The sequence below is a fragment of the Adiantum capillus-veneris genome, chromosome 11 (genome assembly GCF_014529385.1).
Source record: "Adiantum capillus-veneris isolate H3 chromosome 11, ASM1452938v2, whole genome shotgun sequence".
NCBI lineage: Eukaryota > Viridiplantae > Streptophyta > Polypodiopsida > Polypodiales > Pteridaceae > Adiantum > Adiantum capillus-veneris.
Genome location: NC_140941.1, coordinates 131,628,391 through 131,700,479, shown reverse-complemented (window position 1 = coordinate 131,700,479; position 72,089 = coordinate 131,628,391). Strand labels below are relative to the sequence as shown.

General features: G+C 40.2%; 2 protein-coding genes across 2 annotated transcripts; both read left to right on the top strand.

Moving 5' to 3' along the window:
• Positions 1 to 42,770: 42,770 nt before the first annotated feature.
• Positions 42,771 to 46,679, top strand: LOC147448021 (pentatricopeptide repeat-containing protein At2g34400-like). The gene is made up of 7 exons (XM_086523724.1): positions 42,771 to 42,975; positions 43,413 to 43,495; positions 43,644 to 43,700; positions 43,748 to 43,838; positions 43,949 to 44,025; positions 46,531 to 46,581; positions 46,671 to 46,679. Exons 1-7 carry the CDS (start codon positions 42,771 to 42,773, stop codon positions 46,677 to 46,679), a joined length of 573 nt encoding a protein of 190 aa, XP_086379850.1.
• LOC147448020 (uncharacterized) lies at positions 46,327 to 48,681 on the top strand. Its single transcript, XM_086523921.1, has 2 exons — positions 46,327 to 46,581; positions 46,671 to 48,681. The coding sequence occupies exon 2, from the start codon at positions 46,810 to 46,812 to the stop codon at positions 48,109 to 48,111; it is 1,302 nt and encodes a 433-aa protein (XP_086380047.1). The 5' UTR covers positions 46,327 to 46,581; positions 46,671 to 46,809; the 3' UTR covers positions 48,112 to 48,681.
• The last annotated feature ends 23,408 nt before the right edge of the window (positions 48,682 to 72,089 follow it).

The window sequence follows — 72,089 nt, the reverse complement described above, 5'->3', positions numbered from 1 at the left end:
CATCACAGCCACCAGAAAACTTCTCTGTCAGTTGTCCTCAGCTACAACGTGGACAGCTTGGCTATCCAAGCCCTCTCCACAAACCCTGTGAAACCTGTCATAACCAATCCACGGCGGCGCGGACTAGTTCCGACAGATTCAACAACCGCTGCGTACTACAAGTGTTTTTTTAATTTATTAACATATTTTCAATTTCACTAGGCCTTCCGACTCTTAGGGCTACAAAAATACATTTCCCTAAGTGGTGAGAATAAGGACAAAGTTGAAATTATCCTAATTTTTGGGTCAAAATTTATAGCTTTTATCGATAATTGCACTAAAACTTGTCTAAATTTCTTGGTTTTCTTAAAGGCAAGCTCAAAATCTAGTCAAGATTTTACAAATTTTTAGCCGGTTAAAATACACTGTATCTTGATATTTTTCTAGCATGTCGCCTTCATATGACCTTGTGATTGTAATCAAAACCAATCCATGCCAGCCCAAGCGGATTTCAACACTGGGCGGTGCCTCTTACAATGACAGGGAATTTGAGCGCTAATGTAGTGGGGTTGGATGCTGATGCTGTAGAATTTCTAAAAATTTTATATAAATTTAGCAACTTGTTACAAGTGGGTACCACATACTTACTAGATTTGAGTATAGATTTAATCATAGGAGTCCCCTAAGATCCCAATTCTCATCTCTTACGATCTCATATGTAGTTGATTGCTACTCAAACTTTTGGGGGAGGGTCGGACCCCAAAGTCTTGGGGTTCGACTTTATCAGGTGTGCTAGACCACTCAGGCACACTCTAGAGTGTGATCATCATGAGAAAAATAATGTCTCCACATGCCCCCCTCATCCCTATTTGAAGCCCTTTCATTTTCATTGACCATCTTGACATGGTGTTGCACAACCTTTCTACTACCAATGGCAAGCTCCAACTGTGCTCGTGCACTTTTGCTTGATCCTACCTCTTATAGGAAATCTTTAAAATATTCTTACTATTATGTATTTTCAAAATGTGTATCACATACTTGATCACATTTATATTTAAAAAAGGCTCTTGGGCCTGTTGGAGAAGCCAGACAGCTGTGCCTAAATGGGTCCTTGGCATTGTGGACCCATTTTGGCAGTTGTCCAGTGTATGTACGAGAGCCCCCTTTTTTAATATAAATGTGATCAAGTTTAATATGTTGATAAAAAACCTTGTAGATTCAAGTGAAAAAAGTCTATGTGTTAAAAAAATTTATGAGAGTATCCTGATTTCACGTTTTTGGCCAAATGAAAGTGTATGTCTCATACTTGTAAAAATTGATTGCTGAAACAATGAGGGCATTTACTTATGTAGTCCTGCAATTGATCGTAGTTCTCGAAGACCAGGAAGGGCTTCCTTGCAAACCACAGTTAGAGACACTGCAAGAGCGACAAGCATCACCGCCCTTGTAAGTTGCATTCCAAATATATTGCTCGGTGACTCGCTTGTTTCTTTTGTCGCTAAAAAAAATTGCTCGCCATTTTGTAAGACTGAGTAAATGGAGCTTGAGGACAATGAAGACTCAGACAGTGTAAGTGGTGACAACTTGCAACAACACCAACAAGATGAGAAACCTCTACCTATACCCCAAATATCTACAAGAGTTAGTAAACCTCCAAATAGATTCATTCCATCCTTCAACCATCTTTTGGTCACAAAATTCTGGAGAGCCATATAGTCATATGAAGAAGCCATGCAACATGAATCCAAAGAGGAGTGGACGAAGACTATGCAAGCAAAGATGGACTCATTGCAACAAAATCAATCTTGGAAATTGGTCGATTTACCAAAAAATAAGCATTATAGAATAATGAGTGTGCAAGTTGAAAGAGGAAGAAGGTGGAAAAAAGAGATACAACTCCACACTTGTCGTAAAGGGGTTTCTCAAAAGAAAGATGTTGATTTCAATGAAATATTTTCTCATGTTGTAAAAATGAATTCCATTAAACTTGTTTTAAGCCTTATGGTTGCCCAAGACTTGAATCGTGAATAAATGGATGTGAACATGGCATTCCCTCATGGTGATTTGGAGGAGGATATTTACATGCTTCAACGAAAGAGGTATGAAGAAATGGGTAAAGAGAAAATGGTGTGCAGGTTAAGAAAGAACTTATATGGTTTAAAGCATGCATTACGACGATGGTACCTAAAATTGTAGAGTGCATTATGCGTGCAAAGTGCGAGGGAGATGTTAACCCTCACGCACATTCCTATCACCTAAGACGGACACCGTATTATTTACTTGGTTAGAGTCAGGTACCGGGCTTGTCGGTCCAATAGGAAAAGGGTAAGAGTGATCGCCAATGAGAGGCGCATTCTAACTGGAACATTCAAGGGATTAGTTGGCTAAGCGTGGGTGCCAAGTGTGAATGGGGCGAGCTCATATAAAAGTCAACAAAACCTAAAATTCACTCATTTTTTCATTTATGCAATTGAAGAGTGCTCTTGCTCCATCTCCATCTTCTTCTTCTTCACCTCTTTGTGTGTGTGTATGCGTGAGAGAGAGAGAGAGAGAGAGAGAGAGAGAGAGAGAGAGAGAGAGAGAGAGAGAGAGAGAGATCCAGCAGTGCGATGACGGCACGGCGGTGGTGAAGCGATTGAGCGCGACACAGCGGCGGCTCCTTCTTCTTCGCGGTGAGGAATCCTCCATGACAGCAAGCGTAGAGCGGTGAGTGACACACCATCGCCATATTTGAGCTTACTAGTTTAGGCTAGTTGCGTGCTTGGAGCCATTTGTGGCTCACACACAGTGTATCGGCAAGTTCCTTGCATTGACACATGCAACAGATGCACACATTTTTGGCGCCGTTGCCGGGGAATGCCATACACTAAGCTTGAATGGCACTTTGTGCTTCTTTTGTGGTGCAATTTCAATTGTAGGAAAGGTAGGGAAGGAAGGAGTGTAAGTTGAGAAGAAGGATTTTGTTTTTGCTATTGTGTATTCTTTGTTAATGAAGCTTTGAAAGGTACTGTGTTTTCTATGTGATAAGGTGTTAGTAGTAAGGTTGTTAGTTCTGTGTAATGCAAACTACAGTAAGTAGGAAGTAGATCTATTAGAGCTAATGAAGTGTGTTAGTGTGTAACAGTAGGTGTATTAGTTGTAAGTAGGTAGGTAGAGTGTGTGTGTGCTCGTGTGTAGTCTGCGGCGACCTTATCCCAAAAAAATAAAAAATAAAAAATAAAAAAAATTTAAAGGTAGGACCGAGATCGGGAATATCTCCCAGACCCAAGCCCAAGCTCACGCTCAGGCTCAGGCCTCAGTAGCCCTGTAAAATTACGTATTTTAGCTTCACACATAGCTAAAAATCGACTTTTTTGAGGACCAACAGAGCTTCAAGTGACCGAATGTTGTGTTGTAAAGCACACCAAAACCCTCTGAGTGATACGCTTGTTTGAGCTATCACACACTTTAATAAAAAAATCGATCGTTAAAAAACATAAAAAAACGAGTGAAAACGGATGCCTAAAAAAGTAAGCGGATAACCTTCGAGGTTATTCGCCGATGCTTGTAGGGTGCCAAAGGCACATGCATCCGTGCTCTGGTCGTGTGCTAAAGACGGAGCAACTAGAGAGAATTTCGACTTACGTGAGTTCTCAATATCCACCTACCTTAGGTTCCGAGCCCTCGGCGGGGACCCAAGGTAGTACAAACCAAGACCTGAACATAGCGACTAGTGACTCTTCCTTTGACTACAACGTCATGGAGAGTTTCCCAATGCCTAATCCTGATAGCTCAAGCCAAGACATGCAAGCCATGGGCCCACGGTCCGGGCCGAGCATGCTTAGCCCCTTGAAGGAAACCTTTAATAGAGCCACTCGCTCCGAACATGGAGCTAATGATAAATGAGGGGGGTGGGAAAGTAAATTCTCCATTCATGACCAACGTAGACCCTATGCCCTTAGAGAATGTGCACGTGAATACTTCATTCACTACACCTCCGAACTGTTTAGAGCTATTTCCCTCCGAGGTCATATTACCCGATGGTAGAAGCCTTGCCGAAGTGCAAGAGGTTGAGCGATATATCATTGCGGCTAGGGAAAAGGAAGTCGAGAGCTTACGCAAGGCGCAGCAACGAAGAGAGTTAAAAGCGAAAGCCCCTATGTCAATATCCTTGCTAAGAGAGCAATCAAGTGCTCCTGACTTAGCAACCGCTAAGGGCCAACCCCTAGAAAGCAACATTGCATCTAGCTCAAAGGACACCCCTAGCACCTCAATCCTAGATGGAGCGTTCTTAAATGAGAACTGGGAGTACAAACTACAAACGAAAACTCTAACCGACCTATACATAGGTCACACCTATCACGTGGTTGGTTAGATGTCCTACAATCCACAATGGGTGCTACTAGTGTGGAGGATCAACAACAAGAGTTTGTATGGTCATCCATAGGGTCATTGAGTTAGAGAGATAGAACAAGGGAATCAACATGCCTTCAATGGGTCTCATGAGGTTCTTGGATACAGGAAAGGCTAAACAACCGACCTTATCACAAATGGAGACTCCCTCGGTAAGTCCGATGGATCCCCCATATGTTGTTTCGCCAGGGGTCTCGGTGCAATCTGAGCCCACAAGTGATAGCTTTACCTTTCCAAGTCTAGCTCATCAAATTGAAGAAGATACAAGCTCAAGCTGAGGCTAAGGAGCGACAACAACACATGAGACGAAAACGAGAGGCTAACCTTGGAGTCACACATGCATTCCACGTTGAAATCGACGAGGATTGGTTGGACTCTGACACACCTCTACGATATCCTATTGAGCTAAACAACACCTATGGAAAAGTGCTATATAACACCTTATTGGACACGGGTGCTAAATATAATCTGCTATCATATGGGGTGTGGTGTCAGTTAGGGAAGCCACCTCTATCTGAGAGTATTATCCAAGTCAAGGGTGTCAACAAGAAAAAAACTTCGGTTTTTGGAATCTGGCACACTTCTCTCAGTTATGACAATGGGGTTGTAGCTCAAGACTTTTTGGTCATGCCTGTTGGAACTATGGAGGGGGTGTCACAACACAAAAAGCAACTCTTAGCCCTGCCACTCAAGCCATAGTCCCTGAGATATTGCCTTTGAAGAAAATAAAACCCAAAACATTGCATGTCCAAGAGGTTGAACCATATGTCCCAATATCCCAACTCTCTAGAGCTTCAACTGATGTAGTTGAAATAAAGCTTGAGACACACAAGACCCATCCCAATGTAACAAAGAAAACATACAAGTGGGTCCCTAAAGCTTCTTTAGCGACCATAGCTAGTGCTAAAAGACAGGAGCTTGGTAAGAGACGTCCCATTCGCCCCAAGAAATGTAAAGAAACGTTGCGTTGGATTCCTAAAAAACTATTGGAAGCCCAAGGCTACTATAAAGGAAATGATCAACCCTGGGTGTCAAAACGTAAATTGTGCTCTTACTTGTCACCGGGCCCATGTGAGCTCAATCCTGTGGCTCCAAAACAAATTGAAGATCACGGAAAGAAAAAAATCATAGAATGCTACACACCTGCTCCATAGCTAGTTTGGGTACCAAAGAAAGAACGATTTGTTCCACCTAGCTTAGAAACAACGAAATCAAATGAAGCTTCTTGCTCTTCATGCAGTTCTTATACAGAAATAGAAGCTTCAACACAACCTCCACCTACCATTGTACATATCCATACAAGCAAGAAACAGTTTGCACCTCCCGTTGTAAGTTCACCACCTACAATAATGTCGCAGATAAAATCATAGGAGAGTACCTTACCACCCTTGCAACTAGATGAAACACATAGGGCGGTCGAAAACTATTGGTTAAATCCTTCACCCATAACAACTTGGAACAATTGGTTTCAAAAGGTGACGACATCATTCCAAAAGGTACGATCTACCCAAGGAAGGGGGGAGTATTTGCTGACATCCATCATTCACTTGCTTCCCTCTCAACCTTCCTCCCTGACCTCTTGATCTCCAATCTTAGGGAATATATATATAAAGCCTTATACTCACAAAAACAAGATAAAAAAGTAAAAGAGCAAGAGCCATAACACAAAATCATAAAAAAACATTATGCATAAGAACACGACCCTTGTAATATTTGCACTCTAACCATCATCTATTTGCGTGTACAGATATGGATAGTACGCTAGAGTCATCCACTCCTGCCTTGGGTGAGAGGTATACTCGTTACTTTTCACAAATGTTTCACATGGTCTTTCCGGCGCTTGTCTGTGAATGGGATTTGGTAGGTACGCTAGCATGTGAGAGGAATTTCGAGGAGTTAGAATGGCTGATACGTCTCTTGACCACGAATGATCCATACTTAGTAGAGAGTGTATCTCCCATTGCACAAGCTTATCCTTTTGACCAAAATGACTATAGGCGTATAGTGACCTTCTTCGTAAACATTGGTGCCTCTGATGATGAAGAAGATTTACATGATTATACGGATGGCACATATGGTCTCATGGATGATAACTTTGTTTTTCTCGATGACGAGGATAGGGGTTTAGTCTTAGGGTTTCCCCCCAATCTCTATAATATCCTATTTCCTTGACTCTCTAGGGGGAGTGCAAATAATTAGGTTAGGGTTCCTTATGTTTTTTTAATTGTGTTCAATAAGTGTTGGTACCTTTTCCCACTGATGTGCCTCCTAGAGGTATTCTTTGTGTTTCCTAGTGTGTACAAGAACGTGTTGCTGTTGTTAGGATTTGGACCTTCATGGAATCTTTCTCTCGTTCACACTTCAAATCAAGCACGACCATAAACACAAACAAGTGTTTCTTGTCCATTAGCATTGCCCCTTATTTTTTTGCATCCATGTTTGTCTGCTTTAATTGTGATTGGTAGCATAATATTCAACACATTTGCTTAGTATCAAACATTAAATTCAATGTAATTTTTTGTCATAATCACTTGTCTAGTTTTAAAAATCAAGCAGTATGACTGAGCTAGTTTGACCAAGCTAGGCTTTAGAGATCTTCTCTTAATACCATGGGGAATGCCTTCCTAATTATCAATGGTTACTTAGGTTCTTAATCTGATTTAGGCAGCATTGTGTGAAATGTACTAGGGCTTTCTAGTGGGCTTAGTCCCTATTGACCTTTAGCTTAAGTATTATAAAGGGGGTTTACTAGTGTGATGAGCCTGGGGAGGGTAATAGTGCTATATGACCCCCCAAAGTTACAAAATAAAAATGCTGAAAACGAACAAACAAAAATGAAAGTGTCACAATCTAAAATCTTAAGCTGGAAGAGAAACCTCAGCATGATTTGGTACTCCACTCACATGTATCGCCTATGGTACTAGAGCCCTAGAGGTTCCCAGTGTGGGCGCTTTTCCTTGAAAAGTAAAAAACCCAAGGCATACAAAATAAGCACACACATCAAAATTGAATCACTGTGAAAAGACTTTTGGGGGTCAAAGAAAAGGTAATCAGTCAGGTGATGATTTCATGAGAAATTCGTTTTATCGTAGCTTAACTACAAGGTCTTCTAGGTATAGCCTCTAGTCAGCCCTCGGACATGAAATACTTGGCTCTCGCAATTAAACAACTTAATTGACCAGAGAAAATTGAGAAGCTTTCCCATGGTATTAATAGTCGACCTTTAGTGCCTTTCGACTGTTAAATTAGCGACCCCATACTTGTTTAATTTTTTGTCTTTACAACTGTTTATGCGTTTGATTATATTGCAATTTAATGTTTATTGCTGACAAATGGTTTGAAATTATGTTACCAATCAAATTGTCTACCAACAGCTCCATATGCTTTTTAATTGTATATGAGAATGCAATTACTGTGCCAATGTTGTTTGATTTTGCAGTGACTGAAGAAGGCTAATGACATTTATCTCAAATGCTCTTCCACCTCGACGAATGAGCTTCAACTCAATAGCTTCCGAGAACGGAATCTACATCAGGAAGGGGGGCATGTTAACCCTCACGCACATTCTTATCACCTAAGACGGACGCCGTATTATTTATTTCGTAGAGTCAGGTACCGGGCTTGTCGGTCTAATAGGAAAAGGGTAAGAGTGATCGCCGATGAGAGGCGCACTCTAACTGGAACATTCAAGGGATTAGTTGGCTAAGCATAGATGCCCAAGTGTGAATGGGGTGAGCTCATATAAAAGTCAACTAAACCTAAAATTCACTCATTCTTTCATTTATGCAATTGAAGAGTGCTCTTGCTCCATCTCCATCTTCTTCTTCTTCATCTCTTTGTGTACATGTGTGTGTATGCGTGTGAGAGAGAGAGAGAGAGAGAGAGAGAGAGAGAGAGAGAGAGAGAGAGAGAGAGAGAGAGAGAGAGAGAGAGCATTGCGACGATGGCACAACGGCGACAAAGCGGTTGAGCGCGGCACATCGGAGGCTCCTTCTTCTTCGCGGCGAGGAATCCTCCACGACAGCAAGCATAGAACGGTGAGTGAAACACCATCTCCATCTTTGAGCTTACTAGTTTAGGCTAGTTGCATGCTTGGAGCCATTTGTGGCTCGCACACAGTGTATCAGCAAGTTCCTTGCATTGACACGTGCGATAGACGAACACAGGAGATGAAGAGCAGACACACAGAGTGGGTGAAGATCAATGAGGATAACACTACCTCACATTTCTTGTTCTATTGACTACAAAGAATAAGGTTAGTGATGGGTTAGTAAATTAGTGGGCGTCCGTCGACCAATTGGCATGAACCGCAAAAATTTTGTACTTGAAGGCCAATGTGGCCCAAGTGGCCTGTGTATTTACAAAAATGTGTAACCGTGAAACATTCCAGTGCCTTCACCCCACATCCATCATCTCAATGCAATGGCAAACAGCTCTGAGGCTAGGCTCTTCATGAGAGCATCTGCAAGGTTGTCATTTGTATAGACCTTGACTATCTCAATGCGCTTTCTAGCTAGTATGTCCCGTATCACATGATATCTAACATGTGTTTTGAGTTGGATTCTTTGCTAATGCAATATCACTCTATCATAATGCATCACTAGAGTCTGATAAATGCCAAGTTCTCCCACTACACACGTTAATTATACAACTTTCAACACTCTCTCTATGGTGGAAGATGAAGTGCAATCTTGAATACATGATCTACATGACATGGCTTCTCCAGCAAGTAGGAATACATAGCCATATGTGGATCTTCAACTATCCACACAACCCGCATAGTTCGCATCCGTGTGACCCAATATGGATACATCACTATTTCCAAAGCGTAAGCACTATTGTACCCTTAAGGTATCTCAGAATGGGTCTCATTGCCTCCCAGTGCTTCTTGCAAGGATTTGCCATAAATTTGCTACCCACTCCCACTACAAATGCAATGTCTGGTCTAGTGACTCCCATGGCGTACATAATACTACCTACTGCTGAAAAATATGGCACCTTTGCCATTTTTCTTTCTCAGCATCAAATTTGGGAGCATCATTCTTGCTAAGTTTTTCATATGCATGCATTGGGGTACTCAATGTAGCCTTTTCCCTTGCATATTAAAACGTTGCAAGAATTTTTGGATATACATTTCCCAAGATAACTCCAATATTCCATGTTTCTTAGCCTTGTTGATATGCTTACCAAGAAAGTAACTCGCGTCTCCCAAATCCTTCATAGAAAGTTATGTGACTTCTTTTCTTATCCCTCTTGATACGTATACCAAGAAAGTGACTTGCATCTCCGAGATCCTTCATAGAATACTATGTGCTAAGTGACTTCTTTAAGATGGCAATCTCATCTTTAGGCTTCCCGACAATGAGTATGCCATCAACATAAAGGATCAAGATAATAAGTGAACCATCGTTCAACTTTTCAGTATACAGGCAATGATCTTCTTGGCTCTGTACATAACCTTGGGATTGCATGTACTTGTCAAATTTTTGTTACCACTGCCTTGGACCGTGATTTAGGCCATACAATGCAAAAATTGAGGCTCAAGGTAGTGGTACCACTAGTTATGCCCTCATAGGCTTTTCATGCTCAACTTCAAAACACTCTTGTTGTTTCATGTAGACATCTTCTTCTAGATCCCCGTGAAGGAAAGCTATCTTCATGTCCATCTGGAGAAGTTCCATGTCCTCAATGGCTACTAGTCCAAGCTCAAGACATAATGTACTCATCTTGACTACTAGATAGAAAATATCATCAAACTCCACACCTTTCTTATGCTTGAATACCTTAGCAACCAATTTAGTGTTATACTTAGGCTTGGGATCCTTTGCACTGCCATGTATTTCTTCTTATACACAAATTTGCATGGCAAGTCCTTTTTTCCCTGTGGCAACTCTTTTAGTTCCCAAGTTTCATTTTCCATAATCGAATTATACTCAAATTGCATTGCTTGCTCCCACTTCACGGTATCTTCCATCTGAATAGCCTCTTAGTAGCAGGTAGGCTCTCCATAGTAAGTGACCAACAAATAGTAAATCCTGGCTAAAAACTCTCTGGGGCACGAGAGACTCGCATAGATCTCCTCATTGCCTGAGTGCAGGACTTTTGTCTCTCTGAAGCATCACTAGTGGTAGGTATGTCACTAGTAGACTAAGTTGTTTGTTTGATCTTACTTGAGCCTACGTCCTTGAATCTAACCTTGCAATACTCAACCTCTTTGACATGCTATTTGTACATTTTTAACGCATTGAAGATAACTTGTGAGCTACAAATGACTTTTGTAGGTTCCACATGCCAAAGACAATAGCTCAACTCTCCATCTACACCATATCTAATGTAGATGCATTTGTGTGATTTGGGATCTAGCTTCTTGCATAGCTCTTTAGGGGCATGTGAGAATGCCTCACACCCAAATACACATAATCTGTCATAATTTGGCTTCTTGCCAATCCACATCTCCTATGAAATCTTTTAGTTAAATGGCATACCATGCAAATGATTGATGATGTCAATGCTATCATAATAACATCTCCCCAAAAATTTGGAGGTAAGTTTTCCATAAACAACATGGTTGTGACTCTCTCTTAGATAGTCCTATTCATGCAGTCAATAATGCCATTTTGAGCAGGTGAGTATTGTGCAGTAAAATGTCGGCTAATGTCTCTTTTGCTATAGAAATTCTTGAATTCAGTGGAGATATACTCTTCCCTATTTTTAGTGTACAGAGCCGTTAGCTTCTTGACCGATTGGTTCTCTATCATTGCAAGGAATCTTGAAATGTAGCAAAAACTATGTCTTTCCTCTTTGAGAGGTAGACCTTAGGTAGCAAAAACTTTGTCTTGTGTCTTCAAGAGGTAGACCCACACCTTAGGAGTAGAATCATCTATGAATGTTAGGAAATATAATTCCCCCCTACCACATAGATCAATGTGTACCAAGTTTAGAGAATTCCCTAACTCTATGGAAAAGTGGTAACACTAGTCTGCTTGCCATAAATGCAATGCTCACATAAGATGAAATTAGAATGGTTCAAGTCATGTAGGTAGCCCAAACATTGAAGTTGTTTCATTCCTTTCTGACTCATATGACCAAGCTGACTATGCCACAACTTAGTAGAAGGTAGATCAACAACATAAATGGAGTTCTCTTTCACAAAATGAGCCAAAATTTTGGCCTTTCAATATGACCAAATTTCCTTGCGAATAATCCAAGAATCATTGCCAAAAATTGTAGTATATCCCAATTTATCAAGCTGACCAACTGACATTAAGCTCTTTGTCAACTTTGGCACATGTCAAACACCTCAAAGCATAAATTCAATGTCGTTATGCATGCATAACTTCACATCTCCCATGCCACAAATATCAAGTTGATACAAATCACCTAGCTTAACTGGAAAATCATTCCCTATGGGGAGGAACATGGAAACTGGCACTTGAGTTAACAATCCAGTTTTGTGCATAACACTCATTGAGATCCAATAATGCAGCTAGATTCAAACTAGTAGTGAATATTAAGATGTCTGACGACTATGAAAATTCAAGAACAACCTTGACTAGTGGAAACTCAACTCAATTGACCTCCTTGATTTTCACACTACTTCTAGGGGGGTCAAACTTCACAATAGCTTTATCCTTTTCACATTGCAAAATGTGGAAATATTTATTTAAATAGAATTTCTTCTGGCAATGATAGCATTTCACATTGCACATGTCATGTCAAAAACTGTTGCTATGAGGATTCTTGCAATCTTTGACCAATTGCGACTACGACTATAACCTCTTCCCCCCCGACTGCAACTATGACTACAAACTCTTTGCCTCTGATGACCATCACCAGCCATATATGCATCACCATGTCCACTAGTGTCAAGAGACTAAAGTCTAATCTCTTCCATGAGCAAAGCACTAGTAATATCATTGAAAACAAGATTTTCCTTTGGGACAGAGTTACTAATGGCAGTGTTAAATGTGTCCCATGACGAAGGCAAAGAACATAGCAAGAAAATGGTTTTCATTTCATCATTAAAAATGAGTCTCTTAGATGCAAGATACAAAAAAAGATATTGAAATCATTCAAGTGTTAACTGACACTGCTGCCCTCTTTCATGTTCAAACATGTGATCTTTTTCATAAGAAAATCTTTGTTTGAAGCACTCTTGCCATCCCAAGCTAAGCATAATGACTCTCATAATTCCTTTGTAGTGGTGTTACCCATGATGGCAAAGAAGAAAAACTCACAAAGGTGCAGGTAAATGTCACCATAGCACAAGCATCAATATCTTCCCACCCATCTTCAATTTACGCTCTTTCAATGGTGTTGCAAGGCCCTTATTTACCAAGACATCAAGCATATGATTCTTTTATATCATGAAGTTTGTGCCATCAAAATCCTTGATGTAATACTCTTCTTTCTTAGAAGGTCCAACCAGAATTGACAAGAGCAAATGCAAGAGAGTGAGTTTAGGAATTTATGGTAAAATTTTTGCAAAAATTTGGGCAGAGTCTCCTCTGTGCAGAGATCAGAATATCAACCAAATCTTAGCATAAATCAATGCAAAAACTATTAAAGAGTGTTGATAGGGCATCAACTCACATATATTGTTAAAAAATAATGTCAAAAGGCTGCTAAATTTGTATCAAAGCACCTATACCCTTTTATACGTGTCCTATGGCGAGATCTCAAATAGGGATCTTCAGCAACCTAATTCACCTCACACTAGGTAACCTTGCCTCCAATGCTCGACTTCAAAAAACCTCATGCAACAACCCTTACAAAAGGTTATATAGACATGATTAGCCATAGTCTCAGAAAGGTTTCTTTCAAACCAAGTCTCAAACATGGTTGGGATTGTCAAAACAAGGCAAAATTATCTCCACAAGGGCGTACAGAGGCTGTATCTACGACACAATGTACATATGTCATAAAAAGAACTGCTAAATGTAGGGCATGCACTCAAATAGATGCCAACAAGTGTGCAAGCAAAAATTAGAGAACTCAGCTCATTGCGGGGAGTAAAATGCTTTGAACAGAGCTTACAACACAAAATTTGTGCCAACATATGCATAATCCATATGCATAAATCTCCCACTAGAACTAAAATGCATGTAAAACCTATCATTGTCAAAGATGCCCGTAGATCTGTTGTGTCAAGAGAGCTTGTGACTATCCCTGTGCATTTAAATTTGTATCTATGAATTGTCTCTAAGAAGCCATCAATGGCTATGCATAAGCAATACACAAAGGACATACATCACGGCCAAAAATGCATATGAAAATCCAAAACTGCTCTCAAAACGCATGGAAAGCACAATACACTGGTGTGCGAAATAGTAGCTATCCCTAACAAGTAAATTCCATCTGTAAAGTCATTGCCAAAATTTGCACCTTCAGTAAAAACTCCAACGCTAACACCACCTATGATGCCGATGCAAAAAAACTCCACTTAAGGAAAACAGTCCTAATTTTTAATCAAATGACATAAAAAATTATAAGTTTTTTGCTACTCATGAAATTTCTTTGTCTAACCATAGAGCCTTTGCAAAGGTTTTCTTTTTCACCATCCACAAATCCGACAAAATCCTCACCTTTTGTTGATTGTTGGTGAGGACACTCACTAAGCATGAAGATAAGGACTACTAATCATAGCTTATTCTCTACTAGCCGTGAGATCCTCTCGCTAACTAGATGGAACTTGCTAACTACAAGTTGTAAGACATACTAACCACATCTTATTCTCTACTAGCTATGAGGCCCTCTTGCTAACTAAATGAAAATCACTAACTACGAGTTCATCTATCAAGAAGATCACGAATAAGTAACTTTTTTCTCAAGGAATTCATTTTAATAATGTTCAAGTAGGTTTGACTTTCAACTAGATAGTGCCTTCATCAAATAGTTCTTTTCAACATGGTTTAGATCTGCAGTGTTTAAATTGCTTACTAGCATATGGGATGGAAAAACCCTTAGTTCCCTCTCCTAGTTGTACCAATATGCTAGCATCAAGATGCACGTGGAAAATTTTATTCCAATCTGGAGTTTTCAGGATTGGAGCTGAAAACAAAGCTTTCTTGAGGTTTTGAAATAACTCTTCACACTCTTCAAAGTAGAAAAATCGAGTGATAAGGCAATATATGGGCTTAGCAATTACATCATACATGTAGATATATCTTTGGTAATATCCACAATGTCCCATGAATGGTTGAACTTCCATGACATTGGTTGGTCTAGGAATTTTTGCAATCACCACCACTTTCTCCATATCAGACCAATCCCACTCTTGGCAATGACGTGCTCGATAATTTTGCCTTGTGTAACCATGAATACACATTTTCTAGGATTTAAATAAATCCTATATAGACAACATTTCTCAAAGACACTCTTAAGGTGCTCAAAACGATTTCCTCATTTGGATGAGTGCACGTACATGTCATCCATATAAACCTCTAAGAAATTTCACAAGTATTTGTTAAAAGCATGGCTCATCCCATTCTTGGAAACTATGTGTTTGAGAATTTTGCCCTGTCTAATCATGAAGACACATTTTTAAAGATTTAAAAAAATCCTATGTAAACAACATTTCTCAAAGACACTCTTGAGGTGCTCAAAATGGTTTTCTCATTTGGATGAAAATGCCTTGGGATGTTCACTAAGTAAAATTTTATTTTATCACGTGCGTTTACAAAAATAGATTTTAATTACCACTTATATCCATCTTGTACACAAATCTGTAAATTTACAAGAAATTAAAATTCCATCTACTAAACGCACATGCTATGTTACATATAATTTAGTGAACTCCTTGGGATGAATGCACACATATGTCATCCATATAAACCTCTAACAATTTTCACAAGTATTTTGAAAGCATGGCTCATGCAACTTTGGAATGTTGGTCGAGCATTTGTTGATCCAAAAGGCACGATTCTATATGCAAATAGTCTCCATTCTTTGGCAAAATCCATTTTATGCTAGTCCATTGAGTCAATGGCTAGTTGGTTGAAGCCAAAGAATCCATCTAGGAAAATGTAAGCTTCTTTTTGAGCCACTCTTTTTAGGACATGGTCAGTGATAGAAAGAGGGTAATTATCTCTTATAGTTGCTGCATTCACCTTTGTGAGATTAACATACACTCTCAATTTTTTGTTTTTCTTTGGTACCACCATGATTGGGGACACCCATTTAGTGTGCACAATTTCATATATAAATTATGCTTCTTTGAGATTTTCAATCTCTTTCTTGATCTTTTTTGTGAAGGTATCATTATAAGTATAGGGTCTTTGTCTGCTTGGCTTGGCATCATCTCACATGGGTATGGTATGCTGAAAGATGTCAAAATCTATTCCTTTGAGATCTTTATAGGACCATGCAAAGACATCCCTATATCCTTTTAAGGTTTTGATGAGGATCTCCACTTCCTCTCGAGATAGGTCAGTGGCTATGTATGTAGGTTTTGATTCCTCTCCGAGTTTCGCTAGGTCAATCTTCTTGGCATGTTCTAGCCCTTTGTAAGATCTTTCTTTTTTCCTAGGCTGTCTCATGGGCTATTCAGCAATGATTCTTTGATTCTATAGAGTGTATTTCTTGTACTACAATGGAACATTCATAGCCTCCTATTTGTCGCTTTCTAATTCCAAGTCAATGGTTCAAACTTCTTTTAGGGCTCGTTTCAATTCACAATATTTGGCCCTTCTTTTTGTTTTAGTCATAGAAGGTTCCTTTTCTTTTGATTTGTCAAAATTTTGGGCTTTTTGTTTCATTTTAGTCTATTGTTTCATATTTTTTTTTCTGAGATGGGATATCTGCCGATGATCTTGTCTTGATGCAATCTTTTGCATAAACCATCATAGAAAACTATGTCTTGCCCTTGATTTTTTTCACGACTTTGTCCTCCTTAGTTTACTCTCTCATTTTTTCTTGTATCTCTCTTGACATCTTCGATGTTGATTAGAAAATTCAAAGATTTTTTCTTCTCCTCCTTGCAGTAATAGTCTTGCTCTTATAGTTGAGTCAGAATTCTTTGTTGTAAGAGTTTCCTCCTCCAATTCAATAGTAGCATCTAATAATGATTAAAGGAAACTTGTTGATCGTCCAAACACACAATAATCACTATCTAGATAGGAATAATGTCCTAGACTTACTCATCACAAAATAAGGTGGGTGTGGACTTCTTGACATAAACATCTCTAGTAGCCAATATTTGAGTACACTCAAGTGGCTTGAAAAAGTGTTCAGGAAAAAGTTTAGGTACATAATTTGTGTCATTCACCTCCCGATCTAAGATACAATCCTTTTGTTTTGAACTACCATTTTTAGAATCCTTGCCACATATCCAAATAGGAGTGTCTTTATTCAATTATGATGTTAATTCAATTTCAGCTGATGTTTTACAGTAAACATCTTGGATAGGTGTTTTCAGGACATTCTTGTAAGAGTGATATTTCATGTTTACTCTTGTAATTGATCTGACTTATTTCAAATATAGGTAATTGTTTCACCAATCTTGGATCAATTGTATTTGTCTCATGAAAGGTTGTCCCAAAATTACCTCATTGTTTAGTTTTTTTTTTTTCAAAATCTATAATGGCAAAAGTGTGTTGATAGTTAGTCCCACATGAAATGACTATCACATTTTTTAGTAGTCCCATTGGTTGTTCAATGTGATCATTTTCCAATTACAGTTTCATTCTTGTTTGCCTTATTGGTGGTTTACCCCTGCTTTAGTGGCTATGGTAATGCCAGTCCCACCGTCCAATACAGCCATGGCTTTTACATTGTTATATTCCATAGGAAGAGTTGTGTTTCTTACATTCCCTTGCAGTAATCTCCTACTTTGTTCATAGGAACAATCTAATTGCAACTCTTTAGCTTTTTTCTTCTTTAGTCTTATGATTCCCAGCTTTTCTAGCATGTTTTGCATATCTTTCCATAGATGTGGTCTAATCTTCAATACTTGTCCCAATGTTATGTTGCATTGAATGGATGTTGACATTATCAACTAAAGGTTCTCCACATCTAAAGTCTGTTGTTCTTGGTTTAATTTTGTGATCCTACATACCAAGGATTTTTCTTCGGTTTCTTCCCAAGTATGAGGGTAGGGTTTTGAGTGTTTGGGATTCAGAAAAGCTTGAATGTTCTAATCCCCAATCTCCATAAAGTGAATTTTTTGTCCAATTCCATGGGCGGATGGTCCAATCAAACTTTCTCAATTGGAGTTGAGTTTCAAAGTCAAGCTTCTATTGTTCACCTCTCTTACCTTTTCCCACAACTAAGTGATAAAGCCAATCTTCCTCCACTACGGGGATTCCTTCTAGCCTATCTCATTGTTTGGTACTATGATATCACATTCTTCCTTTTCAACTAAACAATCCCTCAATTCTCTATTGTCACTTAACTATATTGGTTCTAGTTTTGTTGCATCTTTTGTTGGATTCCCAATTGTTTTCAATTTTGATTTCTATGCTTCAAGCATCATTTGCATGATTCTCACTAAGTTCTAGTAGGCTCCCAGCTTTGTTGCTTCCATATCAAGAGTTGGATATTTTTTATATTTAGTTTTCATTGTTTACAATCCCACTTGGAAGGCTTATTGATGGGTTTATAAATTTTATCCACTAGTGATGAGCCTCTCGATTTTGGTTTATGTTGAACTCAATTGAAATTGACTTCATTCTTTCCTCAAATAACTTCTGAGCTTTCTCCTTGTTTTTTTTGTTTACTAAGCCCATAGCATTGTCTTCTCCCTTTTTTGGAATCTTCAAAGGACTTTTAACTACTTTTTGACTCACTATCACTATTTGGCTTATTCTTCTTGGCTTGTACCCTCATCACTACTTTGGCTGAAACTGTTGGTTCACTATTAAAGGAGCTAACTGGCATGATGTTTACTATTTTGATTCCCATTTTTCCTTTTTTTTTGGTGGATTTCCAAGATAAGCCTTGGGATAATGTCTCCCTTTTTTGCCACATGGCATGCAGTAGGTCTCAATTGGCTTAGCATTTTTATCAAGTTTTGGGCAATCATTTTTCTCATCTCCACACTTATGGAAATTCCCATTTTTGATTTAGGCATTGGTGTCATCATGGGTGGCCTAGCCCCTTGAGTTTCAATAAAATACATAGGTGTTGCTCCTGGAGATGCTTGATAAACTAGTTCAACCATGATAGTTTGTAGTTGATTATACCATTCTTCCTCTGCTATCATAGTTAATGAATCGGCTTCATTGTAAGGAGTAACTGGTACTATGGCCTACTCCTCCACTTGTCCTTTAGGATGCATATACTTGACATGTGTTGCATTGTCTCTTGGTAGTGGTGGTTGTTGACCTAGCATGGGTTGTGGTCTCTCCATAGCCATATGTGGCTTTTGCATTTGTCCCATGTTGGGCACATACCTATACATAGGTGTGGTCTCATAGGCATGTATTGGACATTCCCACCATACTTAGGTGAATAATAACATTCGTTAGTCTCATGGTTTGTCCATTTGCCCTTGATAGCAGACAATTTAGATGGCCTCATTGGTGCCATGGGTTGCCCTTATGGTGGACCATGTTTGGCCCTCTCATTGCCATCCTTTGCATGTTACTCATCATGTCATTCATCCGTTTGAGTCTATCCTCTATGGAATTTAGAGTAGTTTGCTCACTTTGCATATCTTTTAGAATGTTCTCTTCATTGAAAATCTCACAGTTAACCTCCATGTCTATTGCATCCAAGATGCATGCTTCCATGTGTTTCTTGCTGTATAGTATAACATGCAACTCCTTGTTGAGTAGTCCCTTAAGGAACAATGAGACAAACCTCTCCTCGATTGAAATTTCCAACTTAGGGCATCTGTCAATATATTGTCTCATTCTACTCACACAATCCCTCATATACTCTCCTTGTTTTTGTTTAAAGCTATATATTTGTACTATTATACTATGCTTGATTCCATTTTTGAACAAGTAGCAACAAATCTTTTGGCCAATGCTGGCAAGTCTGTAATGGATCTAGAAGGTATCGTTTGAAACTAAGTCAATGCCTTACCTTCTAAGGTCATCCCAAATCCCTCAAACTGAGCATGGAAAATAAAAAATTCTCTTTGCCTTTAGCACTCGGTTGAAGCTATAAACCCATTTTTCAAAATCAACTTGTCTAACTCTTTGGTTATTCTTGACACCTCCTCTCCTGATAGGTGTTCCTCCATCTAAGCCTTCAAACCAATTGCTCGATAGTGGTGACTTGTTTGGCCCTTTTTTGGCTATATTGCCACTCAATCTTCCTTTATTTGTGATGGTTTTTTATCCTCTCACCTAGTTTTCATCACTGAGGTGAGTTCCATGGGCTACACTATCCCATTGATTGGCCATACTCTTGGACATACTATAAAAAGATCTATCCGTTGGTCCAAATTTTTGATCCATTTTAGGATTGATTCCCATGATCATTTCCATGATCAAGCAGCCGTGATATTTAGTCTATTGAACTCTCTTGGGGTCATCACAACAAAATTATTGTTAAAACAATCCCTAAAGGGATGTACAGGAAAGTTTGTTGCACCTTTCTCCCTAATCTATCTTCAAGGGTATTAAATGTCCTGGTTTTTCATGAGCTATCCACAAAAAATCTGTCACATTATTGTCCTCCCAACAATAGACTCCTAGTTTTGGGTTATCGGCTAGTATACGCTTTAAAGGTTCAAGATGTCAATCTAATCATAACCCTCTAGTTCTAACATAGGTGGTCCCTCTTTGGTGGTCATGTCAAAAATCAGTGTATCAACTTCTAGTCCCCATATGTCCACAGTGTCAGAATTTACAATCTTTAGGTATTGTACTCCGGTTTGGTCCATATAGAAGGTGTCCTACTTGTTGGCTCTAACCTCCTCTTAAAATTCAAACCTATGTTCATCGACTCTAACCACAAACTCCTCATTAGGATCTAGATAAATCTAAGCCCGAATGTATTGATCTTGTACAAGGTCATTTTGTGCTTAAATCATAGGGATGTCTCCCACCCAAATGATTAGAAAAGAAAGACATATCTGAAGTGGAGTCAGAGTAAGTATCTGGTAATTCTTCAATTCTGGTCTCTAAAGGTTCCCGTTGGTTAACACTCTCTTTAGTGGACACTTTGGTCTTGGTTTCTTGGTCAAAACTCTAATTTTCTAGTACACGGCATGATCTAAGGTACATAAAGACCAATAATTCTTAATGATATTAGGTACCTAGTCCTTTGGATTGAATACCAACCCATTTTAGTTGTCACAATTCCAAATTGGCTCTTAATTCAAGCTTGATCTTGACTAGTCGTACAAAACAAATAGCCTCCAAGTTGATTTATTAGGTGCAAGTATGTACAATGACTACCCATCGGAAATTTTAGTCTCAATTTTGCAAAAATAGCCAAAGGACCAATGTGCAACCTTTAATTTCTGACATCCCAGTTCTAGAAGCAAACAACGTCCAAATGACTCAAAATTTTGCAAGCTATCTATGTAATAGGTATTCTACCCTTGGTAGCCAAAAATTTCAAAGATGACTTCTCTGATTAACAGGAGATAATGAGCGTGATTATTATCTACTGGCACAAAAAAGTATAATTTTGCACTTTTTGATAATACCCACTAGTTAAAGGTGTGTTCAAAGATCTTTGAATCAATTTGCAACAAATTTGGACAAATTTTGCACAATTTCTTAGCATTTTCAATGTTTGGTAGATGATGATGCAAGTCAAGTGGACTACTCAGCCAAAACTTTTCCAAATCACTTGAAATTTGATACATGCACTCTATTACTATCATAGATCCAATCCTGCTCAAGAAAATTTCAAAAATTACTTGAATTTTTAGGGCAAGAAATAGTAAGCGCGATTGTTATCTCTCAGCTTGAAATGAAGGATTTGTCTACTTTTTGGACTTACAGACTATGATGATTTTCTCTACTTTTTGGATGTACTTACTATGAACAAGCCACAATTATTATCTCTCAGCTTGAAATGAAGCATTTTGTCTACTTTTTGAACTTACATAGTATGATGGATTTTGTCTACTTTTTGGATGTACTTACTATGGACAAGCCACTTGACAAGTTTCATGAGGTTTGAATCAGTTTTCAAGTTTCTATGTCAGTTTTTGTATCTACTATTGGACTTCAAAGAAACTGGGTCCAAATGATACTTTACAAATTTAAATGACTTCAAACTTGATATAATGGCTCAATGCACTATATTCTAGCTTGTGGGATGCCCAAATGCTGGAAATTTTGCATTGCTAGGTCAAAAGATATAAAGCACGCTTATTATCCAAGGGTTCATATTTGAAAATCTTCTAACTTTTGGTGATTCACACAATTAGTACAAAGTGTTTTAAGATGTGTCAAGAGGTTTCACCCAATTTGGAACAGGTTTTGGGTACTTACCTTCACTTATATGTTGATTAGAGATGGAAATAGATTCGGCTCAAAATTTGTACACGAATGAGCTCAAAACTCCTAGATCCTTCGCAAAATTATTTACACTTCACCCTGACAAGATACTCTTGAGCTTAAAAGTCCAATTCCTAGCCTCAGACAAAAATGTGATTATTATCTATAGGCCTGCACTTTTTTGAAATTATGATGTCATTTAAGTCTTGTATAGTGGATTACAAGCACTTTTGGCTAGAAAAATTAAAATGCAGTAATCACATAAGCAATAATAATCTCTTGTTTGGCCAAACTTTGAAAATTCTCTTTGAAGCTAGTTTTGACTTACCACAATGTTTCCATAGCTCTCCCAAGACCATTTTTTGACTAGAGATGCTATTTGATGGCTTTTGAAGCTTACCTTAGGAGTCTAGAACTTAAAGATTCTAAAATTTCATAGAACAACTCATTGATGACAGTTCAAAGGGTGAGGTAGATTAAAAATCCAACGTGATGTCTCTTAACCTACTCCTAGTCAAAACAACACAAGGATACTGAAAAGTGTCCACAAACATTGATTTTTTCTTGTTTCTTATTAATTGAGTGTTAAATTTTCTGAGATGACATAGCCCAACTCATCACCACTCAAAGAAAAAACTTAATCTATGCCTAAAAGGTCCTTGGCAAGTACGACTACTCCCAAAACACCTCTACAAAATTGAAGATGACACTGCGCAAAGGTGTTTAGAATGCACTTGAAATCTTAGAAATGTTGCCCTAATAAGTCTTCTATAAATTCCTAAAAGATGGCGTTTTTCTTCAGGTAACCCTAAAGAAAGTGATGGACAATGACATTAGGACTTGTTTGGGGTCTTTTTGGGCCCTTTAATCTGCCCCAAGCCTAATGATAGAGATTAAGTAGTGGAGCAATAGGAGAAAGCCATGTGGACAGAAATGCTGGGTTTGTCAGCCCCTAATTTCTAGGGGTCAAACTTGGAGTCTAGGCTTTTCTTTTTTGTTAATGGATAGGAACATTGAAAATCTTCAAAAATAAAAGATTTGGGCCTATTTTTATTCTAGTCTATGCTGACTAGAATAAATGGGCCACCCTCAAAACGTGGGCTAGGCCCAAAAATGCCCCTCCATCATTAATTTGGCATTCAAGTCTATTTTCCCCCCCCCTCCACTCACTTCTTCTCTCTCTACACACCAGATCTGACCTCTTCTCTCTCTAGAACCAAAAATCTTGGTTTTCACTCTCTCTCCTATTGGATGAGTACCTTTCTGGCCTCCTCTCTCTCAACCAATCTACCTTCCCCTTCTCTCCCAAGCCTACTTCTGAGTTTTTGCTCCTTTTTGGCTATGGAGAGCTTGTAATATAGTCCATTTTCTCCTTCGTGGAGGCCTTCCTCTCATGCTTGCACCCATTCTCCACTCTCATCTTGGGGGCTCACATACATCTTGTAGAGCTTAGTAGCTTCAGCTACCCAAGCTTAGGGTTTAGGGACCTTCAATTTGCAAATCTTTAGGGTTAGGGAGCTTCAGCTTAAAAATATTTAGGGTTTAGGAAACTTCAACTTGAAAAGCTTTAGGGCTAAGGGAGTTTCAACTTGCACAGTGCAAGAAGCTTGGATACCATGAGTTGCAGACCTCGTTCAAGGGTAGACTCATTCTGTTGCATCAATGAGCAAGATGACAATGGCCATTGGGTAACAACAATCTTTGTGAGACAAGGATGTGGGTGACAATGTGGCCAAGCACAAAGGGAGCCCACAAAGTCTTTCATCGATTCATCGCACCAACGTCGCATCATTAGAAGGGTCGTATATTGCAGATGAGGCAGACAATCGATAGAAGTAAGCAAGTGAAGATACAACATGTGTACAAAGCTTCTCAATCACGGATCAATGATGCCAATCACAAGCTCTTTCCTGCTAATTGTAAGTACTTCTTGTGTTGTTTGTAGAGAAGGCTATGCTTTTGCATGAAATCTCTAATGATGAGACTCTGTGGGTATGGTGTTTGGATTGTGCACATATTTTTCCATCAACATTTATGGAATGGGAGCCTCTGGAGGCGCTCTTTGGAACTTTTGAGGCTCACCACTGTGAGTTTGGCTCATTGTCATATTCTTGATACACTGCATTGAAGCTTGCAGAATGGTCCATCTTCTTCTTTGATGCAAAGTATGTAGGCCCAATGACAAGGAATGGCTATGGGACCTTGAAAACACTTAGTCCACCAACTTTGATGGATGGTGATTGGCCAACACCTAACATTACCTTTATTGTATTTACCAAGCAACGGATTAAAAACAAAATCTTCAATGCAATGAAGTGCATGTATGGGTCACATCGAGCAACACTAACATCTTTTATGCCTCTCCATCTTTTGTTTTTTTGTTCAAGGTAGATGATGTTCATCGGACACCTACCATGTGGATTGCTAAGGGTGGAACAACAATGAATGCCTCAAATATTGTTCAGCACAATGGGGATACCATAAAGGGCATGGTTGTGACGACAGAGAAAACGAAAATCCAATACTACATTGCAAAGAAAAAATCTCCATCACATTCCCTTATTGATGGTGGAAGTAGACGCAAGGTGAATGGGAAGCACTCAATTCAGACATCATCGATATGGAGCAGGTTGAAGTGCATGTGTGCAAGCAAGAGGAAGTGTGGGACATAGCCCCGATTTATCCATGAAAGAGAAAGTTTAAATTTTAATTACCTCTGAAATTTTAATTTTTGTAAAAGTGTCCTTTCTTCAATCATTTCCTTTATAAGTGACTTGCAAGGCCCATTTTAAAGTCACTTTCTTGTTTTTGAGCTTCTCTCATCTTCTCCACTGCTAACTTGCTTTGTCCATCCCCAAGCACATGCAATTGTCCCTTGCACTCCGCCAGTAAGAATGGCTGCTGCTAATGAAGCCCTCATCGATGCAACCAAGGTAATGTGCCAACTCCCTTCACATTGGTGATTCAATTTTTTTGTGTTTGTCCCTAATCACAATTGATCTTTTTGTAGACCCCAAAAGAAATGGACTTATTTGCACAACAGGAGGTAGCTCACTCACAAAATCTAAAGAGAAAGGCGATTCATTGTGGCATTACCTCCAAAGCTTCAATGTTGAAATGGTCCAGGTCATTCACATTGACTACTCAAATGATGCACACACCGAACTTTTTCAGGAAATCCATACACTGAGCAAAAAAAACTGAGCATGTCATTTTTTCGAGCGAAAGTAAAGAGAATTGTAACACAAGTTGCTTTTTTTATTAAGACCTGCCATAATGTCAAAAATAGGCAATCCAACAAAATGGTAATGAATCCATAAAGGATTGAAATTTCTAGCACATGAGGGTGATTGCTGCTACAATATAAAATCGTATTTGATTAAGTAACATAAGCTATCGAAACTCCAAGCAACCCTCATGCAATGACAATTGCACGGGTAGAAAACTGTTCTTTATTGGGGTTGCAATGGAAACAATGAGCAGCATGCGCAGGTCTGCATTGGTTTCGGCCAGAAGCCACCTTCTTACCAGTCGCAACTCTTGTAGCATGAGTTAATTTCAGAGTCTAGAGCAGCAAAGGCACATCCATGCATGCTCTATACACCGGGCATCTTGCTCCAAGAAGACAAATTGTAGGAGCTTCAAAGAAGCCTAGCATAGTACTGGGACTTGGCCCTAATCAGTACCGCGTAGGCGCGGGAGGGATAAGGGTGAGAAACATGCCATCTGTTAAGCCCTGTTGTATGTGCCGGTCCACATCTCTTCTGCCTATATTAGCTTATATGGACGCCAATCATATTGCGCCTTTACGTGCAGCTTGCAGCTGTACACCACTACTGTACACCATGGCTTCCTCTCGCAAAGTCTCCATGTACGCAATGCATTCAAACACCACTGCGCCGGTGCGGCATACCCTTGGACAAAGTACGGACAGAGATCTTGTTTTGTGCTTGAAACACCACCACGCCGGCGCGGCATACCTTCCGACAGAGTACAGGGGGTTCAAAGCTACCTCCTTTTGTGCTTCAAAATCACCGCACAGGCACGGCATACCTTCGAATTGAATACGGGCAGATCAGATTAGCACAAAGGAATCTGGTTCATCAAAAATGCCCTTTGAATGTCTGCACCCGTTCTTGGCCCTTCAACCTCCCGCGCCGGCGCGGAAGGGCAAGCAGCAGAGTTCAAAGTGCTCTGAGGTAAAGAAATTGTTTAAAAAACCATAAGTCTGTTTACCAGTTCTTGGGCCTTCAACATACCGCGCCGGCGCGGAATGTATTACAGGAGATTCATCGGAGATTTTAAATGTTATCTAATGAAGCACTATGTAGCTACGGTTAATAATGAGAGTCATGCAATATAAAAGATACTAAATGAAGCAAAAACCAACACTCCATGGAGAAAAGGACACAAATTTTGACCTAGAGCTAGCCTAGAGCCTTTCGCGTAGACGCGGGACAAATTTAGCATGCTTTTTTTCTATTCTGTGGGCATTCGGGGTTGTCATCTTCTCTCTCTCTCTCTCTAAGGTATACCTCACTTAGCTGTACTCATAGGAAAGCTGGGCTGACAATTTTCAATGGGAATGTAATTAAGAGTGATGAAGACTAGTTCCTCCTTTACTTTGTGCCCATGGACTCTGATGCTTGAGTTGTCGATTGACTGTCTGTTGCACAAGATCTGGCACTGCCAGGCTCAAATTCTAGCTGCAACTTGCTTGAACACTTTTTTCCTTCAGAATGTAGTTTTGGAACCATGATCTTTGAGGGTCTCTGTTCGATGTAACGCTAATGTAACTCTAGCAGTGTCTTTCCTGCTTGCAGGTTGGGCTACAACTACACCCATTTTTGCTGATTTCTGGGTGGGGCATCTCTCTCTCTCTCTCTCTCTCTCTCTCTCTCTCTCTCTCTCTCTCTCTCTCTCTCTCTCTCTCTCTCTCTCTCTCTCTCTCTCTCCTATTTCACCTAGATTTCGCTCGGTTTTTGTGTTCGCTCGATAAAGTTTGCTCGGTGCTCAGTAAGACTCGAACTTTTCAAGTGCAGGGAACTTAGTGCCATTCACAAAAAATCCCATAGCCCAAAATGCACACAAATGTATACTCGTAAATAGGGAAGCCACACTCTTTAGCTTTGGCGACAAGAGCATTGGATCTTTACTAGGATATTGTGGCCTAACTCTTGGGCAAGGTATCATAGATGCCAAAGAGATTGAATCTTGCATTGGTAACCATCCATCTATAAAAAGCCTAAATATTGAGTCATTTGATGAGCTCATGAAGAGACTACCTTAGCTATTTCTACAAACTTGATCGAGATTGAGATGAAGATGGAGATGGAGATTGTGATAGAGTTGGAGATGGAGCTTTAGCTTGTTGTGTTTGGGTATGGAGCTTTAGAATGCAGATGCATGTGTAGTTGAGGGTGGATATGGAGATTGAGTTGGAACTTGAGTTGGCAAGGATGTGTAGATTGCATACATAGTAAAGGGAAAAGGGCTATGGTGAGCTCTTGCGCGCACGCACGTGTGTGTGTGTGTGTGTGTGAGAGAGAGAGAGAGAGAGAGAGAGAGAGAGAGAGAGAGAGAGAGAGAGAGAGAGAGAGAGAGAGAGAGAGAGAGAGAGAGAGAGAGAGATAGATAGATAGATAGATAGATAGATTCTATTATCGTCCTCCGAGGTCAAATATGACCTATGGGACCAAAGTTACATGTGATGTAGTATGTGTATGGCTGATGAGTGACTCTCGATGCTCGAAAATTGTAGTGATGAGAGTCGCAATGGAGAGCCCACACTTTGGCTGGGAGAGGAAAGTGTGTAGGTCTAAGTTATGGCTGAAAATGTGAGAGAAGCAAGTTCGGATGTGATCAAAAGCTGAGCACTCTAGTAGTGTGTGGTACTCAGACTCTCGAACTTGCAGTGAGCATAATGTGCACAATCGATTTGACTCTTCTCCATTGCCCCAACGCCCTATCTCGCATCGAAGGAAATGGGAGCTAAGCCGAATTGCTGCGATAGTGCGTATCGCGGACAAGGGAATAGGCTCAAGCATGTAAGTGTGAGTACGGTTTCCTCTCTCAGCGAAGAACATGGTTTTGTAGTTGGGGGCAATATAGGTGGTGTAATGTATGAAGCGTGACCCTCTAGATTTCTCCCAAGCCGTAATACATTGGCGTTGTAGAAAAGCTTCATTCACTTGAGAGTCAATTGAAGCATCATGTAGCAAGTGTAATGCATCCCATCTCCCAAACCACTTCTTTATGTCTTGCATCCATCCCGTGCTCAAGATCTTGCTTTTATGCGTCTTTTGAACTTTTTTGCTTGCTTCCCATGCAATTGTAGGAAGTCGATGTGAGGGGTTTTGACGCATCTTTATCATGTACTCCACAACCCTTTCCATGCCCATAACCTCAATTGGAAGAGATCCCGACTCAAGAAGTAGGAGCATATATGGTGTTTGTGTCTTAACTTGGAGAAAGTTTGTAAGAAAACGCTTTTGGACATTCTCAAACTCTTTCCAAGTAGACTTTGAGATGCTCCCGCCCCACACTTCAACTCCATAAAGAAGAACCGGTGTCACCAATGCATTAAAAAGATACTTCTTGAGAACCCAACACTTGATGTTTCCCGCATTACACATGTTCTCAAATGCATAATATGCTCTCTTTCCCGCTTCCAAACGACGCATAGCACATTCATGCCACTTGTGATTGGATGGAACCTCAATGCCAAGGTACTTAAAGCTCTCAACAACTTCAAGTGTCTCGTTGTTGTACACAATGCATGGCTTCTCCTTATGGTTGGTTTTCACAAGCATAACCTTTGTTTTGGATTCATTTACAATCAGCCCACTATGCAAGCAAAAGTTCTCAAGGACAACCATAAGCTTTTGTGCATCTTCTAAAGTGTGTGCTAGAAGCACTACATCATCCGCATACAACAAAAGCATGATTACCGCATTGCAAATAGTGACCTCTTCAATGCCTTCTTCTTGCATAAAGTCAAGTACCATTTGTTCCAATTGGTCGATGCATAGACCAAAGAGAGTTGGTGACAATGGACATCCTTGTTTAACCCCAATAGTGCTTACAAAAAATTCTGAAATTTCTCTTCCCATGCGCAATTGACAAATCACCTTCTCATAGATTCGAGAAACCGCAAGCATAAACTCACTTGGAACTTGGAGTTCTTCCATCCTTCTCCACAAATTGTTACGTGGAATCATATCAAAGGCTTTCTTAAAGTCCACAAAACAACAATACAATCGCTTGCCTTTCAACCGACTTTCCTCCATGAGAACACGAAGAGTGACAAGATGATCAATGGTGCTATGGCATCGACGAAAACCTGCTTGTCCCTTTGCACGCTTGTCATTCTCTTCAGCCCAATCACTCAATTTCATTTCCATTATGCACCCAAACAACTTTGCCATAAGAGACCCAATCATTATAGTCCGGTAGTTGCTTACATTCTTTACATCCCCTCCTTTATACAAAGGCTTAACCCAATTAGTACTCCAATCATAAGGCATACCATGTTGAAGTGCAAGATTGAACATATCACACATCCACTCATGGGTAAAATCTCCCGTCCATTTGATCATCTCCGGCTTGATACCTTGAAGATCTCCCGCTTTGCGAGTGGCCAACTTTTCAAGCCCACCGCATACATCCTCAATAGTAAAAAAAGACGGCATACATGGGAGTGAACCATAAAATGGCATTTTTTCAGAGGGAGGCTCTAGATAGAGAGAGAGAGAGAGAGAGAGAGAGAGAGAGAGAGAGAGAGAGAGAGAGAGAGAGAGAGAGAGAGAGAGAGAGAGAGAGAGAGAGACAGAGAGAGAGAGAGAGTAGAGACAATGAAAGAGCTATAGGAGATCTAGATTGCAGGCTATGGCTTCTAGAGAGAGAAAAGGCAGCCATTACTCAAGTATAACCCACTAGATGCATTGTAGAGGGAGGCTCTAGAGAGAGATCTGCAACACCTCCAAAAGGGGGGGGGGGGGGGGGGGGAGATGAAAATTTCAAATCTACTAGGTGAGAGATGTAATAGGATCCACATGGGGGAATGTGGGACAACATTAGCATCCATAAGGCCACCTCCAGGTAGTTAAGACTATATTCTTTCCCTAGGTGAGTGGATTTAATGATTAGATTTCCTATTGGCCTATTTTCTTTTTTATATAAAAAGAATATGCATTTTCAGGTCTAGTCCATTACCTTGGTCAAAGCTTGCTTAGCACTTTAATCAGTTCACTAAACGTCCAAATAAAAGGGCCCAAGAAGGCCTCAAATTAAAAGACCTAATGTATTCAAGCTCTTCACTTTAGGTCACCTCGTCCCTAGCAACAACACCAAATGTAAGTCCGTAATATAAGTCCGGGGCTTGCCAAGCCTGACTCTATTTTATTATAGAGATAGCGAGAACCACGTACATAATGTCATACTGTGGGACGGAGTCGACACAACTAGTGCATGGAGGCTACAAGAGGTTGTCAATCTCTTGAAAAACATACTCAATCCCTATCTACTCAATGCAACACTCAGCTACACACGTGAGATAGCAAAAGCCAATTGTCACATTGGCAAGCAAATCTTGATGATTCACCCAGCTACTGAGCTCTAAACATCACCAAACTTATAGGTCGAGTAGGTAGAGTCTACACACACATGCATAGGGTCTCAAATCCACATTTTGGCCTTGTTTTTTTAATAATTGTTTTATCTACAAGTCATATTTGACCTAGTTTGTTTTGGCTTAGAATGCACTTGGAATCTTAGCAATGTTACCCTAATACCTCTTCTATACTTAAAGAGCAGTCTAGATGCCTAAATTTTGAGTTATGAATCAATTAGGAAGAGGGTTAGCAACAACAAACTCATGGAATCATTGCAAGAAACTTATGATTTTTCATAGATCTTTTAGAGATGTGGGCTAGCTTGAACATGGCATGAAGATCTCTGATTATCCACACACACACACACACACACACACACACACACACCCACACACCTCTTAAGGAAGAGTTTTGGATAATTATTGAAATGTCTCACAATAGAGAAACGATCTCTAAAAATAGCACCATCATTGGATTAGAAATGGGGAGATTTGCATCTTTGTTATTGAACACTTTTTGAATAGAGAGGGTGATGCAAATTAATGTTGCACATGATCGTAATTGTGGCCCATATAGCAAGGCTTCTTCTCTCAAAAAGGTCACTCTTTTCTCTCTCCCACTAAATTCCCCATAAGTAATATGCATTTTAGGAGAAGATTGCGCAATATAATTCCCTCTTTTATGAAGTTCTAAATCTTCACAAAGCATAGTAATTACCCAAGAGATCGACAGATTCATGGTTTATTTTTGCACGTAGTTGTAATTTCTCTAGTCCCTTGAAGCCCCAGGGGGAAGATCTAGTAGATCATGCTTGTGATGGATTAGAATTGATGTTGATTGCAGAGTAATTCCCAATTAGGTCACGATTGACATGTTAAGTCAATGAGGCTAAGGCAAGGCCCAGGTTTACACCACATGTGGAGGTCTTGGGAATAGGGAAAATGAGAGAGAGGAAGATTCAAGTCAATTTGAGACAATACTCAATGAGAATGAGCTAGTAGAACCATGAATTGTACAAGAGTGGTGGCTTATATAGCTCCAACAATATGGAAGTGACATCACTGACTATGTCAATGTATAGTTACCTAAGTGATTGTGTTAGATGTAGAGTTCTAGGTTAGGAGAGTGTCACATAGATCTAACAAAACCCCCTTCAACTCATTGGTGGAGCAAATTGATGAGATGACACCAAACTCAAAAGGTGATAGGTGTAGGTAAAATGGTTTGAAGCTGCCAAGGCCATCATAGATGTAGAGGTGATAATGCACCAACATGACACTAGATGTAGAGGTGATAATGCACCAACATGACACTAGATGTAGAGGTGGTAATGCACCAACATGACACTAGATTTACTATTGATGCATGGTTCAAAGGTTGATCAAAAGCCAGCAAGGCTCAAATTTCTAGCAATAAGATTGTGCTAGAAAAGCCCTGATGGAATCATGAGTTTATGCATAGAACCTCAAGAACACAACTTTTATTTGAGCTAAGCTCGTAATTCACTAGCAGGTTTTCATTTTGCAAAAGACAAGACTATTGGGTGTATATTGGCTATCCATGAAAATAGGTGTCCATAAATCTTTTAAGAAATGTGAATAGTGCGGCAAGGTATCTCCAATACCTTTTTCCACAATGGAGGTAGTATTTGGTAGATTAAGTTTTAAGAAAAACCTTTCTTAAAACATTAAGTGTAGACAAAGAGCTATTCAAACTGAGGCTTAAAACTATGCCTTATTGGGGAGCAGTTGTACATGCAAGGTAAGGATAAAAAACTTTGTTTTTTTATGCTAATGAGATTGAATATATTCCTATTTTAGATCAAGTGCATCATGGTCAAGTGGGAGAATATTATTGATCTTTTGTTTATACAATAGCAAATCAATTGGAATGACTGGAATTTGGTGGACTATCCTATCTTCAGGTGCAAAAGAATATGTTAAATTTTGTGATGCTTGCCAAAGGGAAAAACTGCCTCAAAGACGAGAAAATATGCCATTGCGATCAATGATGGGGGCAAGAGCATTTGCCAAATGGGGCATTGATTTTGTAGGGCCCATTCAACTATCAACATACGTAAGCTAGGATCGATACATTATTCTGGCCATGGATTGTTCAACAAAATGGGTTGAAGCAAAGGCCACAAGAAAGAGTATGCAAGGATGATGGCTTTGTTCTTGTATGAGTATGTATTTACATGACATGGTTTCCTATCAAGATAGTAAGTAACAAGGGTATGCACTTCTTGAATGAAGTGATTAAACATGAATGAGCTCATGATCATTAATAGTAATTTGACACCCTATCACCCACAAGCCAATGAACAAGATAAGCATACTAACAAGATATTAAGCTCAATCCTAACCAAAATGGTCGACTGAATAAGGACTAGATGGGAGATACAATTACATCCGGCATTATGGGCTTATAGCATTGCACATAAGACTGCTTTGAACACAAGTACATTCAATTTAGTCTACATATTAGATGTTATATTGCCTATGTAATTCATGTTTCCTACTTTGAGACTGGAAAAACAACTAGAATGGATGGGACATGAGTTGTCAGAGAGAGTAGAATAATTAGAGAAGTTAGATGAGCAGAGGCTAGTAGCCATTGCACACATTTATGCTCAAAAAAGGAAATAGAAACAATTCTTTTTTTATTACAAAATGGTTAAAAAAGGGGGTAAAAAAAATGGGGATCTAGTCTTAGTGTACTCTTTTAAGCAGCATATCTAAAAATTTAGAAAGAAAGGGAATTGACCATTTGTCATCAAAGATGTCTCACCTAGTGGGATGGTAAAGCTTGCCACTTTGCATGGAGGCCAATTGGATTAGTGGATCTAGAATAAGAAAATACCAAATTTTCCACTAGCAGATGAGATGCTGACCAAGTTGCAAACAACTAGAGACAAAAGAAGAAACGAGAGTAAGGATCTTGAAGCAAAAGGAATTCCAACAACAAGAAATTCCACCTCTTGCAGACATTGTCAGACACAACTTGATGAAGACTTGCATGATGAAATGGATGTCAGAATTTTAGTGGGCTTATCCACGTGCTGTACAAAAAGAGCACTAATGGATACTCAAGCAAGAAAAAATGCCATGAATTACACTGCCTCTCTCAGAATGACATAAAAAATGATGGAGCCATTTTAGATAAATTTGGGGATGATAGAAAATTCCATATTCCAAGCATTGGGTAGGCCTAGTTCATATGGATGTCACCATAGATGGATTATCTCATTGACACCTATTTTATGTGCTCCAGATACCAAGCTTGGGGAAAAGATGATATTAAGAACACCTTGGATCAAAACTTACAATGCTACACCAGATTGGGAGAACAATTCCTTGGCAATAAAGGCTCTAAAGGGATCTAGGATGGTACCATTTTGTTTGAGAAATTTTCCATACAAGAAATAGTGCAAGAAACCTCGACCCACGATGAGAGTAGGAATCACGACCTGCAAGGATGGGCATGCAAGGAACCAAGAAAGTTTGTGTACTAAAGAAGGTGCTTTAAGTAAATTAGTATATTTGGATAGACAAGTATAAACATCGATCAACACTTATACACAGATCAACACCGCGACAACCTTAAAGAAAACCCAAGAAAAATCCAACAAAGACAAGGATGATGTGGAGATAAAAGGAGAAGTAACCATCACCACGAAAACTTGTATGACTAGGAGAAGAGGTGGTAGCCTCAAGTGTAAGCAGCAAGGACCCATTACCTAAATCCTACCATAAAAAACCTCAACAAAAATGGGAATGGAATCCTAAGACACGAAGTGTAACAATCAAGGAACTAGGGCTTACCATCAAGGAAAGAGGGATATAGATGAAAAGTTTTCTATTTAGAGAACCTATAAGGGAAAAGCTGGCCTTGATTTTTACAACCCTTGAGCAATCATCTCAAGATCCTCTTCTCACACAGCATTGTACCCATTCATTGCACTACCCTGGCAACTCACTATCATCTAGGGGACTTCGACTATAAGGGAGAGACTTTCTAAATATAGACCCAAGTTAGATCAAAGAGAGAGACATGGACGTTGTTTTCTAAGCTACATGGCAATTTTTGGTGTTTTGGTTTTCATTTTTTAAAGATCTTTTCACTTAATGCCAATTAGAGTCTGAACAAAGATATGGGGACAAACGCAAAATGTGAGCCCCTAGGTGTGCATATGTATGTACACAAGGGTTCTTTATAGCTTGATTGGTGCTAATTTTAGCTAAAATAGTAAGAAAAATGAAGAAATCCACCAAAAAGACGGTTGCACTTTGTTTTTAGGTCACCTTGTGATTTTTTAGAGTGTGTTTTGACAATTTTGGTTGAGTTTTGCTAATTTATTAATTTTATAATTATAAGGTTCAAAAATAGTAATAAATGGCCATGAATATTGAATGGAAAATTCAACTTTTAAAAGATTGATTTCAAAGTCAAGATTGACAAGTGATAAAAAATATGGGAGGATTTTGAGCATGTCGATAGAATGCCTAATCAACTACTAAAGCAACCTTGGCCAAAAAGAGGTAAACATGGATACAAATATCCAAATTAGTTAAATTTTGACATGAGGGTATATAGCATGACCTAATTATCTCAAAGGGTGCACCACTTTTTTTTTTATTGAATGACATGCGTTCAAAAGGAGGGGTACTTTAATTCATAAAATTTACTTTATTACTTTATTTTAAATTATTTTACTTACAAAAAGGGTTTTTCAGTTGAAACTACAAAAAACCATAATTTTAATAAGAAAAACGGGTCACTTTATTGCCTCACAATATGTAAATACATGATTTTTTAAAATACCATTGATATAGATGGTGCACCCCCCAAGGACGTGGTATGGCTAGTGGGTAGGGTTGAGCAGTTTGAGGTTAGGATAACCGTATTTCAAATAGTCCTAAATTTCCAAATCCAAGCTCATTTCTATGTTGAGATCTTGTGTGCGTGCGTGCGTGTGTGTGTGTGTGTGTGTGTGTGTGTGTGAGAGAGAGAGAGAGAGAGAGAGAGAGAGAGAGAGAGAGAGAGAGAGAGAGAGAGAGAGAGAGAGAGAGAGAGAGAGAGAGAGAGAGAGAGAGAGAGAGAGAGAGAGAGAGACCCATTGCAGCTGCCTTCTAGGAGCTAGCATGCCACCAACATACCCTCTTACTCTGGATTGCCATGAGAGGTATGATTCAAGTACATTAAAGAGCATTTATATTCCTACTTTGATGATGTCAAGTGTTGGATGGATAGAGAATATATCAAGTGAAAACCAACAGGATGAGGGTAGAAAATTACGACAGGGGATAGATTCGGGGCTTGTTTCATACCAAAATCAAAACCATAGGTTTAGGGTATAGTATAAAACCCATTTGAAGTGAGAGATGTCCATTTGTTGATGTGCAATGATGGCCATCATGCCAAGTGACCAAAAGCTCGCTCAAAATTTTATTTTGACTTCATGAGCATCTCTAAAGTGCTTGGTAAAACACCTATATGTATTCGGATCACTAATGTAGGTTGGGGGAGGGAGACCGTAGGTGGATAGCCTGCAAAGCGTCATTTTTCACCAAGGTGGCAAAAAGTACAACAAACTTGATCAAACTTCACAGATAGGTTCCATAGACCATGGGGACACAATATATCAAGTCAAATCTTACATTAGAGGTCTATAGGGGCTTTAAACCATCAGGTAGACAAAAAGACACACTAGAGGGCAAAACAATACAAACAAAATGCGAAAGTTGAGAATCGTGGACTCCATACCTACATCATGCCAATGGGAAGCCGCGGGAAAAGTCATAAAAATTGTCATGGCGTAATTTGGACTAATAGGTCAACTCTAAGGCCAAGATGTGCATTTTAGAGTCTTTTGAGCATTGCAAACTGTCTACAAAAAATCCACATTTCCAAATTTCTTAAGTACCAATAGGCTCCAAATACATCAGAGAACAAGACCAAGACAATAAAAGTCAATTTTGGACAAAATGTTTAGCATCGTGATATTTAACTTGAGTGAAACTTTGGATTTCTTGTCATAAAAGGATTGTATAGGTTGGACTAAGTCTAATGATAGCATTTTTGGTCAAAATGGACTGAGGGGCAGCACTTAGGGTCAACTACAAGCTATTCAAAGACTTCAAATGGACTTAGGGGCATCACTAAGCTCACCTACAAGCTATCCAAAGACTTCAAAATGGACTCACAACTACAAGCTATTCAAAAAATTCAAATCCAAAATGCTACTGAGGGGAAATTTTCAAATTTCAAATTTCAAATTTGCTTATGATTGCATGTATGTGTTCTACAAACCATGGGGATTGTGTGGGAAAACTTAGGTAAATTTGGTCAAGCATCACAATCCTAACCACGCCTATAGACATGTGCATCACTAAGTTAAATTTTGAAGTTGGATTTCTTGCTCAAAATTTCCCAACGTTAAGCCATTACGGGAAAATTCTAACTTTGATAGTTGGCCTTGACACTTGGTGAAGAAGTAAAGTGATAGGCTGGAGGACTTGGAACCCTATACAGATGCAAACTCCAAAGCCATTGAGCCTTCAAGTTACCAACTACAAGGGACGCAGTTAGATCAAGAGAGAGGAACACTACGAAAACCTTCACTAAGTCTGGACCCTCCACCACTTTTGTAGACCTAGTATGACCACATTTGGAAGTGTCACTAAGGCTCTATCAACAATACTTCAACATTGCAAAAACTCGACCTACAAGGTACACAAACCCAAACTATGCCATTGCAAACACACTCATCAATCAACTTATCATGGGGTCAAAGAAGCTGTTAAATCTAGCTAAGTATGTCCATGAGTGTCTGATGAAGTTACCAACAAAGAAGGGAAACAAAGTGAATTACATTGAAGGAGGTGAATCTTTAACCCACCTTGCCTACCTTGACCTAGGGATAGTTGACAATGTGTTGCCAGCTCCAAAGAAAAATAACTTGCTACACCCAGAGGAGGAGGTTCCAAGAAATGCACCAGGGCCAAACACATAGCTTGAAAAGAAGTTGAAGACGGTACACACATCTTTTGAAGAGAAGGATTTTGATCATCAAAAGAAGAGGGAGAGCTCCAATGGGGAAGATAAAGAGATGAAATCCTTGATGGCAAAAATGAAACGAAGAGCAAAAGTTGGAGTAAGTGTAGCTTTTGGATCTAACAAGAGGAAGGTTGAAGGGATGGAAACCATTGCACAACACAAGACAAGGCTAGACCAAGAAAATGAAACAAAAGCCAAATCACTCAATGATCTCAAGCTATAAGAAGAAAAGGGATTGGTCAAAGCATGCAGATGAGCAAACATGGCTCTCAAAGGAAGCAACACTAAGGCTCATTGAAGAACATAGAAAGGGTGTAGTTGAATAATGAGCCAGAGTGCAAGCCAAAGCTAAGGAAAAGAGAAAGAGAGAAGAAGAATAGGAGCATAAGGGAAAGAAAATATTGCCAAGGACTCTATCTTCACTACCAGCTCCAAGTGGTCCAAGCTCTCTACTAACACAAAGTAAGCCACAACCTGAAGCACCTGCAAATCAATCTAAAGATTCCTAGGCTCAAAAAAAAGAAAGGTGGCAAAAAGATACTTCTAAGCAGCATAAGAAAAGAAAGCCATTGCATCACCCAAAGATGCTTTCTAGAGAGTAGTCAAACCGAGAGCCTAATTAGAGAAGGAAACACAAGCCTTCAAGATGGAGAGAACCTTATAGGGAGACTTTGATGAGCAAGGGAAATCAAGAAATCCCCGCACAAAGAATCCATCAATGGTGCATCAAGTAGATGTACGAGAAGACATGGAAAAAACTTAAAAAGAAGAAGAGGTTGAGAGAGTTCATAAAGCCAAGGAAGAAAACTTAAGGAAAATGAAGACACTGTGCCTCCAATCACACAAGCACTACAAGATCAATAGTCCATTTTTGAGATTGTACCTCCACCTAAAGAAGATATTGAAAGAGTGCACCAAGTGCCTACTCCAGCAATCCAAATGCAAGATGTGATTACAAGCCCACTGCAGACTTCAAAAGTAGAGATGCCAAGAGAATATGGTGCAGTTAAGGCAAGAGAATCAGATAAAGAGTTGGATCATGCTATAGTTTCACACCAATTACAAGTGTAGGCATGAAAAAAATGGAAGAGTCTACCAAGCAATGTATGGCTTGGTAGACAAGTTAGAAGGAGAGACATATAGCCAAATGGAAGATCACGCCAAGAAAAAAATGGAAGATTATGGAAAGCAGGTGAATGGCTTGATAGACAAGCTAGAAGGAGATACAAATAGCCGCAAGAACAACTAAAGAAGTTGAATAAAAAAGGTGCTTTTTTCTATAAGGAAAATTGGAGGATTTGGATAAATACTATGAAAAGTATAGCAAAGAGCTAGCAAGTAGAGCTAAGACCATTAAATAGCTATTGGATGAAGTAACAAAAGGTGAAACAGAACTCTAAAACTGACAAGAGTTGCTAGACAAGCAACAAGCAGAAATGAAGGATGTGGGAGATTTGATACATGCTCTAACTCAAATATGCACAGAGTGGGATGCAAAGATCATTGAGGTAAATTCAGCTTTGATGAGCACAAGCCAACAAGCATTAAGGCTACAAGTATAATTGAATATCTCAAACATTCAACTCCAGTAAGCAGAGACAAGATAAGAGGAGCAAGACAACCTGCTACTACAGCAAATAAGGGAAGATCCTTCAATCATGAACCTGTTTGGCAAAGATGACAAGTATGCTACTTTTGGAAAGAGGGAGCAAAGATTTGGAGATGGAACTAAATCTAGAGCAAAGGCAAAGACAATATTTGGCCTTGCAGCATATGCGAAAAGGAAAAAAAATGTGGGAGGAAATATATGCTCTCATAGATAAACTAAAAAAGATCAAAGGTGATTCAATCTCCAAAGAGGCATCACACAAAGGGGCAACTAGTGAAGGGCCAATGAAAGATAAAGAGGATTTATAATTGGTGGATTTTGATGAGCCAACTATAGATAATGACCAAGAAGTCCCTAAGGTTTCTGTTAAGACAAGCTGAAGCAAGCACATCAACACCTATTGAAAACCTAAGTGTAGAGGTAGAGAAGGAGATCAAAGACTTAGAGAAGGAGCTCAAAAAGGTCATCCTACTAGAGATAGATGAAGTTTGGAAGGGTGCCATGGAGTGGGGATAGAGAGTACTACACTCTGTCAATGTAAACCAACTAACACTTAAACAGATAAATCAAGATTAGTAGCAGTAGGCATTGCCCTTTCCATTGATCGAATTGAAATATTGATTAAAGAGACACAACAGAAGAGGCAACCATGGCTGAATTACCCAAGACTGCCACCACCACAAAATGGAAGTGTCGATGAAGATTATATGGTGAAAATCCTAATAAGTGCCATAAAAAACCTTAAAAGGCATTTTAGATCTCCCATCGCATGGATGAAAATTATATAGTGAAAATCCCAATGTGCACCATAAAACCTTCAAAGGTATTTGATATCTCTCATGTGCCATGATTGTAAAGATACCAAAGATGATGCTTACATTTCTATAGTCATTTCACAGAGCAAAGCAAACCGATGCTCCATGGATGTCATTTCTCGAGGGCAACAAAATACTTTATTACAACCTGTCGGATCAACGTACGGAGGAGATACTATATGGATTTTATGCTCGCCCAATGTTTTTGCCATCATACTATAGCTAAAATTTTGAAAAAGGCATCTACACGAGATTCCTCACTTGGAGAATATACATTTTTGGCCAACTACTGACTGTTGGTCATCATGTATCTATGTGACTTTATCTGCTCATTTCTCTTGCATGTGGCATCACATTTTAATTTCAAGAAGTGCTACGCATTGTCACGTGAAGGCTCTACGCATTGATGTAACTCTCTTGTGCTCTTTTTAAATTTTATTCATAGCTCTCCACATGCTATTCTTGATCATATCTTGAGATTTAGGACTTTTTTGAGGAATCATCAATTACTGTAGATATAGCTCGCCATTCCTAAGCCGTATGATGAATTTTACAACCAATGGTTTGGTGGATATGAAACCATAGGATTGGCCTATTTAGTCTTGTTTATCATCCAAGCAAGTTTAGGCACAACCACATATCGTTTGTTAGGTGAAAAGCTTGAGATTGACTAGCAATTGTAGATTAGTTTTTAATGATTTGGTGATCATTTGAGTTGAGTATCCGATTGTAGTGCACATGATTTTTTTTTTTGAGAGTCTGACAATTGCTGCCTCCATGTCCTAGTGAGTTCTTGCTATTTATACCGTAAGATTATAGCAAAGTTCTCATCCTGATCCTAACATAAACAAACAATATCTAGAATTGAGATTGACTAGTTACCATGCCTTATCCACCAATAAAAAAGGTTTAAAAGTCTATTTTTTGGGTGTAATTTTAGTTACTCTAGTAAAAGTCTAGAAATGACAACTCCATGGGTAAACATTAAAAGTGACAAGCTTTAGACATCATGAGTGAAATTTTGCGGATTATCAAAACAAAACCTCAGATAAATAGTTCTTGTTGGAGAGTTGTCATTTTCATGATATTTTTGAGTTTTGTGAGAGCTAAAGGGTGCCCACAAATGAAGAACATAGTAATGATATGAGATAGAACAAGATTTATCAACCAATAGTAGAATTTACAAATATATGTATTTTTTATTGGGAATTTTAGTCTTAATTTTTGTTAGCAACACGTTCCAACTACCTAGTCATATTGGCCTACATAAGCTAATGCCTAGTTAATGCCCCTCTGCAAAGAAATAGGAAGAAAAAAAGTTTCCCATCATCAACTATGCTATTTGTAATAAATCAACAAGCTTTATCCAATGGTGGGGAACTACGAAAGTAACCATGCCATGCAAACTTCCATCTATCTGCAAAGTTGAGTAGAAGACTAGTAAGGCTGGGTTCACATAAGTCGGGGTTACCATGCACGCCTTCATTGTTGACTGGTTGTTGCCACGAAAAGCTCACCATGTCAACTTGGATTGGTGGCTACTAGCATTCTTATAATCATGGTGTTCACAACAAAGGCACCACTAATGAGAGAAGGAGCATGCAAAGAGTCCAATTTGAGGATTCAAACCATCATGCACAATGTGATGACCCTTGAATTGACCACAAAAAATCTGCACACGTTGCCCCATGTATGCTAGACCATATCTCCAGAAGAGTGCTTATAGTGAAAGGGGTCTCTTAGTCATCCAAGTAGTACCCCCTTCCCTTGAGCCCTTTTGTGTCCCTCCTATCTGCATCACTAACAACGTCTCATTTCATCCAACATATACAACATTTTCATCCTTCAAGAGGATCATTCAAGAAATGGACTTATAATTGAAAATCTATTGTCAACTCTCTCCTATCTGGGACTCTTGTATAACTCTCTTTAGGACTATCCTCTTATTGATTGAAGGCTCTTTGTAAATTGTATGCCTTCCTGGGCATAAGTTTCTGCCTGGCATGGTTTCCTTTCTCTTGGTTGGAAGTTTGCTTTCTTTGGTTTGGCATTATTTGGCATGGTGGTAGAGTGAGGGTAGAACTCTTGCAAATATTTATGATTCAGTGACGCCAAAGTCGTCCGTCCGGTCATCCGTCCGGCCCCGGGTTTTGTCCATATCTCGGTCCGGCACGGTGTAAGTGATTACTTCGTTAGCGTAGTAGCGAATTTCAAATCTCCGCCCTCTCATGAACCCACATGTCCGACTTTCCCGTTTCCGTTAGCGTAATAGCGAATTTCAAATATCTGCCCTCTCATGAACCCACGTGTCCGACTTTCCCGTTTAATATGGCTCGTATGCTTTTCGACAGCGCTATGCCATCATATTCTGCCTCTATTTGACTGTGGCTTCTGAATTCTCTTCTGACCTCGAATTTCAAATCTCTACCCTCTCATGAACCCACTTGTCCGACTTTCCCGTTTAATATGGCTCGTATGCTTTTTGACAGCGCTATGCTATCATATTCTGCCTCTATTTGACTGCGGCTTCTGAATTCTCTTCTGGCCTCCATCCTTGAGCTAATTTCTCTTTGCCTTTGCACTCCGGCGGAGCTCTTGGTGCTTACAAGCAGGCCCCTTTGAAAGGAAATTCATGAGACAGATGCTCATATTAAGCACGCGTTCTCCGAGGATCGAGTATGTCGACCGCCATGAGAGGTTTGTTTTAACTGGGGTGAGAGACAAGCCTCTTACCTGATATCGAGGCATCACCCCCTCGGTCCTCCTGCCTTCTCTTCTCGTCGAGAAACAGGACGAAGATTACTTGCTTGAAAGTTCTTCAACAAACCTCGTTGTGCAATAGCATCCCTTAAAAACTACGCCGTCAAAAGCTACCTGATCTTCTCCACACGCAGTTCGCATGTTACAGAGCTTGTTGGCCAGTATGTATGTTAAGTGCGGTTCACTTGTCAGGGCACAACAAGTTGTTGATGAGCTTCCAGTCCGGGATGTCATCGGTTGGACTGCACTTCTTGCAGGATATGCCCGACATGGGCAGCGTCATGAAGCTATGGGTTGTTTTCATCGCTTGCGAAGCAAGGGCCTCTCTCCGGATGCAGTCAGAGGTTGTTGGAGAAGAATGTCATTCTTGGCAAGGCGTTGGTATACATGTATGCTTATTGTGGTGTACTTTGGAAAGCACAACAAGTTCTGGACGAGCTTCCCACCCGAGATGTCATCTCTTGGACTGCATTAATTGCAGGATATGCCCAACAAAGCCAGGGCCAGGAAGCTTTGAATTGTTTCCATTGTATGCGAAGTGAGGGTTTCTCCCAGATGCAGTCACCTACGCTTGCATTTTGAAGGCATGTGGCATTATGCGAGACATTGATATGGGCAAACAAATTCACTATGAGATTGTCAATCAGGGGCTGTTGAAAACAACTGTCATGCTTGGCAATGCTTTGGTTGACATGTATGCCAAGTGTGGTGTACTTTTGAAAGCTAAACAAGTTCTTGACGAGCTTTCTGATCGAGATGCGGTCTCTTGGTTTCTCTCCAGATGCGGTCACCTATGCTTGCATTTTGGAGGCATATGGAACTTTGAAAGACGTCGTCACAGGAAAACAAATTCATGATGAGCTTGTTAGTCGGGGGCTGTTGCAAAAAACTGTCGTGCTTGGTAATGCTTTGGTTGACATGTATGCCAAGTGTAGTGTACTTTCCAAAGCACAACAAGTTCTTGACGAGCTTTATGTCCGGGATGCAGTCTCTTGGAATGCATTGATTGCAGGATATGCCCAACAAGATCAGGGCCAGGAAGTGCTTCGTTGTTTTTATCGGATGCAAAGTGAGGGCTTCTCTACGGATGCGGTCACCTATGCTTGTGTTTTGAAGGCATGTGGCATTATGCAAAACGTTATCATGGGCAAGCAGAGTCATGATGAGATTGTTAGGCAGGGGCTGTTACTAAAAGATGTCGTGCTTGGCAAGGCTTTGCTTGACATGTATGCCAAGTGTGGTGTACTTTTGACAGCACAACAAGTTCTTGACCACCTACCTGTCCGGAATGAAGTCTCTTAATTGCGCTGATTATAGTATATGCCCGACAGGGGCAGGGCCAGGAAGCTAAGGGGTGTTTTCAACGAATGCGGAGGGAGGGTTTCTCCTTAAATGTAGTTTCTTGGTTGCACTTATAGGAGGATATGCTCAACAAGGGCGGGCCAACGTGGCAAACTTTCACATGGGATCCATCGTTTTATCGATGCACCTAGGACAACGATATGCACAGGGAGAAGGGCTGAAGCGTGGAATCTTGGCTATTTTTACAAGTTTGAAGGGAGATGCAGGGCTCTCTATAGCTTTCTAAAGCCAAGGCAGGAACGCAGCCCCCAGCCCGCGTTAGAGGCTGTTGAAAAAAGTTGTCCTGCTTCGCACTGTCTTGAAGGGCCAAGTTTTGAAAACAACGAGTGAAGCGAGGGCTTAGTGAGGGCGGCCTCTCTTTAGATGGAATCACTTATGCATGCATCTTGAAGACTGTGGCTCTATGCAAGATGCTGATGTGGGCACAAAAAATTAGCAACTATGTTGTTACTCATAGGCTCTTGAAAAGAGGGCTCTCTACAGCTTTGTAAAGCCAAGGCAGGAATGCAGCCCCGACCGCTAGAGGCTGTTGAAGAAAATTGTTGTGCTTGGTACTGTCTTGGAGGCTCTTGAAAAGAGATGATGTGCTTGGCACTGCCTTGGTTGACATGTATGTGAAGCGAGGGCCTCTCTCCAGCTGCAATCACCTACACATGCATCTTGAAGGCATGTGGCTCTACGCAAGATGCTGATACGGGCACAAAATTCACAATTATATTGTTAGTCAGAGGCTATTGAAAAAAGATGCCGTGCTTGGCACTGTCTTCGTCATAATGTGGTGCGCTTGAGAAAGCACAAAAAGTGTTTGATGAGCTTGTTGTTTGCCAACACTGATTGCGGGATGTGCACAAGAAGAGCAGCTCAAGAGGCTGTTGAGAAATGATGTCATGCTTGGGACTGTGTTAGTCAAGATGTATGCCAAATGTGGTGCACTTGAGAAAGCACAAAAAGTGCTTGAGGAGCTTCCTATCCAGAATGTTGTCTCTTGGAATGCACTGATTGCAAGATGTGTGCAAGAGCAGCAACTCCAAAAATCTCTAGGCTATTTTTAAGGGATGCAAAGTATGGGAATGCACTGGTCGCAGGATATGCACAATAGGAGCAGGGCCACAAAGGTCGAGAATGTTTTTCGGTTTCTACACAAAGAGTGGACTCTTAGATTCCACTGATTGCAAGATTTGCCATAGGAGAAAACTCTAGTCTGTTTCCACCAGATGCGATCACGTACGCGTGCATTTTGAAGGCATGTGGCTCTACGCAAGATGTTGATATGGGCAAAAAATTCAGGTTGATATTGTTAGTCAGGGGCTGTTGATAAAAAAAGATGTCGTGCTTTGCAATGCCTTGGTCGATATGTATGCTAGATGTGGTGTGCTTGAGAAAGAACAAAAAGTGCTTGAGGAGCTTCTTGCCCAAAATGCCACCTCTTTGAATGCACTGATTGCGGGATGTGCACAACAAGAGCAGGGCCAAAAATCTCTAGGCTGTTTTCAGCGGATGCAAAGCATTGGAATGCATCGATTGCAGGATGCGCACAACAACAGCATTGCCAAAAAGTTGTAGGTTGTTTTCACCTATACTTGCACCTTGAAGACTTTTACATGGGTATCAGAATTTACAATGAGATTTCTAGTCAGGGCTTGTTGGGGGTACAATGTCATGCTTGGTAGTAATTGATCAATTTGTATACCAAATGTGGTGTCCTCACAACAGCACAAAACCTTCTTGAAGCGCATCCTCCCTGGGATGTCGTCTTTTGCAACAGGTTAAGTGCAGGAGATGTCCAACTTCATTGATGCAAGGAAGTGCATTGGTGATAGACATTCAATCACGTGGTGAGTAAGCATTGTCATTTTTTTATTTTTGACACTGAGAACGCAGTTAATGAACACACTGAAAATTGCACGATGCCGTGGCAATGGCACGTTCCTTCGGATTATAAAAATTGGGGAGGACTGTGCAAACTCCCCCATGCAAGGAGACTTGCATGTTTTCTTTCTTTTTGAAACATAAAAATAGAACAACAAATAATTAATAAAATTGACATCTTGTATGATCATGAACGATGAGCTTGAAAAAACTCTAAACACTCCTTGTGGTTTTTGGTGAGGTACCCTTGAGAAGCACTATGATCGGTATCCAATTTATACGGAACTACACCTGTGGACCACGACGATCGATATCCCAAACACTCTCAGGTAGAAAAAACTAAAACGCTCTTATGAAATCTCTCTCTCTCTCTCTCTCTCTCTTTCAATGCGAACGCAACTAACGAAGCACTCTAGTTTACTTTGTGGGGACCTGGAACGCGGTTTGGAGAGGGCCCACCGGCAAAGCTTTGGACCTTCTATCATCATGACAGGGTCTATCTCCTGTTCTCGAACGTCTCTCTGCACGGCCTCGCCAAGTCGCCCTCCCTCTCTCAAGGTGGTGCCCGCAAGACCACACACACACACACACACACACACACACACACACACGTGTTCGACTTCTGCGTGCCCCTTTGACAAAGCGCACACTTGCGTTGCGCTCTCTAGCGAACCTCTCCGCTGGCTGTGGAGGTTGATGCCCATCGCAGCAGCAAAGAGGTAAATTGCTTGTTTGACTGGAGACAAGTTGTTCTCTAACGTGAGTGAGCAGTTTTGTAAATGAGAGCAAATTTTTTTTCTTTTTGCAGGCAAATTGAATAAGATGTGAGAGATACATGCAGCTCTGGTCACTCTCTCCCTACATTGCCAGAGATCGAGCACTGAGCTCTTGGCTTGTCTCACAATTTTACACTGTTGCAAAGCGCTGGCAACAAGAAGTTGCAGATCATGGAGGAGCAGCAAGAGTTGTGGGGATCGAGTACTTCTCGTAGATCAGACTCATCATCATCAACACCTTATGAGAGTGCTGCATGCACCCCCAGAAGCAGCACGGACAGGGCCATATCCTGCTTCTTGTCCACCAGCACGCCCACATACCCTGCCAAGGTCACCCTCAACATTGAATCCTCCACCACAGACATGGGCTTCATGGACGCTTCCTCGATTGCCCATTTTGAAGAGCCTGCTTTTGATGATTTTGACTTTAGTGCCCGCTTCTCAGAGGTTGACCAGCAGTGGTTCTCAGCTCCCATGTCTTCTGCCGATGAGCTGTTCTGCAATGGACAGATTCGCCCTCTTTGGTATACAAGTGAGGATTATGCTCATCTGTATTCTGCACGCTTGGAGCATAGTGTTGATATTGGTGGTGATGATGATGATGACAGCCATTTCGATTTTCGAAGCTCGGCAGATTATAAGTTTACTATGTTATCATTGCGCCAATATCCTACTTCAGCTGTAAGTGAGCTGCCACAGCATGTGGGCTATGGTTATAGTAGACAATATGATGATCAGAATCGAGCATGGGGGCAAGGAATCACAGATGATGCCATAGAAAAACGGCATGGGGTTCAAGAAACAGCTGAGAGTTTGCCTAGACAAACATCGATGCCACAATATGTGGATGGGGTTGGAAAGCATGCTATGAAAGTTAAGGGTGAAGAGTGCAGAGGAAGGCGAACTGGAGTTAGTAGCATTAGGAGAACCCGCTCGCTGTCTCCATTGAGGGTCTTCCACATTGATGATGAGCTTCCAAGGCAATCTGTTGAAGATAATCAGACTTTGGAATTAACAAAGGAGGGTAGCGGTAGTGCAGAGCATGAAGAAAAGTGGGAAGGCGATGAGATGGCAAGGAGGAAGGGTGTGCGTTTGACGCTCAAAGAGCTCCTTCATGCCAGCGAGCAAGCAGATCAAGGAGTTGTTCATGAAAGGCAAGCTCGATTAGGATCAAAGCAGCAGAGAAAAGCTCACATGGAGGCAAAGTTTCATGAGAACAGTGCTTTTCAGCCCAAGTTTTCACCTAAGCATGGATCGGAGGATGGCATGAAGGGAGCCAATCACGTCCAAGGTGCCCGGTCTCCTCGTGTTCCACACTATTCGTCACCAAGGGTTCATTCAGAGCACATGAGGCAGCAAACATTCTTGCCATACAGGCATGGCTTACTTGCTTGTCTAGGTTTCACATCCAAGAGGTACCGCCATGTGGTAGGCATTAGGTCGATGCACTCCAAGTCTCAAGGGATGAGATGAAGCTCTGACTATGATGTTATTCACAGCTTAAAGCATGATAGATGAGTTCTATGGGAATGGCACAAATTCATGTTGTCGATGCTTTGCCCCACCCTTGATTGTAAATTTTTGAGGTCTCTTATATTGAGTACATCTGCTATCAAGCTGTGTATACATTTTCCAGGCATACCTTTCTAGAAAGCTTTAGGTAGTGTGCATATACAAAACATTGAAGGACGTTGTGTATCATCAGGAGAATACGGCAATTTTGCATATTGTTCGTTGAAATGCCAGCGTGTGGTATGGCAACCAAAGAAGTCCTGTTTACCCACCTATCACTTGTCCTTATTCATATGAGGTTTTTTTTTTGCCTCGTTGACCTGAAGGAGCTTGAGGGGTAGATGATACTTACCATTGACATCTCTTTGTTCTTTGCTGATGCTCTTGTTGGCATTCTTGGTGCCCCAATGCACTGTCAATAAAGGGCTTTTTCACGACTGTGTCGTGTGTCTATCATGGTTTTATATTATTATTTTTCTTCTTCAATTGAGGAGCTTGACTCAAAAGCTTGTGGCTTGATTAGTTATTATCTTTCCTCTTCAATTAAGGAGCCTGACTTGAAAGTATGCCCACATATAATGGTTTAATGCTAGGTGTGTGATTGGCGACTGTCTTAGGTCGTTGGAGATAATTATTGGTTCTGATTGTCTGTGTTAATCTGTGGTGCTTAAATTGGTTGACAAACAATACAATGTTACATCTTATAAATCGGATCGTTATATGTATTTGTTATGTCTTTTGATGGAATTGGCAGCTGCAAGCAGCAAGTAGCTGAAGGCACAATTCTTTCTTCTTTTGAAGGTGCTTCTATATGCATGTCTTGATGGTTTACCTAATCTTCAAGTCTGCAGCCAAGGGAGAGATAAGAGAGTAACCTTTCTACATTATCTGGGCATGTGTAACAAGTTCTATGTGCTTTTTCATCTCATCCTTTGAAATACCTGACAATACATGCGCCCTCTTCTGATGCACCTGCTGGGAACTGCAAAAGGGTGGCTATGTTTCTTGTGTCCACGACTTCAGGACTTCCCTCATACTCCTTGGATGTCAGGTCTTAGGTTTGATGCCTACCAGAGGGCATGGAAAATCTTGCACAAGGTTACAAGGAGGAAGATATATGGCGCAGCACTGCAGTGGATCGTTCGGAATTGCGGTATCATAAGATTGATAGCATAGATGTCAAAGCAAAGGAAGATTGCAAAGGAATTGCAGTATCATAGGATTGATAGCATGAATGTCAAAGCAAAGGAAGATTGTAAACTTGAGCCAGTTCCTCACCAGGGTTACCCCGTCCATGTCTGGGTGTCCTTGATACTTAGATGGCTGTGTGTCCTTAAATAGTTGGCGTAACCTTTGAATCAAGGGCCCATGCCTTTAATCAGCCTGTAAGCCATGCATAGTGCTTCCTCTCCTCATGTTGCTCTTATGTCTCCTTTGTGTCCCTTACTATGAGCATCCTTTTTATGTGTGTGTGTGTTGGGAGTGGGAGTGGTTTGGTCAATATTTTCTATGCATTTTGCTATTCGATCCATTTAATCTGTTTCAAAGAGCCAAGATTATCCTCCTCTTTGTATTCCTTCCCACTCATCTTTAGAATAAGGTTGGAAATTCAAAGTTTGCTATAAGTAGTTAAGCTACATCCCTCATATTGTGCATGGATAGTGAAAAGAGAAAGAGAGGAGGAGAGAATTTTATCTCTTGCAAGAGTGCACACACACACAACCAAGAGAGCATACAATGGAGATGTAATTCTATGTTTTAGATCTTGGGGGAAAAGGAAAGGTTTTGGAAGCCCATATTTTTAGGAAATCGGGTGTTGAATATTTTGTGGCCCTTGGATAACCAGATTAAAAGAACTGACAAAAGATAAGTTGATGGAACTCATCGATGAAAGCAGAGGACAACCAAAGTTGATTGCGCAAAAAGCAGTGACTTGAGAGACACAAAGCCAAAAATAGTAAATATGTGAGACAAGGAGGAAAAAAACATGCACCAAGAGTAACGGACCTTGGAGGCTTATAAAAAGCGGCAAAGAACAAGCATAAAACACATTGAGAGCAAGAGAACCCCGCCATTAAAATTTCTGCATGGTGATGAGAATACACCGCCCCCATCACCTCGACTCCTCCAATTAGCAACAGGGAAGGATTTTTCCAGCTTGATGGTTAACGAATAAGAAAACCTTTGTAAGGCTCAGTTGGTTAGACAAAGAAAGTCTGCGGATAGTAGTACATTTATATCATTGGATATTTCATTTTGTTAAAGGATAGGATTGTCTTCATTAGACCTTGTTTAAGAAATAGTAGTTTGGGTGGGTTGTATGAATAAACCCATGGTTGGAATCAATAAATAAACTCTGATTGTATATGTAAAACCATGTGGTAGTAGTAAGAAAACAAAAAGATTGAGTAAATGTGGTGTGGAAAGTGGGAGACTAGTATCCAACATGGATTCTCAACCATTGGAAGGTGAATTCCATCACAACTAAAGAGATGCAAGCAAACATTGCCTTTGGAAAGTTTCCAAGACCCAAACCCCTAGTATTGAAAAGTCTCAAGATAGGAACAAAAGAAGGGAATACTATTAGGAAAAAATCAAGGTCAAATAGTTGCAATTAAAACTCAAAGTGATCAACGCACAATAGATGGGATTAATCAAGAATGATCCTTCTCAATTGGTCCGAACCGAAGGGATCAAAGTGAATGCCTAGGAGTTAAAGAAAAATGCAGGCAAAGATATCTACAAGATGACATAGTCGGCATTCCATAGTCCAAATAGAGGTTGCTTAAGGGTGCACTAGAATAAGAAGCAAGTCAACCATAATAGCTTCTCTCTCAATACATATTAGATAGTAGAGCCCATTCTTATATTATATGAGCTAGAAATCCTTCTTGTGACTCAAATTTAGACTCAAACCTTCATTGCTATTGGGTAAAGCATCAACACTCACTCCAAACCACAACGGTTAGGTATAGCCTTCTATATAGGCCTCTTACTCTATGTTGAGTACTTTATAGCCTACCCTATAGCTCTTGCATATTTACCATCTCTTACCCCATGGCTCATAAAAGAAAGTGATTATTCTTTGATGAGACCTCCAATCTTTAGTATACATACAAGTGACAAAGTAGCTCTCTCTCTCTACACACGCACACAAAATAGTGCCATCTCCATGCTTGTAAGATGTGAGTAGCATGCCGTTGAACAATCTTTACATCATCTTTTCTTGGTTGAATGTGCTTGCCTTGAAGCACTTGCTAATAACCTCACTCACCAAGCCAATATTGTGTACACCTCCCACCAACATTATTACCTAACATATGTGAGTAGAGGGTTTTTTTCAATATACCCTTTGAATTCTTTTTGTATATAAATTTTTTTAATCGTGAATCCCCCAAGAGCTATTTTCATAGCTTTCCATCTTGTGAACCCTTGTCAAAAGGAGACTACAATTTGTAAGAAGAGCCTATGATGGTAGTTGTTTCACAAAAAAGCAAAGTCCAGAGGAGAGGACTTAGAGAGATGTTCTTAGCACTAGCAAGAGCTAAGAGCTAAAAATAGGAAGAGAGTATTATTTGAAGGAGTTGTCGAGGGACTCAAGAGCCCATCAAGGACCATAATGATTTATTCGACATGCACTAACTTGTGAGATAGTTTGCATGACTACTAAATGCCTTTCAAAGATAGGGTAGAACTAGAGGGAATAAAAGGGTTAATACATGAAATGCTACTTTGTTTGTAAAATAGATGGAATGCTAGAGATAATAAGGATAAGATAGAGAAAAAAGGCCATTGAGGACCATAATAATTATTTCACCATGCATTAACTTGTGAGCTTGTTTGCATGACTACTAAATGCCTTTAAAAGATAGGAGAACCTACTGAATGTCTTTGATGAGAACCTCTTGATGACCTCCAATCTTTAGTATACATACAATGCATTTAGTGACAAAGTAGCTCTCTCTCTCTCTCTCTCTCTCTCTCTCTCTACACACACACACACACACACACACACACACACACACACACACACACACACACACACACACAATAGTGCCATCTCCATGCTTGTAAGATGTGAGTAGCATGCCGTTAACAATTTTTACATCATCTTTTCTTGGTTGAATGTGCTTGCTTAGAAGCACTTGCTAATAACCTGACTCACCAAGCCAATACTGTGTACACCTCCCGCCAACATTATTACCTAACATATGTGAGTAAAGGGTTTTTTTCAATTTACCCTTTCAATTCTTTCGTTATATAAATTTATTTAGACGTGAATCCCCCAAGAGCTATTTTCATAGCTTTCCATCTTGTGAACCCTTGTCAAAGGGAGACTACAGTTTGTAAGAACCTATGACGGTAGTTGTTTCACCGAAAAGCAAAGTACAAAGGAGAGGACCTAGAGAGATGTGCTTAGCACTAGCAAGAGCTAAGAGCTAAAAATAGGAAGAGAGTATTATTTGAAGGAGTTGTCGGGGGACTAAGGAGCCCATTAAGGACCATAATGATTTATTCGACATCCACTAACTTGTGAGATAGTTTGCATGACTACTAAATGCCTTTCAAAGATAGGGTAGAACTAGAGGGAATAAAAGGGTAATACATGAAATGCTACTTTGTTTGTAAAACAGATGGAATGCTAGAGATAATAAGGATAAGATAAAGCAAAAAGGCCATTGAGGACCATAATAATTATTTCACCATGCATTAACTTGTGAGCTTGTTTGCATGACTACTAAATGCCTTTCAAAGATAGAGAATTGATAAAAATAAAGGGAGTTATTGGGAACCAAAGAGGAAGATAGTGGAGACTAATGGGTGGAGAGAGAAAGAGGGAGAGAGGAACTCTACAAAGCATGCAATAAAAAATTCCTTCTTATCATAAAAGACCACATATAATCTTATTATAATCCCTTGTAGACATGCATTATCTGACCCCCAGCACAAGTCTCCCAACCACTCAACCAGTGTGGTGCACACTGAGCATGCTTTAGGAGATTCAACCCATTAGAGGTTTATTTCTACCAATCCCCCCTTCAAGACTACTTGAGAATTGGACATGGAAATGTGATAGACATTCTGAGGAATTTAGTAGAGCATGGACATTGCCTCGCAATAGCTCAATCCACAACATACATCATAAACAAGCAACATCGAGTGTGCATATACCATATTTGAAAAATCTAAACTCTTCCTCTATTCCTTCAAACATACCAAAAAAACCTTAACAATGATGTCTCATGAGACTAACCACAAAGTGGATATAGATACATAACCCTATTAATAGCTGCATGATCTTCTCATCAAGACCATGGATTCTTGCTTCAAGTGTTCATTCTATCCCTTTTCTCTATAGGTGTCCCTCCTGCTACATCCTCAAAAAACCACCCTACTAATCCCTTTAGAGTTATTGTAGGTGGATTCTCAAAAATCTTGACCCCTACCTTCTCTAGGTACACTTATTGTTTACTGCAAGCCTTCAACTATGGATCATCAACTCAACCCCTTCCTCCTACATGATCATTAGCTTCCACTTGGGTCAAAGGGCCATAGCATAAAGCATTCATACTTTTGAGAAAAAGATATATACTCGCTTGCATAAAAAACAAAGGACTTCAAGATTATCAAAGCAGATATCTCATGCATATTCCAAATTGTTACAAAGGACTAGAAGCTCTCAACATAGATGGCCACAAGAGGATCATCTACTACTTCACTATGCATACATGCCTTCAACACCTTCTCTATTATTGCACTCACATTAGTAGCATGACAATGGCCATGCTTGCATACATACTCATCTCCATGTTTTCCACATGACAATCCACTAAATGAGAAAAATTCAAATAATCCATAACTCCTCTTCCTTACATAGTCTCAAATCCTTGATCAGAACATCATCAGTCGTGCAAACTATTGCCTATTGTACAAGCTACCTTTTTTCACCATATTTCTAAAAATTCTATTTTTGCAACTACTCTCAAGCCCTTCAGACGTAGCATTCCAAAGCCAATTCTTTAGCTATCATAGGTTCCTCAAAACCCCAATCATCATTGTAATCAAAAAGTGTATATATGCATGATCTCCTAGATGAATCTATTGGTTTCATATTGAAAACCTCACATGAATGGCTATGCTAAATGCAACTTGACACAAAAAATTCCTCATCAATGAGATGGGAGTTCCTCATTGAGAGCCTCAACTCCATAAGCACTAGTGCATTCATCATGACCACCACCACTTTTCTTGCTATGACAAATGTTTGTGAGTCATACACAACTCTTTGCAACTTACATCTTCTCTCCCTTTTGGGGACCCCATAGCTTGCTTTTCTCTCTCAACATTTTGAGATTCAACTAGCCATCTTTGTCTCTCATAAATGGAGTCAAATCAAACACCATCATCATTGTTAGAAGACTCTTCATCAACAAATGCATTATCGACATAACTCATCTTCAGGAAAAAAAAATTCACTACATATGTCAAAAATCAATACAATACCCATCTTCAAAAACCTCATCATTTTCATGCATAGCCTCTGTGATATGTGAATCTTCCACCATGTCAACCACCAATGTCTCCATATCAGGCAAGCCACAAATCCGAGTCCCGAGAATCACCCTCAAACAAACTCCATAGTGTATGCCAAAATTGACCTTTTAGTGATTCAAAAGTGGCAACAAGAGACATGTCTACTACTGAATCTTGAGGCTTTGGCAACCTCCAATAACACAGCATCAATGAAACCTTCAAGGTTGGTTGCAATGCCACTTATCCAAAACCATAAGCAAAAACATAAAAGAATAATGAGATAAGCCTTGTGAAGCATATGTAGCTTTTGCTACATCATTGTCACTTGCAAATTGCATCATCTCATGCTCAACTCATGGTATCCAAGATTGCATGCATTCATTTGTAGTGCCACAAAAGTAGACATTTTTCCCTTCTAGGAGATTTGATCATCCAAAATACTTTAGAAAAGCATACTTTATAAGCCTCAAATGGTATTGTACATCCTCGAGAAGCCTTATATAAAGTTTTTTAGAAGCATAGTTTATAAGCCACCAACTATATTGTAAGTCCTCGAGAAGCCACCAACTATATTGTAAGTCCTCGAGAAGCCTTACATAAAGTTTCCAAGCACATTTTATGCACATTTTGATACATAAAATTTGCCATCCCTTTGTCTCATATACATAACGTCCTCTGCTTGTATTATCCAAGCTTGTACATCTTTAGTTTTCTCTCCACAAAAGCATACATGATAGACATTATATGTAGCCATTCTAAATGAGTGTGACTTACATCTTAGCGAATAAAAGTGACATGAAGCCCATCCTAAAGGTACCCCAAAACATTTCCTCTGTGGCAAGCACCAAAACAATGTGAGGTATTTAGTAGAGCATGGACCTGGCTTTGCTATAGCTCAATCCGCACCATATATCATAAACAAGCGATGTGGAGTGTACATATACCATCATTTAAAAACTTAAACTCTTCCTTCATTCCTTCAAACATACAAAAGAAACTTAAGAATGATGTCTCCAGAGACTAACCACAAAGAGGATATTGATACATAACTCTATGTACAGTTTCATGATCTTGTTTAGACCATGGATCCTTGCTTCAAGTGTTCATTCTATGCCTTTTCTCTTTAGGCGACTCTCCTATTGCATCCTCAAAAAACCACCCTACTAATCCCTTTATATGTATTGTAGGTGTCTTTTTAGACATCCTAACTCTTACCTTCTCTAGGTACTTTTTTTGTTTACTGCAAGCCTTCAATTGTGGATCATGAACTCAATCCCTTCCTCCTCTATGCTCTCACAAAATCTTTTTAACTTGCATCCATCATGAAGGTAGCCTTTTATTTGCTGATCTATAGCCTTCAAGCAAGAGTCCTCCTAAACGTGCCCTTGTGCCCCTAGGTTGGATGCTATCCCCTTAGCTGCTTGCTCACCACAATCACATTACAAAAAACACCCCAACCTACTTGTTGTGAACTTACCCATGCTGCTTCTATACTATATATGAAGCAACTTAAAATTTTCAAAGGAGGAGAGACCCTCCATGTGTTACATTGTGCTTCATTCCAAAGACAACCTTTAAAATACGTTTAATTGAAATGCAAAAGTGAAGGGTAAGTACTAGGATGGTAGAAAATGAAAAACACCTTTAAAATACATTTAATTGAAAATGAAAAATTGAAGGGTATGTACTAGGATGGTAGAAAATGGAAAACACCTTTAAAATACATTTAATTGAAATGCAAAAGTGAAGGGTAAGTACTAGGATGGTAGAAAATGAAAAACACCTTTAAAATACATTTAATTGAAAATGAAAAATTGAAGGGTATGTACTAGGATGGTAGAAAATGAAAAGACTTCTGAGTTGAGTGCTGCCATTGGAAAGTCAAAAAGATCTTAGTACTCTATCTAAAACTATAGACTTCTAAGCCTATAGTTAACTATAGACTTCTAAGCCTATAGTTTTTGGGAGGTCATTTCACTCCATCCCTCAATTTCAAGGTTGACCACTAAATATGGTTATTTTTAAAAATAATTTGAAGGGTGGATTTCCTTTACATTTTGAAGCCCCTAAATAATTTTCATCCATGTGTTGCTCTATGGACCTCCCTTCGGAGGTTTGCAGGGACCTTCTATGTTGTAAATGATTTTTGACCTCGATGCTCGAAGTTCAAAAGCTAGATGCATGTATTTGTATATGTGTGTGTGCATGTATGTGTGTGTGTGTGTGTGTGTGTGCGTGAGAGAGAGAGAGAGAGAGAGAGAGAGAGAGAGAGAGAGAGAGAGAATGCATGTGTAAGTGAATGAGAGAGAGAGCACCATTCACTACAGCCTGTGTGAGTGAGTGTGTGTGTGTGTGTGTCTATATGAGAGAGAGAGAGAGAGGGTGGGAGAGCTCTCACATCGGCCCTGGAAAGAGAGTGGAGAGAGAATAAGAATTGGTTTTACAATCAGCAATCGACAAAGTGTCAATCGATGAAATTCACTATCAAGAATAAAAAATAAAAAATAGACAACAACATCTACGAAACTGAGAATTGACAAAATTGAGAGTTAACACAATTTGGAAAGTTCAATCCAACAAATCCAAGGTAGAAGATGTGCAAGCCAAGGTAGGAGCAGACCACAACAAACGACAAGGACAAATGTGGATGACAAGAGGAAACTTCGACAATTCTCGGATATTTTTGAAGGTTTTTACACTAGATTTCTTTGAGCTTTATCAGTGCTCTCACCTTTGGATTGACTTGGAATTTAAAGGTGAATTTAAAAATCTGCAAGTGGGATTGCACTAAAGTTAGGTTTTCTTGAACATTTAAAGGCAAACTAGAATTTTTGAGGCAAACCTCACTTCTCTACACTTTATAGATCCTCTAAATCTTAATTTATGTTCTCTAACCTTTGCCGTTTTATTTTTTTAATGCTCTTAAGAGTGTGCGCTCCTTGCCGCACTGTCGAAGCAAGGGACTTGCCGATACACCGCGTGCGAGCCACAAAAGGCTCCAAGCACACAACAAGCCTAAACTAGCAAGCTCAAGAGAACAAAGGGTGTGTCACTCACCGCTCTACGCTCGCCTTTGTGGTGGATTCCTCGCCGCGATGAAGAAGAAGCTGCAGTCGTGCCGCGCTCAACCGCTTCGTCGCCGTCGTGCCTTCGTAATGCTCGATCGCACACACACTCTCCCTCTCTCTCTCTCTCACACACACACACACAAGGAGGTGAAGAAGAAGAAGATGGAGATGGAGCAAGAGCACTCTTCTATTGCACAAATGAGAGAATGAGTAAAAATTAGGTTTAGTTGGCTTTTATAGGAGCTCACCCCATTCACACTTGGGCGCCCATGCTTAACCAACTAATCCCTTGAATGTCCAAGTTAAAGTGCGCCTCTCATCGGCGATCACTCTACCTTTCCCTATTGGTCCGACAAGCCCGGTACATGACTCTATCGAATACATAATACACGTCCGTCGTAGGTGATGGGGTGTCCGTGAGCCGTGAGGGTTAACATGCCCCCCTTCCTGATGTAGATTCCGTCCTCGGAAGCTATGGAGTTGAAGCTGGTTCGTCGAGGTGGAAGAGCATTTGAGATGAATGTCCTTAGCCTTCTTCAGTCACTGCAAAATCAAACAACATTGCCACAGTAATTGCATTCTCTTAAAAAGCATATGCAGTTTTAGGTAAACACATTGATTGGTAAAAGAATTTCAAACAATTTGTTAGCAATGAACATTAAATTGCAATGTAATCAAATGCATAAACAGATGTAAAGGTAGAAAATTAAACAAGTCCGGGGTCGCTAATTTGACGGTCGAAAGGCACTAGAGATCGAATATTAATACCATGGGTAAGCTTCTTAATTTTCTCTGGTCAATTAAGTTGTTTAATCGCGAGAGCCAAGTATTCATGTTCGAGGGCTGACTAGAGGCTATATCTAGAAAACTTTGTAGTTAAGCTACCATAAAAGGAATTTCTCATGAAATCATCGCCTGACTGATTACTTTTTCTTTGACCCCCCAAAGTCTTTTCACATTGATTCAATTATGATGTGTGTGCTTATTTTGTATGCCTTGGGTTTTTTGCTTTTCAAGGAAAAGCGCCCACACTGGGAACCTCTAGGGCTCTAGTACCATAGGCAATCAAGTGAGTGAAGTACCAAATCAAGCTGAGATTTCTCTTCCAGCGTAAGATTTTACATTGTGGCACTTTGATTTTTTGTTTGTTCATTTTCATCATTTTAATTTTGTAACTTTGGGGGGTCATATAACACTGTTACCCTCCCCAGGCTCATCACATTAGTAAACTCCCTTTATAATACTTACGCTAAAGGTCAATAGGGTTAAGCCCACTAGAAAGCCCTAGTACATTTCATACAATGCTGCCTAAATCGGATTAAGAACCTAAGTAACCATTGCTTATTAGGAAGGCATTCCCCATGGTATTAAGAGAAGATTTCTAATACCTAGCTTGGTCAAACTAGCTTAGTCGGACTGCTTGATTTTTACACCTAGACAAGTGATTATGACAAAACATTACATTGAATTAAGTGTTTGATACTAAGCCAATGCGCTGAATATTATGCTACCAATCACAATCAAAGCAGACAAACATGGATGCAAAAAGATAAGGGCAATGCTAATGGACAAGAAACACCTGTTTGTGTCGATGGTCGCGCTTGATTTGAAGTGTGAACGAGAGAAAGGTTCCATGAAGGTCCAAATCCTATCAATAGCAACACGCTCCTGTACACACTAGGAAACAAAAGGAATACCTCCAGGAGGCACATTAGTGGGAAAAGAGAACTTCGCTAATCTCTCAACTCTAAAACAGAAACACTCTATCGTACTAATCTTACCTACCCTCCATCACTCAAGTGATGAGGATCAAAGGTGTTTTATGGCATAGGTTTCTGTTTCACTGTACCAAATGTGACATGTGTAGGTCTGAGTCAATGTTTTGACTTTTAATGTGCATACTCGTTTGCTAATTGCTCTTGCTCTTTATTATTATTTATTTTTTTGTGAGTATAAGGCTATATATATACATTCCCTAAGATCAGGAGATATAGAGGTCAGGGAAAAAGGTTGAGAGGGAAACAAGTGAATGATGGATGTCCACAAACACTCCCCCCTTCCTTGGGTAGATCATACCGTTTGAAATGAGCTTGCCACCCTTTGAAACCAATTGTTCCAGTTGGTAATAGGTGAGGATTTTTGCCAGTAGTTTTCTATTACCCTAGGTGCCTCGTCAAGCTGCAAGGGTGGTAAGGTACTCTCCCAGGATTGAACTTGAAGTGGTTCATCAGGTGATTCTTGAACACTGGGAGGTGTGGATTCTTTTGTAGCTTCATGGAGGTCCACTACTATAGATGGAGGCGGTGTAGAAGCTTTTACCTCTATGGATGTATTACATGATGAGCTAGAATCTTCATGGGACTCCCCCCTTCCTGAGCTAGGTGGAACAAATCGTTCTTTCTTTGGTACCCAAACTAGCTCGGGAGCGGGTGTGTAGCATTCTGTGATTTTTTTCTTTTCACGATCATTGATTCGTTTTGGAGCTACGGGATTGGGCTTACTTGGGTCAGGTGATAGGTAAGAGTACAATCTACGTTTTGGCACCCAGATTTGATCATTTCCTTGATAGTAGCCTTGGGCTTCCAATAGTCGTTTAGGGATCCATCGCAACATTTTCTTACTTTTCTTGGAGCGAGTGGTACGTTTCTTACAAGGCTTCTGTTTTTTAGCACTAGCTATGGTCACTAAAGAAGCTTTAGGGACCCACTTGTATGTTTTCTTCGTTACATTAGGATGAGTCTTGTCAGAAGCGATATGCATTGCTTGTAGCATATTTAAGGGTATAGGCATTTCATCCCCCTCAGGGGTTACCCAGGTCGTCCCCCTATTTCCCCAAGTGTCTATGGTTGATGCTAGGTGGACCCAATCCACATTGTCTGATTCCGTCATACCCGGTAACACATCCATGTAAGGAGAATCTTGGCCAATGTCTGTATCCTTCTTACAAGTGTAACAATATTGTAGTGGGGCCGAGTGAACTGTGGTGTCAGAGCGATGATCAATAATGGTTTTACTCCCTAAGGGGTGTACCTTACCAGTCACCAAATCCACTCTAAGGACAAAGTCTTGGAATTGCAAATAGACATGATTTTTAGACCAATCGTGAACCATTTGTGCTTCCCTCATGAATGGTTGTCCTAAAATCATTTCATATGACATAAGGTGTTTAGAGAAATCCATTACAATGAACGTATGTCGTACCTTGTGTCCTAGAACTTTGATCTTAAGATCCTTGAGCATCCCTGGAGTGAGCACTGGGTTTTCCTTGATAGAGGGTTGAGCCAAGTTAGGGAAACTAAAGTTTTCGCTCGGAGGCTCAGATTGCATAGAGACCCCAGGTGAAATGACGTAAGATGGGTCCATGGGGCTCATTAGAGGAGTCTCCATTTGTGATAGAGTAGGCTGTTGAGCCTTACTCGTATCCAAAAATCTCATGGGGCCAGTTGAGAGTATATTTACCCCTCGGTTTTGCCTTTCTGATTGAATAATGCCATGGATAACATTACAGATCATTTTCTGTTGATCTTCGATGCTCGTGGCACTAGAGGTGGATTGTACAATCTCTATCCATCCTACATGGTAGGCGTGGCCAGAGTGTAGATCCGTCAACACCTCAGTGTGGAGGTCGTATGTCCAATGATCATTAATGAACAATCCTTCTAGAGTCGACGTGTTAATGGTTTCTTGTGAGGTAGAAGCAATGTTGCTCCCCGTGGTTTTACTTGTCAGCAACGGTACTCTAGAGGGAACTTCTGAAGGAGGCAGCTCAACAGGGCCTTCTTGGTAAGAAGTTGGCAGGATATCCACATGGACACTCTTTGGGGTTGTGGGGTCCACGTGCGATGTGAAAGGAGAGTCCACTTCCCCACCCCCTTCGTGTGCTTCATTTGCATCAGGTTCCGAGCGAGTAGCTCTACCTAATGTTTCCATGAAACGGCTAAACATACTAGTACTAGGCTGTGGAGCTTCGGGAGGTGCATGGCCTTCTCTCTCAGTGTTTTGGGTAGGGTATGCTTCCATGATTTCTGAGTCGGAGGAGGAATCACTAGCGGCTATTTTAGGGTCTTGGGTGGTGCTACCTTGTGTCCCCGCTGAGGGTCTAGAGCTTATCGTGGATGGGTAATGGGTGTCCGTATGAACAGAGGCACCCTCAATATGCTCGTGTTCTAGCACCCGCCCAGAGTGTAAGTGCATGTGCTTTTGATACCTAAGGTGTCAAAAAGCTGCTCTAGGAGGCCTTGTGACTAGTTTTTAGCGTGTTTTTTGTTTGTTTTTTTGCTAGATTTTTTAGAGCGTGTCGTGGAATGGGCCGTGTGATAGCTCGAAACGAGCATATCGGTCAGAGGGTCGTGCCGTGCTTTACAGCCCTCCGTTTGGTCACTCTATGCCCTCGGAATCCCTAAAACTGTCAATTTCCAGTAGGGAACTAAGCCCAAACTAGAAAGTCTAAGGGTGCAAGTGGGAAGAGAAAGGAGGAGAGTGGAGGACTTGTCCCACATGCTCTCATTCTCTCTTGAGGGAGTAGGGTATATATATAAGAGTGAGTCTAGAATATATCATAAGACTGAGGACTGAGGCCTGGGCCTGGGCTTGGGCTTGGGAAGAAAATGATCCCGATCTATCTTTTATACAAACCAACCCGTCCGTTTTAAGAGACACGTTTTTTTATTTTCGAAAAATTTCGCCGCCCGCTCACTCGCGTTTTTAATTTCCGATTTTTTTTCCCCAGATTTTTTTTTATTTTTTAAATGCAGAAAATACAGAAATTGAAAATGCAAAAAATTGAAAAAACGCAGAAATGCAGAAAATTGCAGAAATTAAAAACGCCGAAATTGAAAACGCAGAAACGCAAAAAATTGCAGAAATTGAAAACGCAGGAATTGAAAATGCAGAAAATTGTAGAAATTGAAAACGCCGAAATTGAAAAAGCACAGACAATAGCAGAAATTGAAACTTGACAGACAACTACATACACTCATTCCCTGCCTTTCCTATGATAGAAATTGCACCACAAGGAAGCGTAAAGTGCTAACCGAGCTTAGTGTAGGGCATATCCCCGGCAGCGGCGCCAAAAATGTGCGCTCCTTGCCGCACTGTCGAAGCAAGGGACTTGCCGATACACCGCGTGCGAGCCACAAAAGGCTCCAAGCACACAACAAGCCTAAACTAGCAAGCTCAAGAGAACAAAGGGTGTGTCACTCACCGCTCTACGCTCGCCTTTGTGGTGGATTCCTCGCCGCGATGAAGAAGAAGCTGCAGTCGTGCCGCGCTCAACCGCTTCGTCGCCGTCGTGCCTTCGTAATGCTCGATCGCACACACACACACAAGGAGGTGAAGAAGAAGAAGATGGAGATGGAGCAAGAGCACTCTTCTGTCCCTTGCTTCGATAGTGCGCTCCTTGCCGCACTGTCGAAGCAAGGGACTTGCCGATACACCGCGTGCGAGCCACAAAAGGCTCCAAGCACACAACAAGCCTAAACTAGCAAGCTCAAGAGAACAAAGGGTGTGTCACTCACCGCTCTACGCTCGCCTTTGTGGTGGATTCCTCGCCGCGATGAAGAAGAAGCTGCAGTCGTGCCGCGCTCAACCGCTTCGTCGCCGTCGTGCCTTCGTAATGCTCGATCGCACACACACTTTCCCTCTCTCTCTCTCTCACACACACACACACAAGGAGGTGAAGAAGAAGAAGATGGAGATGGAGCAAGAGCACTCTTCTATTGCACAAATGAGAGAGAATGAGTAAAAATTAGGTTTAGTTGGCTTTTATAGGAGCTCACCCCATTCACACTTGGGCGCCCATGCTTAACCAACTAATCCCTTGAATGTCCAAGTTAAAGTGCGCCTCTCATCGGCGATCACTCTACCTTTCCCTATTGGTCCATATACACACTGTGACCCAAAACATACTTGCAAGTATACTATATTTCTATCAAGTTGTTCTTCTCGACAAGCCGCTTCCTCTTGCTTGATAAAAGCCATTCACAATTAGAGATAAATATCAACAAATTTAGATGGGATTATACTAAACCTAACTTTTTTCCCTCAAATCACTGTGGGTGTCCTAACATTCAAATTAAATCCTAGGGGTGTGTGACCCTTCCTATGGATAGAAAGAGAGAGAGAGAGAGAGAGAGAGAGAGAGAGAGACCCTTTTCTTGGCACCCAATCCACTCTCTTTATTTTTTTGCCTTGGTCTCCCACCCCCTCCCCCCCTCTCCAAGCCCTTTCTCTACATCACGTGGCAACATTAGATATAGTTGAAAAAAATGTGTAGATGGGATTATACTAAACCTAGGTTTTTCTTGAACATTGGGGTACATAATATATTTTTACTATTATTCAATAGTTCAATATCTATACTCTTTAGGATGGAGTTTAAAAAATTAGAGGAAGGAGAGGGCCTCCACGCGTTGTTTTTTGGTTGATTTGCATGGCCCGTTGGATCAATGCCGAAATCGAGTTGTTCAGTCCCTGTTGGGTCATCCTCCTTACCATAGAAACATTAAAGAGACTTTGAAAATTGAGTGAATGAGTTCAGATTCTATGTGATTCCATCCTTTTTCAATGACCTATAGTCAAAATTGTACGTCTGACCTGTTGTCAGCCTGTGTGCGTGTGTGTGTGTGCGTATGTATGTGTGTGTGTGTGTGTGTGTGAGAGAGAGAGAGAGAGAGAGAGAGAGAGAGAGAGAGAGAGAGAGAGAGAGAGAGAGAGAGAGAGAGAGCTCTACCACTAGCAAGTAGACAAAGAATGACGACATAATAGTTGGTGCAACATCCAAATCTTGATCTAAAAGTGGCCAACTCAATGTTGGCACTGTGGTTCTTATAGCATGTAATTAAAAACCGTATTGTATGGCTAATTTCTTGCAAGTGAATCCCTTGAGCTTGTTTGGGAGGAACTTTCTTGGTTATTGCCTTGCTCGAAAATATTTGCTTTCCATTTGGTAGGACTCTATTTTCCATACTTCATAGTCAAGGATGACTATGATTTCAAGGGAGAGGTAATGTCATGAAAATCAATTTCTAAGCTTCTAAAGTATTTTACATCTTAATTTGGCCATTTTAGTCCGAGAAAAATAAAAGAGAATAATTGAAGTTGATTTAAGTGCTTTATGGACCAGTTCAGTAAAAGGCTTGGGACCAGAAGGGTAGAAGTCCATAAAAGAGCAAGAGTAATTGTTGTCAAGCAAACTTGATCAAAGGTACAAGACAAAGAAGATAACCTAAAGCAATTATAGGAGTCTAAAAATAGAAAGTAGTTGTGCTAAGTTCAAGTCATTAACATAAATCTTTGGACTCCACGTATAAAGTATGAGAAGCCTTATGATAAAATTTAATAGGTTTTGGGAGTAGTTTGGTGGCACCTCCAAAGAATTATGCTAAGGTTTTGCATAGGAAATAAAGGTTTAAATGCCAAGGGTATGTTTTATTTTTACCAAAGTCCATCCTAAATCTGAAGGTCTTAAATTAGTAGGTAGATTATAGCCCGAGTCAGCTTCATAAAGACTCCAAGGTTTGTGAAAGGTCTTGCACCCGAGATAATTAATTAAAGGGTAAGTTTATGGTTTTTAATAAGTAAAACATAAAAACTAAGTCTAATTTTAGATCAACCCTACCATTTTTTTTAGTTGACCCTAGACCTTCTCTTCCAAGTTTGTCTAGGCTACATGTCCAAAGTAGCTTGCACTTGCTTTTGTGAAGTTGGACAAGCAAGTGTGTATGTGTGTGTGTGTGTGTGTGCACCCTTACTAAACACAAGCCAAAAGGGAAGGAGACTAGTTCTTTCAAGAAAGGGAAGTGGGATGTGTTTAAATATGCATAAGTTGTATTTTTGTGAGTTTACTTCTCATTAAACAAGTGGTAGGCATTCCATTTAAATTTTATTAGCAAGTGTTGCATGAATTAAAATCAAGAGTTTGTTGGGATTTTTTCTCTTCTCTTCACCCTCATTCACACACTCTTAAGTGCTAAGTGTGGCCAAGAAAACTCTCTCTTTCTCTCCCTCTCTCATGGGAGCTCTAGAGATGGATTTTGTGCTCAAAAGCTTGGCTATGGATCTCCTTCTTCTTATTCATCTTGTATTACTGTACTATGCTAAGCTATGCTAAGAGATTACCCATGGAGTAAGCATATACGAAGTAGAATTTCTCTTGCTCAAAAAATACTTTGTTCACCCTCATCTACCTCTTACCTTATAGTTGTTACCATATACATGTGGTAGTGATGTGTGTGAACACGTTAGGACCGCTGGGGCATTTTTTCCCTCTTTAGGAGGTTTTTTCCCAGTGCATTGTATATACGCCCATCACTCTAGGGCTATCTATCTTTCCATTGCACACTAAGTAATACACTCTCTATTGGGTGCCTTGAGCTTCCTTCGTCTTCTCCAAGCTGTGTGCGTTTCTCTGCAACCCTAATTCCAACAATTGGTATCAGAGCAGGTTACATCTTCCCAGGCTTAGTCGCCAGCTGCTTTAGCACACACCTGCTCACTTTCTCCGATTTCAATGAGCTTTGGCAAGCGTTCGCAGGTCGACAAAAATTTCGGGAAAGCACGTAGAGCTTAGTCTGCTCAGTTTTTTGATTCGGGCTCATTTCGACCTCCGTTTCGACTACAGGCAGGTCTGCATAGGCAATTTTGTCATTTTGTGCAAAAATTTTGTTAGTGCCGTTTTCTGCATAACAGGTGCCTTATAGTCTTCTACGGTTTGTGCTATATAGCACGTGTTGTTCCCGTTCTGTTTCTCCTATTTTCGAGCAGTTTTCACATCAGGTGCAACATTTACCATGGCTGACAACAACAATACAGATGTGTTCAAGATGTTTGCTGTTGAGGACAGGTTGGATGGGGATAATTACCCTATGTGGGCTTATATGATGCAACACGTTCTTATGTCAAAGGGCGTCTGGAATATTGTGCAGGGCATTGATGTACGTCCTGGTTCTGAGGATGTAGGCGATGTTGAGAATGTTGCAGGTCTTGCTGCAAGGATTGCAGCTATTAGAGTTGTTTTGCCTACAGCAGAACAAGCTCGTTGGGATGTAAAGGATGCGCAGGCTCATGCATTGATTGCATTGTCTGTGAAACGCACCATTGTTCCTCACATGCGTTCAACAAAATCTGCAAAACAGGCTTGGGATATTTTGGCTGGTCTTTATGCAAGTCGCTATGAGGCTAAAATTGCTTTGCTGCGTAAAGAGCTGGAGTCGAAGATTATGCATGAGGAAGATGATATGGACACTTTCCTTGCTAGTGTCAAGGATATCAATGAGCAGCTTATTTATGCAGGTGAAGTCATTTCAGCAGCTTATTTCTGTAGGTGAAGTCATTTCAGACAGTTCCCTTGTGCAGACTGTCCTTGATGTCTTACCAGATTCTTACCAGACTTTGGCTAGTACTTGGAGACTTATGACCCAAGGAAATCCAGAAGTTGTCAAGTTTGATGCATTATGCACATTGCTGTTGCAAGAGTCACTTTTCAGAAAAAACAGGACTAGACAGCGTGCAGTTGAACAGGCTTTTATTGCTTCTCAAAGAAAGGGTGGTAATAGCAATGCATCCACTTCTTATGGTTCTGCTGCGAGTAGCAAAACTTCTGTTCCTAATGCCTCTGCTGGCAGCACTTCGTCTGGCAATTCTGGTGATAAGGTCAAAAAAAAAATGCGCTTCCATTATTGTAAAGCTAATGATCACTTGATCAAGTCGTGTCCTAAGTTGAAGGCCAAAGATGCTAAGAAGAAAGAGGATGGTTCCACTGCAAATGCTGGTTCCACTACAAATGCAGCCATTGTTGAGTCTTCTGTGAAAGGAGACTGTGTTGCTGATGTTGATGCAGAATGGGCTTTTAGCACAGAGTGCACTTTCAATCCTGATGTCCATGATGCATGCTTGTCAGTTGCTGCAGATTCACATAGTGGTATTTCAACAATGGTGCTACAAAGCACATTACCTCTCATCGTGAATTGTTTACCTCTCTCTAGTCTGTCCCTCGTGGGAATTCAGTCACTTGTGCCAACAATGCCTCTTATCCGGTTCAGGGAGTTGGAAAGATTGTGCTTACTGCTGCAAATGGCAATTCCTTCACACTTGTTGATGCACTTTATGTACCTGGGATCAAGAAGAATCTCTTGTCTGTATCTGCACTTGCTAGACTTGGACTTGTAGTCAAATTTGTGGATGATAGATGTACAGTTCATGATCTCAATTTTGGTGATGAAATTGTTGCATCTGGCCTTTTGTGCCATGGGCTGTATAAGCTCACTTTGTATGAAAAGTGTGGACAAAATTTTGCAAATGATGTTGTAGATTCAAGGGCTATTTCAGATGCAAAACTTTGGCATGCACGTTTTGGTCATCTGAATTTTGCCTGTTTGTTGCGTTTGCAGAAATATGATATGGTTGCTTCTTTGCCGCCTCTTGAAGCACCCGTCAAACATGTTTGTGAAGGCTGTATTTTGGGTAAGATGCAGCGTTCTAAGTTTCCAAAGGATGGTTCAGTTCGGGCCACAGTTCGGGCCACATGCAGGTTGCAGCTTGTGCATAGTGATCTTTGTGGGCCCATGCAAACTCCGTCCTTGGGCAATTACCTTTACTACGTGAATTTCATTGATGATTACTCCAGGCATGCATGGGTATTTTCGCTTAAAGCGAATTCAAAAGTTTTTATGTGCTTCAAACAATTTCTGGCTATGGCTGTAAATGTCTCGAAATGTATAATGGGCACCCTCCGTTCTGATCGAGGGGGGGAGTATATGTCTCATGAATGTAATGCATTTCTGGCTAGTCATGGGATAAAACACCAATGTACAGTGCCTTATACACCTCAGCAAAATGGTGTTGCTGAGAGGAAAAATAGGTCACTGACGGAAATGGAACGATGTATGGTCAAAAGTCAAGCTTTGCCGCATTCTTTGTGGCTTGAGGCCATCATGTGTGCCACTTATGTATTTAACAGGTGTCCTACGAAAGCTTTGCAGTCTATTACTCCATATGAAGCATGGGATGATAGAAAGCCTTCTATTGAGCACATGTGTGTTTGTGGCTGTTTGGCATATGCTTTGGTGCCACAAACACAACACAGAAAATTGGATGATAAGGCTGTCAAATGTATTTTTGTTGGTTATAGTGCTGAAAGCAAAGGTTACAGGTTATATCATCCGCAAACAAAGCGTTTCTGGTTTCAAGGGATGTAATGTTTGTGGAAGATTCTGTTCAGCCCTTGCTGTCATGTACTAGAGACAGTAATGTAACCTCACACGACATTTATGACACTTTGTTCCCTCTTTTCAGTGGTGGAAATACAAATGTAAGTTCCAATGAGGCAAATGTACATCATATGGGGGTTTTTGAAAATATTACAGATCAGCTTACTGATGCAGATGTACATGATGTACTTGATGAGGAAAGGGCTGAAAATGAGCAGGCTAGAGGTATGCCAAAATGGCTGGTGCACACTTTGCGTGGCAGTAAATTGGATGCACCTTTGTCTAGTCGTACTCGTTCAGGCTCTTGCCATGCATCTTATACATCAGATTGTTATGCTTTGGTTGTGTCTAGCTTACATGATGTTGAGGAGCCTCTGTCTTTTGATGAAGCACAAAATTCAGAAAATTAGATGGCTGCCATGCAATCAGAATATGATGCACTTATAGAAAATGACACATGGAATTTATGTGATTTGCCTCATGGCAAAAAGGCCATTGGTACAAAGTGGGTTTACAAGTTGAAACGCAAGTCGGATAGTGAGGCTAACTTTACTGTCTTATGCATAAGTTGCATGTTACAAAATACATATACCAAGTCCGCAGCTCGTATAGGACTTAATCAATTTCATTTTTTAGTATGCACAAAGGCAAATGAAGACCGATTTATTTCATAGTTATGACACATGAGGTGGCAAAAGACAATACTCTCACAGCCACATGTTGAAGTTTCACTTTCTCTCCACCGTACTCTTTCCACCAAACTGGTGTGTCATCGTCTTGATAGCATCTATATGCCAAGGATCCCCAAAATTCCTTCTCTGCTAGTATAGGCCATCTTCTGTGTGTATGCCACCTGTCCATCCACATTGCATAATAGTTGGGAACACACTTCCTTGAAATCAATGATAAATTCATTGTTTGGAAATTGATCGTGCATCTAATACTTGGGATCTAAGACGAACCATGCTCCATGTAAAGGAGTATGCAGCTGCTCCCATCGTCTTTTGATAAATGACATCATCATGACTTTCTCTTTTCTTGCATAATGTACAGTATTTTAACTTGCAAGAGGCTTCATGCATGTAGCAGTAAACCCGTCCAAAGATAGAGGCTTCTTTGTCCGCTAATTGTATCAGATGAGTGAAGGGTTCTGTGATAGCAACAATTTTGTCTACATTTCTCCAAAAAATAGGAGAGTTTACAAGTTGATAGCATTTGAAAGACGTAGGTTCATACTTGGGATATTTATCAAGCCAACTGTCCCATCTTCTATCTGCCACTGTTTCAGCAAGGGTTGCTTTAACCTGCTGTAGTGTAGAAAGAACGTAATACGCTATCGCAAAACGGGTCATAGAAAAATCTGTAAATTTTTTGTTGGGGACTTTGTTCTAAATAAAGCGTAAGAAAATGAATGCTCTCTTATAGACTTCACCAAGTGGTTTGCATCTAGAAGAGTTTGCTTAATAGAAGGAACTTTTTCAAAGTCCTTTAAGAGCAGATTCAAAGTGTGAGAAGCACATGGAACCCATGTAATCTCTGAATACTTTGCTTCAGTTGCTTTTCTAGCTGCTTTGTAGTTAGATGCATTATCTATGACAATGGTTGTCACATTTTTTGGTCCCCTTGCTCTTCTGATCAAACGCTCATATACACCAGCAAGATATCCACTAGTTTTCTCTTTTAGAGATGTGTTGATCGCTTCAAGAAAGATGGATCCTCCTGGACAAATCAACATCACTTTAATCAATGGTTTCTTCTGACAACTTTTCCAACCATCTAGAGTGATTGTGCATCCATATTGTGTCACATAATCAAGAGTTGCGCGCTTTAAAATATTCTCTAATGTAGTTTTCACTTTATCTAAGTATTTTGTACGCATCTTATTATAATCAGGTACCACAAAACCCTTCTTCGATGTGATCATTAAAGCATCTTTGAAGATAGGATTTCAAATGACATTAAAAGGAATTCCACATGCAAAAAATGCTACACTTAAGTTGGAGTTCAAGCAGCCATTGTTTATCAAATGCATGATGCAAAGTAGAACCACTTGGTGCAGGTTCTCCTCCAGTCCATGCTTCACTTCGGCTTATGTTAGCAGAGCTTGTGGTAGGATTAGCGAAGGATGAATGACGCCCTCTTTGATTCTAAGCAGGGGTTGAGGGAGGATTTTGATAATTCTCGAGTATCATCTCCATGTCCCTAGACATAGATGGAACCATCATTTTGGGACCACCCTTTTTTTTGCCCTCAAGATGTGCTCTCTTTGCCTTGAGCGCCCACTCAGGAACTTTATCTTCAATACCTCTTGGGGGGTTTTTGCAAGCTTTCATGTTTCCAAGAATTTTGAACACATGTTCTTTTATCATGTGAGCATTTCCGCTAAAATTATGGCCGCAGGTCTTACACCTCAACTTTGATGTAATCTTTCCACTTACCAATTCATTTACGTAGTTCCACTCATATCCTTTCACCATCTTGTTAAGGTTTGCAAACTCAAACAACACTACTTACTAAATACACATCTAAAATCAAACTCTCATACATTTACATTACTTTATTCGCCATCGTTTTCAAAAAAACAAATTCAACCTCTTTAAATCCTAGATACCATTTTTTTTTTCAAGTATGAGCTTTCACTTTTACCTGAATCATGATAAATAAATCGCTAAATCTATCTCAATAACTTCCAAGTGTGAGTAAACTCTACACAAAGCAAGATATCTTTAAAAATCCTACGTAAATTACCTCCAAGTGTGAGTGTAACTCCACACATGGCAATCAATCAAAATTCACTACTTATCTAAATCTCTTCTAGGTGTGAGGATACCTCTACACAAAGCAAGAGATTATTATTTAATCTACCTAAATTGTCTGCAGTGTGAGTATTACTCTACACATGACAGACAATCATTAGATAAATTTAACCTGAGTTAGTTCCATGTGTGAACATAATAAAACACACAACAAGTAAGTCCTAACTTTAACTATCTAACTTGAGTTACTACTAAGTGTGAACATAGTTCAACATAAAGAAAATAACTGCTAACTTTAACTATCTTAAATCACTTCCAGGTGTGAGTTTCCTCTACACAAGGCAAGTAATCACTAACCACTTTACTTAATTTAC

Bases quoted from the DNA above. Each gene is read 5' to 3' on its own strand.
- LOC147448020 (XM_086523921.1), top strand. From the start codon at position 46,810: ATGGAGGAGCAGCAAGAGTTGTGGGGATCGAGTACTTCTCGTAGATCA.
- LOC147448021 (XM_086523724.1), top strand. From the start codon at position 42,771: ATGTTACAGAGCTTGTTGGCCAGTATGTATGTTAAGTGCGGTTCACTT. The intron at 43,496-43,643 runs GTTAGTCGGGGG...CATTGATTGCAG, and splicing joins AACAAATTCATGATGAGCTT to GATATGCCCAACAAGATCAG. The intron at 43,701-43,747 runs GTGAGGGCTTCT...TGTGTTTTGAAG, and splicing joins TTGTTTTTATCGGATGCAAA to GCATGTGGCATTATGCAAAA.